This window comes from Seriola lalandi, unplaced genomic scaffold, assembly GCF_002814215.2.
Source record: "Seriola lalandi dorsalis isolate HSWRI2012SDOR001 ecotype SW California unplaced genomic scaffold, Sedor1 jcf7180002054889, whole genome shotgun sequence".
NCBI lineage: Eukaryota > Metazoa > Chordata > Actinopteri > Carangiformes > Carangidae > Seriola > Seriola lalandi.
The window spans coordinates 932,726-1,004,814 of NW_019525441.1; the positions used below are offsets into that span (position 1 = coordinate 932,726).

The window sequence follows — 72,089 nt, forward strand, 5'->3', positions numbered from 1 at the left end:
TATAATATCTGAATTTTGCCTGCTCCTCCCAGAAATTGGACTTTACAACCTCGTCCATCTCCTGGGAACTGCAATTATTTTCTCTTATTTTCCACCACAATTATCCCATTCCTCTTTTACTGTCCAGCCCGTTCATTCCACCTACACTCCACTTGTTTTCTCACATTGCTATTCAACTCATATTCATCTTTCATGCACCACAGCGACCAGCAAGAGATTAAACATGGCATGTATGGGCCCCTTTAATAAATATAACTGTCCATGATACAGGGTATTGTGGGAGTCACCAGAGGAGAGCCATCTTTGAGTTTGGCAACTTTTTTCCCTAACCCATCTGTGTGTATTTTGTATTTGTTCTTAACTATGTTTTTATATGCAACTGTCATATATGATTGAGTCCAGACAGTGATGTTTTCACAGTAATTGCAGATTGCTCTGATGGGTTATAACCGTTATCTAAGTCTTGTGAATTTAAAGATACAACAGAAGTTCACCACCAATTCATTATGTTGTTCTTTCTCATATTTTCTAGATCGAAATGCTAGAGCACAAATACGGTGGCCACCTCATCTCCCGCCGTGCTGCCTGCAAGATCCAGACTGCCTTCCGCCAGTACCAGCTCAGCAAGAACTTCGAGAAGATCCGTAATTCACTGCTGGAGAGTCGCCTGCCTCGACGCATCTCCCTGCGCAAGGTCCGTGTCCAAAACACGGAGGGTTTCTCTGCTGAACGGGCCCTGGCAGAAGGCTGTAACTTGGCAGGCATCCCATTGGTGCGCTCACCATCTCTGCCTGCCACAGTCGGTGGCACCCTGACCGACCTGGAAGACTCATTCACTGAACAGGTCCAGTCACTGGCAAAGTCCATAGACGATGCACTCAGCAACTGGAGCCTGAAGACCATGTGTTCACTGCAAGAAGGCGGCACTTATCAGTTCAGTGCCGACTCCTTCAGTGCAGCAGCAGCAGCCGCAGCGGCTGCAGGAGTAGGAGGTGGCGGAGAAGGAGGTGGTGTGGGAGAGTCAACAATTCATCAAGGCGTGGTGGACCCAAGTGACCTGTCGAGAAGTGCAAGCAAGCTAATGATGGCGTTTCGAGATGTGACCGTGCAAATCGACAGCCAGAACTTCTGTGTTTCATCCTCAGTCATGGAATCGTCCACTTCTGTCACACTCGGCAGCTGCGTCCAACAAGACCAAGCCTCCACCACTGTCACGACCACCTCCACAACAGCAAACTCCACCCCAGTCTTTGTCCCAGCTGGCCCCTCACAAGAACCCCCTCCTCAGATGTGTATAAGAGACAGCTCCTCCTCCAAGTGAGGAAGAGCTAGTGGAGGAGGATCAACCCCCCCTAACCCCTCTGGAAAAGATGGCTGCCTTTCAAAGCCCAGAGAAAATTGTGGTGGTGGCCCCACCACCCACAGAACCCCCTCAAGCCCCTCCACCGCAGGAGGCCATGCCATTGGAGAGCTCTCCTGTGGTGGTGCCCCTGGGAGTGAAGAGATGTGGCTCTGAGACGGCAGATAACAGCTCGGAGCAGATGAGCAGCAGCAGCACGTCCACAGAGGCACGCTCCACATCTGAGGCCTCGTCCAAAGAGGCACTGCAGGCTATGATCCTCAGCCTGCCACGCTACCACTGTGAGAACCCCGCCAGCTGTAAATCACCCACGTTGTCCACTGACGTCATGCGAAAACGCCTCTACCGCATCGGCCTCAACCTCTTCAATGTGTGAGTAGCCCCTACATTTTAATTCCTTTGTGTTTAGACAATTCTAATTGAGTTTGAACTCAGGCTCAGTATTGTGTTATCAGTTCTGAATCATTGCTGACTGTTAAGCCATGATTAACTGCACTGGAACACACAATGAATGCTCCCAAAGAGATTTGGGTGTGTGACAGAACAGCGGTTTTTGGTCTAGTAATTTGTTTTTCTTAATTAAGTTTTAGAAGAGGAAAATTAGCTGCTCCTTGTCTTCCTTCTTTCCTAAACTGTAAAGGTAGTACAGCACCCCTGAGAAGGATTTCAAATTTCATTCATTCAGGAAATTTCATGGCATTTGGGAATAATTGGGGAGTTGTCATTTTAGCATTACCCTCAGAGCATTAAAAGTTCTAGTGTTGTCAGCAAATCAGGGTCCAGTGATGTAATTGTTCTATTTTTAAGTTTTCAAATTAATTAACATTTTGAAATTCAAATCTGCTCATATGGACATAGATGAAGAAATTTATTCTGAAGAACATTACTGTTGGGAAGGGTGAGAGAAAAAGGATATATTGGAAAGACTATAATACTGTACAGCCAGATTTATGACACAATCTGTACCTCATGCCGTCCTCAAGGTGTACCTAAAGTTTAATGGCACCCACTGGACTCAAAAGAGCAAAGAAAAGCACTTTCCTCACATGTCCCCATTGTGCCGAAAGAACAAACAGACTGAAGCCCAGGTCCCAAGCTGGATCTGAGGTGTCTTCTGTCTCCTCAGAAAGACATATTAGCTCAGGGGCAAGAGAGAGAGGGTGAATTATTGAGACAGGGAAGATTGAAGATTGATTTGTAGGAGGAAGGAAATGAAGGGAATGTGAGTACCAAGCTGAGATGCACTGAGAGAATTAGGAATAACCTAACATGGGTAGTTACACACCCAGACATGATGTAAATGTCAGTTGGCTAAGCCCAATGCCTTGTACTTTTGCTACGCCTGTCATGCTTTTCATTCAGTACATGTGCAGTTTACAATGATAACAGAGGCAGATTTATCACTTGAAGGTCAAACGAGTCTTTGATTTCAGACAGAGGTGGACAAAATCATACTGCTCATTTTTGTCCAGCTGCTGACAGCTGAAATAACTGTTGCTGACAGATTTGATCAGCTCGCTAGCTATTAACGTAAGCTCAGTTTTGAATGTTTTCAGATGACTCATTTGAAAACAAGACTCTCAAAAACAGGGTCTTAAATACGCGCTTGATGGTTACAGATGTCAAGCCTGTTTGAATGTGCTAATTTAACTAGCTTACATGTTCAGATATCATGTATCAATATCATTAACTAATGATATTAGGGGTTACTTCTGTAGACAGTAAGCTAGTTAACTGTAGCTAATGATTGACTGATGAGCCAGTGATCACTCACAGATTACGCAAATTACATTGATTAATTCATAATGACAGCACATGTCAAGGTGTGGGATATATTAGATGATAAATGAACAGTTGGTTCTCGTCAGTGTATTAGTTGCAGGAGAAACAGACAGGTTTAAAGACCTGAGCAACCATAACGATTGGGTAACAGGGTGACGAGGGATGTCTGAATCCGCAACTCCACCTCACAATTGACAGGACCTAAAGGATCTGCTGGTAACAACTTGGTGCCAGATACATACAGTCTTACATACTCCATTCCTTGGCAGGTTGGAGCAAAGGACCAACAGCACATAGGCAGGGGCAGTCTCATCAGTAGCTCATCGGCGTATTGAGAAATCTAAAGCTTGCAGCCCTGGCATGTGTAGTTATTGCTAAGCTTGTTTAATTACTTTTTTATTTTTACAGTTCTTTTGACATTTGTATCAGTAATAACGTCTCTATCATCTGCTCAAAGTGTGTCTTTAATGTCAAGAACCAAAGTTGTTGATGTAAAACCTATACAGGTAACTCTTGTATTCTTACCACAGCCCAATTACCGCTGCATTTTCCTCTGTGGCTTCACAAATAGTCGGCAGAAGAAAAACATGCTCTCTGTTTTGAGAAGCTTGTTTGTTTGCCGGTTGCGGCTTTTCAGTCATTGTGAATTCAGTTCCCCTCTCCGCCTAGTGAAGAGTGACAAAGTCAAAACCAGATAAGAACTTCCCAAGACGCACTCCAGACAGGTGCAAGGTGGTTACATGGCAGCAAAAGATAAGGGAAAAGGGGTTGCCATGGCGACAGGAGTGAATGGGGCCAGCGCTGACTGAATCTGTTGATTTGCTGAGACAAACGCTGAATCCTGGAGACGAGTTTGAAGTAGAAACCTTGGTAAATTATGACCTCCAGTCAGTTCTTCGTTGAAATAATCAATTACACAGTCAGAAAAGAGCTAAAAAACTTTTTCTCACATGATTCACAAAAAACATGATTGCATTTGTTCAACATTTTGCATTCCCCTTTATAGAAATGTTTGTAACCACATAACTCCTGAAAATGTGCTAAGCAGCCCACAGCGCGCTTGGAAGGAATGATTAAATAGGGAGATTTGCCATATGCTGTATTAGCTTTCCCCCCAGAGCATACCCTAAAGCCCCTAAACACCCCACATATTCTAATAAATGAGCTAGACTCACTCATATATATTACAAGTTGAGCTCAACCGCTGATGGACTAGCTGGGTAACAATTAGTCAGAATACACAAGGGGTGAATCTCAAAATAATGGAAACGATCCACAAGGCCTAAAATTCTCATCAGTCATTCTGCTGTGAGTCGTGATTAAAAGTTCCTTCAGCACCGTATGAACCGCCACCATGGGAACTGGGATGAAAAATTTCAACATTTCAATCCAAGCAAGTTCTTTTTTTCTTTTTTTCTTTTTTTCTTTTTTTCTTTTTTTCTTTACACTTGCCACCTCACCCTTTTTGGTGAAAGCTCGCCTTTCTTTCTCAGAGTGAAGGAAAATACACAGCGTTCCCTTGGGTGCAAAACCACCATAAGATTTTGTTAAGATATTGCCCCAATTAAGCCATTTCACACAAATTTAGAAGGCTGGAACTCATAAACAGACATTATCTTTTTGCTCACTGCCAAACTTTGCAGCGCCATAAAAGTGCAAAATAAAGCCGATTAACTTTGACTCAATGCTGGAGCATGACAATGAAAACAAGGGAAGCAGGAACGAGCTCTACATATAGCGGAGGGAGGACGTAGAGGGAATAATCACAAAGGGAAAAGTTCAAAGTAGAGGAAATAGAGGAGTTTGGGGACTAAAAGAGCATTGTCGAGAACATTTGAGTATGGTGTATTTGTCCATTTTTAGAGACATGGAGGGAGGTCCAAGTACAATATGGTGTATTAATGCTTATTGCTTTTTATGTATCACACATCAACAGAATTGTTTGGGGAAAAAAGTATTAGAGGTTTATTCCCAGTCAGTCCTGCCCCATGTTGTGGGCATCTCACTCAAACTGTGTAATGTTCTGTAGATCTATGGTTTTAACTGGTGCTGGGGTAACATGAGGTGTTAACATCATCAGCTATTTTAATCCTCTGAAAGACTTTAGCTTTATCTCCAATTGTATGGGTCCATACAGTTAATGAATATTGTGGAAGGACAGAGAGACAGAGAGTAACTTGAAAATGTCAGTGGCCGTGCCTACGACAAGGCAGCCAGCTGTGACCAGATAACACGGGTCCGTTAATGAAGTGAGCACAGAACAATCTCCTCACCTGCGAATAAGTGTTACGGGCTGGACATGAAAAGTCACTGTGTCTTCCTTCACCACGAAACAATGTGCATGTGACATGTTACCTGTACTAATATATTATGAGTTGTTTTGTCAAATATAAAGGGGTTTGGTCAGATAAAGGTTTTAATTGTGCTTCAATGAAGAAATTTAAATTAAGAATTTATATAAAAATATTAAACATATTAATAAAGATAAAACTGAAATGTCAGAGTAAACAATACAAAGTATTTTTATTTGAAACTTAACCACAGTTGTTAAAGTTTTCATTAAATTTCAGTCGTCAGACTTTTTACCCCATTTTACTTTTAACTGTCGCTGTCTAGTGATAACCATGTATCTCCAAATTGAATTATTTTCAATTTTCCAGATAAAGAAAAACACTTAATTTTTCATTTTGTGTGTTGAAAACATTCTCCTACTTCTTAAGATAAATAAACCATTAAAAGAAACCCATTTAATTATTTGAAAAATTCATTGGTCTCCGAGCTTAAATCGGAGCTCATGAAAAGTGGTTTGAATGTTTTTATGGATGGGTGAGATTCGGGTATTATGGTGCTTCAGCCCTATAGCTGGCCAAGAAAGTCTATTTGGGGTAATTCTGCAAAATCATGAATTTTGTTCAATGTAAACTTTTTTTTTTTTTAAATCCAATGCCAATGTTTTTCAAAGTATCTGGCCTTGGGGTAAGGTTCAGGAAAGTTTGTGGTTACAATTCATTTAAAAAAGGTAAACATTAAATGTAACCATGTGTAGGGATGCATAGTCATTTAGACTTAGAAAGTCTATCCTCAAAACCCCAACTAGTTAGAATAAAGACAATCTATCTGTTATTACTCAAAATATGCATGCTGTGATAGTGTCTGTCTGAGCGGCAGAGAAAAATTGGACATTTATCTAATTGTTCACATTTTATTTGAAACACTCAGCAGTTTTTTTAATATATATTTCTTCAACAAGGAAGTGAGGATACACACATTTGTAGTTACGAGGCTCTGTTACTTTTTTCATAAAGTGACAGGTTTCATTGCAATTTCTGTCTATTTGCAATCCCCTCTTCTCATTCCCCAGATCAAACACCTTGAAAGATAAGCTGACTTTTAATAAATTGGCTGCAAGAGAAGGGAGACATAGAATGAGGAAGAGAGAGAAAAAATGTTTTAAAAAAAGATAGAGAGAGAGAGAGAGAGAGGGCAATCGAGCTTGAGGCTCATTAGTTCCACCAGTTCATATCCTCCCTCTAATACCTGCGCTGTTGTATCCTTTGCATCTTAAACAGGGCTGTTTGCTTTGGGCTAAAACTTGGGTATTGCTTGATCATGCGGTCAAAAAAACCCCACGCATATTCACGCGGTTTGGTAATGTAATGTGCAAGTGTGTATGTGAGTCTTGCAGCAGGTGGTCTATGCACCACCTTAGCAGGAGGAATGAGGAAGGAAGCGGAGAAAGTAATTTAAAGAGAGGAAAAGTCAGAAGTTTTGGGTGTGTGTGTATGCGTGTATATGTGTGTGTGCGTGCTCCAGCCTGCACAAGAATAAAAAAAGGTAGAACACCTGAGTGATTTAAATGGAGTGCAAAAGCAAGAGAGAAGAACTGAAAGAGACACAGAAAGGTTGGGAGGGGGTCAGGTAGGTGGGGGGTTGAGGGACAGACCACTTGATAAAGTTTCCACCTTGAGAGTGTGGCGGGAATGACAATGACTCCATTATGTGAGAGAGTGTGTTCGGGACACTGCCATCACACAGGGGAGCTGGTACCAAACCTTCAACAGGGAGCGGGGCAAAGAGAGAGGGGAGGACGTGAGGGAGGTGGGACATTAATGACAGATCCCTGAGTAGAGTTCTCTTTCTCTATGCATGACTTTTCCATCTCATTAGCCATGCTCTTATTTCACTTCTCTCCCTCTCTTATTCTAGTGTGGTGAAGGCATTGATTAGACATCAGAGTGGCTCGTGGTGAGCTCCCATCATGCATGAAAATGGAGCACGATCAGAGCTTTATGAATTAAAGAAAAAGGTGGCATAAGACATGTATAGGTGCTGGTGTAAGTGTAAAGAGAGAGAGGGAGAAATCTGAATATATACAGTATGTCAGGGAAGGCTAATTAACACAGTAGATCAACAAAGCTCCTCAGGAGGAGAGAGCGCTATAAAAAAAACTCAGTGTGTGTGTATATATATATATATTGGTATGTTCGTGTGGGCTTTCTTGTGCAAACACACGCACTTCCTTCCCTGTATTAACATTCTGCCTTCAGTGCTGAATGACCCGGTACATAATTACAGACTCTGAAATCCAGATGGCAAACAGAGGAAGCATTTCTCACAGAACGCAACACCCTTTTATCCTCACCTGCTCTTGTTAGCTAAAGGATGAGGCTGACCATATTGTACATTATTCATATTATGAACCAGTTCTAACCAGAAAAGACCAAAATCAACAATGAACTGATCCTTGTACTGCCTGTGTAGCCTGAATAGCCTCCATTTGTTGCCCTTATTAAAAAGGCATCAGAGAGCCACACTCCAGCACTGTGACATGTTCTTTCATTATGTTGAACATGGCTACTGTAGTTCATTTTGAGTCAATCCCAGATCAGCAGACACCATCATGCTGCTGCGAATACTCTTTAAATGTGCATTAATCTGCAATTGCCCCAAAATAAATAAAAGCACTATTTCCTGTTTCCTCCTTAAAACTACGGTAACCAGCTGTTTTAAGAAATAACTGCACTTTTTAGGCAGATCTATCTATTTGTGACATGTTTATGTCTTCAGTAGGAAAGAATGCACTTTTGGCTGGGAGCCACAGACAATGTTAAGTATCGAGAAAAAGACTAACATTGTAACACACTGCTGGTTTTAGTCTTTTCATGAGCTTTGTTGACAATAAGAAAAATATAAAACAACACAGAGTTTCCCAACTGGTATGTGTACCCTGTGGTGTGGTTTTGCAGTTGCCAGGTGGTACATAGAAAAGTTGTAGAGTAGCTCAACTGATTTGAAAGAATGGAAATTACAATTTGATTAAATTATAGAAGTAAGTGGTAACATCTGAATACTATGTCTTGCAACTGGGTTAAATTAATGAGAGTTGAAAGAGTGTGGTAATGAAATGAAATTGTGAAATAGCCAAGAATAATGGATTAAAAGTTGAAGTAGTTAGCTAAAAGTAACATTTAAGATAGACAACAACCATATATATTTGGAACATGAGGGCTGGTTCTGATGAAGGGGTTCATCTGAAAAGGTCATGTCACCACTGCTCTAAAAGAAAATGCGAACCTAAGGAAAGGAGCCATCGCAGCCATATCAGTAAATTCTCCCCTCAGTTGCCTTATCAGCAAAAACACACTTGATGGACACGAGCAACGCTTTGCAACAGCAACTCCACATCAGGGTAATGATTCTGGGTTTGGAAGCATTTACAGTTACACCACACAATCTTGTTTCCACTCAGAAAATTGCACAGGGGCGCGAACCGCCCATCAATCTATCACCAGTTAGTAATGGAAACAGAAATGTGTACATCCGGAGAAATAGGCAACATGCAGTTCTGACAGTAAAGCACTTGTAAGGGCCATAAAACACAGTTTTGAGGTAGGGACACTGAGCACATCTGTCCATTAGCAATAAAATAGAGGGCCAATAAAAGGGGAGGTCAAGGTGGGGGAGGGATGTATTTATGATGAGAGTCCAATATGAGACAAAAAAATTAAAAAATAGGTGTGTGTGCGACATGGAGGCAAGAAATGTGTGTGAGACGGAGAAAGATATCTGGGCATGTAGCAGTGTATTTGGGAGTTGTTATTTTAGCATGACATCTGGGTCCTGTCTGGCACTGCCTCATCCCATCCCTTTCATGTTTGTGTGTGTGTGTGTGTGTGTGTATGTTTGTGTGCGCGTGTGTGTTCGTGTATGTGTGTGCGTGGGTGCGTTCGTGCGTGTGTGTCACCATGTGGTACTCTAGTTCTCTTTTCACACTTTAACTTTGCTCCATTTTTGAATCACATGCTCCATCCATCCTGCACAAATCCTGAAACCTAATGACAAAATAGGTGTATGGTATAAACTGTAGACTGACTGTAAGCAACCCTGTCCGTCAGACATGAGGTTTATACTGTAAACTACCGATATACAACAGCAGTTTTTTATATACATCTTGAGGAAATGTTATGAATGAGCATATCTACACTGAATGTAAATGTTCACTGACAACGTATTTTAGTTTTTCACTAACCATATTATCCATTCTTGCAATTCAACACCTGCTCGTTGCAGCTTAAGCATCATTGTATGGCTATGTTTGGGCACTCACAGCACTTGGTTAGGTTCAAGGAATAATTGTGATTTCGGCACATTACCCATCAAAAAAGAACTGGCCAAAACAACTTAGTAGTTTATTTGGGGTTGCAGTATGGGGTAGGTCAGAGATGGGATGCAAACTCAGCCTCCTGAGTAAGGACAGCCATTATCTGCACAATTACAAGAGGCCATTGTCATTGAAAATGTAAACAGATCAGCATTTGAACAAACAGTCCATGCTTGTTATTATCTGATGAGGACTCTCGTCTCGGTCGGACTCGGAATCTACCCATCTTGCATCCCCTGCATCATTTCCTCCCTTCCCGTCCTGATTTTCACTCCTCCGTCCACTTCTAATTACAAATAATAATCTCCATGTGTGATCCATCTGTTTTTGGGCAAACATCAAATGAGTGATATCTGCCAAATTTGTTTGGCGAGACATCGCCTTCAGCTGAGAGGGTGAGCTAGAAGCTGAGAGTGTGCTGAGGCTGTCACAGCAGATGCTTTCTGGCAGCCCAGCCTGCGCTCATCGTCCTCCCTCTCTGTCCTCACACTCTCATTCCCGCACATCTGCTCTGTCTGGTCCTCTTCCAGCCTCCTCCCTCTATCCTGCCCTTTATCCTTCCCTCCCCTTTGTCCCACCCTCGCCTTACTAAACCCATTAGCTGTGGTACACACACACACACACGTACACAAACACTGCTCGGTTACGTAAAGGTTGTGGTTTAAACACTGTATAGAGACTAGAGAGGGAGAGCTGTGGCAATAATGCAGTAGCCACCCTACAGCAACTATCCTCTGTGTCTAATAGGGTTATAAATAGTAAAGATATTACTCCCGTGTTCATACATAAGTAACTTCTGCCATGCATCTTTTGATAGGGAGAACAATGACTCATGGAAACCAATGAGATGTTAAGATAACTTTTCTGAAGGAATGAGCGTAGAAAAACACCACATTTCCCCAGACAAACAGATGTTCACAAAGACCCAGCCTGTCACATGTGAGATTGTAGGTCTGTTGTAGGATCCTACCAATGGTTTTGTAAACCTTGTAGTCTCTTCTGCTCTCACTATGAGTGTAGGTGCACAGCTATGCAGCAATCTAGTCACATTTCCAATTAAGGTTGAAGACGGCAGTTGGCCTGTGAAGTTTTTACTAGGAGCGATTATGAAGCTGTGAACAGTATTGGACAACAAAGGATAGTGATTGCTAATCAGCCAACAATGAGATACAATAAACTATAAAAGAGCTTAATCAAGGGAACTGCAAAACAAGTTAATAAAAATGAATTAGTACTGCAACAACGAAACTAGATTCATTCAACTAGCTGGCAACATGAAGTCCACATAAGAAATGCAAGGCAGTAACAAATCTACTAAACATACATACAAGTCTACAAGAGTAAAAAAAAAAAAAGGAGTCAAATGCATAACACTTAATAACAAACTACATATCAGAACAGGTTTATGGCAGCAAAACCTCTGGGTGTATTAAGTTGGGCAAGAGTTCGTTATTTCTTCTGAATTAAACTTGTTGTTTGTTAGAGAGAGGATGTAATTTCTTCTTTCAGAAGTTACATAATCTTGCTGCTTACATTACTGACTGTTTTCAAAACCAGATCACAATTTTTTTAGGTTGATTTACAGTCTTCAGGCAGCCACTGGCTCCTATTAATTTTGGTACACCAGTAGAATCTACCGGAGAGACTTGGCATAGGTAATGCATCACAGTCACAAAGTCTGCCTCAAGCTAATCTTAGACCTGCTCCAGCACAACAAAGTCTACTTGAGACTTGAGCTCAAAGTCTGCGCATTCAAGAAGGGATTTAGAGCTGCATCCCAAATCAGCCATTATGATTCCAGCAGTATCCTCTGAATATAGCACAGTGTTGAGCTCTTTAGTAGTTGTTAATGAATGTTGAAATTCAGCATGGGAATGAATACAAATGAGGTTCTGCCCTGTGTCTCCAACCCCACTTTGCAGGTATGTACAGTAAACATCTAGCCTAGTGATTTTGAGACAAATAACCTCATCACCACAGTTTGTAATTTTTTTATTTGACTGTCCGTACTGCTCTCTAAGCAATAATATATATATATATATAATAATATTCATTCATTTTTAATTTTTTTTGTCTTATTTGTCTCAGAAACCCCGACAAGGGCCTTCAGTTCCTGATCTCACGAGGCTTCATCCCAGACACACCCATCGGCGTGGCCCACTTCCTGCTCCAGAGGAAGGGACTGAGTCGACAGATGATTGGAGAGTTCCTCGGCAACAGCAAGAAGCCCTTCAACAGAGATGTTCTAGAGTGAGTAGCAGATGTTATTTCTTGAAACCATTTTAACACACCATATCACTGCTCATGAAGTTATTCTCTCCGGTAATCCCTCTATTTTCTGGGAGATCAGGTGTCGGGGTAAACTACAGGACTGGAACTTATAGCACCAGGACAATCCTTAGCTCTATTACTCACAAAATGGTTGGTGGTTGTGGCTGTTCATACAGCCAAGTGTGTACAGGTTTTGTAGTTGACAAATTTTCCAACTCTGGCTCTGAATCAGATGATTCCCTGAAATCTAAATGTGAAACCATAATTATAACATCACTATCTGTTTATGTAGTAGCTGTTAATTTTGCAGACATTGATATTTTGGTCTATTTTTCATCACAGTAAACAAACTGAAAATAAGCTGAATTTGAAGTGTCACGGTCCAACAAATTTATCCTCATCTGATTCTTCAAGTTGTAAATCTAGGTTGACTTGCAAGACAGAATTATAGGAAGAATAAAAGAAGCTGATAAGACAAAAATATAATAACAACCTTTCCTGCCCTTTATTGTTTCTCTGCTTCTTTTATCATATTAATATCAAAACTACAGTTGCTGTAATGTTGACTTTATTTTGTCACTAAAGAAGTAAAAAACAAGCAATTTGATAATGTAAATAATATTTTTGAGCTATAATAATCCGTCTCAGCAGAATAGAGGCGCTGCAACTCCTGCTCTTGGTATTCTGCCTGTGGGTTTGGCTGGTGCCCTCTTTACTTTATCTCAGTAATTGTCTTTTTTATTCAATTACATTCTCCCCTTCACCAATTAACTCTAAATTTGCATATCAACCAGAGGACAAACCGCAGATCTTTCTTTCATCCTGCCTTTTGTCCAAGTTATCAAACCGAGAACACCCTTTTAGTCTTTGCAAGGTCAGACAAACGCAACACAGAACTTTACCAACTTGTTCACTCCAGGTCCGGCCTCATCTAATATCCATATTTTCTTAAACGGACACTGTCACGTTCCAAATACATTTTAATAACGGGATTATGCTTTTAGGGCTTCAGACTCCAATTCACAGCAGAGATATACCCTGGTGACATTGGGAGAGATGTATATTTTCTCTATTTTACTAAAGAGCAGTCGTAGAGCGGCACTTGGGGTGGAAGCGACGCCGAGGAGGAGCATCATAGGAGAGTGTAAAGTGTGTGAGAGCACTTTGGATAAAGTGTAGTCATGGGAGATCGGGTGAGGGATTGCAGTCTAATGTGAAAATCACTCATGGTGATTTACTGAGCCTTGTGCATGTGTGTGTCTAGGGAGGGAGTGTATGCATGTGTGTTTTGTTTGTCTTGTATTTGTCAGTTTTCCTGTATTCCTGAATCTTCCTCCTTTCCTTATAAAGCTAATGGTACCTCATTCTCTTCACATTTCTTCCAGCATACATAACAATAATCAAAGTGTCTCAAGTCAATTAAGCCAAATTGTGGATATAGATTTAGGTTCCAAGAAATGTGGCACCCTGAGGACTCACTTGCTGATAATATAGTGAACTTGTTTAGCAGGAAAAATGGGATCTGCTTTCATCCTGGCATCTACTCATTGGCTGCTCAAAATATGGTTCCATCTGGCCTGCTGTTTCCTTTTATTTGCATGTGTGTGTGTGTGTGCGCGCGCGTGCACATCACAGCATTGTAAGTGTACGATTTAAGTAGCACTATGCTCACAGATCAACGAAGTGTATGCATGACAACGGTATGTATGTGTGTGTGGATGCGTGTTCGCCCATGCGTGTGTGTTATTATGTTTTGAGTGTGTATGGGGAAGAGATGAGAGGGGAAGGAGAGCGCTGATGTACTTAGGGCTAGAGAGCATCTCGTCTGACGTTACATAAACAAGGAGTGACAGCCAGGGAAGAAGGGAGAGAGAGGTGGTGGAGCGAGGAAGTGAGTCATGAAGAGGGCGATCAGAGAAGCTCGACAGTCGAGAGAGTTGATCAAAAAGGGGATCAAGTCAGACTCATTGCGTAGTATAAGCTTTGGCTTTATTATGTCTAAATCTAATCACTGCTAGGAAATAATACACAGTTTACCTCTCTAAGCTGCCAGAGATGTTACAAATACTACTAATTGTAGCAGTTGCATTAATGTGTAATGTGTAATCCACCGGTGACTGAGACCTTGCTGGAGTGAGGCCCTGCCCCCCTGCAACACTGTACAGAATAAACAATGTGGAATGGATGGATAGTTGTGCAGTATTAGTATTTTAAGTGGTAGAAGTGGAAATAGTAATAACTGTAGAGCCTGTAGCAGCAAAAGATGGAGCAGAAGTAATAATCACAGTGCAAATAGCAGCAGAAGAGAAGTAGCTTCTGTTGTAGACATAAGCCAAGTGGCATTAGTTTCATCCTATTAGCAGCAGTACTGAGCTGAGTCATAGTAATAACAGACATAGGACAATTAGAAGTGTTAGTACTTGTGGTAATTGTAGTAATAGTGCCTCAATTAGTAGTAATAGGAGACACAGGACAAATACCAGTAGTAGCTGTAATAGTATACTGTAGCTGCAGTGGTGGTAGTAGTAGACATGATAAAGCAGAAGGTAGTACTTGTAGCATAGTTATAATAATATATCATGAGTAGGCTGTGCAATAGGAGCTATAGCAGTAACAGCGGTACTAGTTATAGTAATAGTGACTGGTGTATAGGAATAAGTAGTACACATAGGACAAGTAGTAGAAATGCAAGTAATAGTAGCTATGGTAGTACTTGTAGTATAGCTGTAGTAGCACTGCTGTTACTATGTCTACCAATAGAAGTAGCAGCAGCAACAGCAGTGGTGTAGAACTACTACTAGTAATAGTGGTAGTAGTAACACATACAGGACTAGTAGCAGTAGTAGGTGAAGCAGTGACAGTAGTAGTAAAATTCAATATACTAGTAGCAGTGGTAGTAGTAGTAACAGTGGCAGTAGACCAGAGGGTTGCAGTAGAAGTCAAAGCAGCAGCAGAAGTTCTTGTGAAGTAGTGGTAGCTGTAATAATATAAATTAGACATGTAGTAGTTTAAATAGTCGTAAATGTAGTAGTTATAGCTGTAGACATAGGATAATTAGTAGTTATACAGTAGTAGGGAAAAGAAGCAATAATAATAGGCACAGGACTACTGGTAGTCTTAGCAGTAGTAGTAGTGGTAGTAGTGGTAGTAGCAGGGGGGTTGTAATATTAGTGCCGGTAATGCTAGTACTAAATGTATTAGTACACAGTTCATGGTGTTCTTACTGTGAGCAGGTTTTGCTGTGATCTCATGTTGGGGTACACGGTGCGTCAGGCAGTACTGTAGAGTCAGCTATCTGACTCTTTTCTGCTGGAGCAGCACGTGTCACAGTCAAGTACTCACCTCATTAACTCGCTTTGTTCACAGTAATCCATCTTAATGTAGTGTGTGTGTGTACGTGCATGTACACCAGCGTTGTACAAAACACAGAAAAGATCAGAAGCAAAAGGCGAAATCTTAACACCACTACATATTTTATGTATTAATGATTTCGAGATCAACAGCATCATCTTTGTTGCCGTCCATAACCATCAATAGACTCATAGGAACAGAGGCAAAGGTTATGTTTATCTTGAACTAGTGTGGATAGGTAAATCACATGAAAGCCAGTGGGAGTGTAAAAAAGTCCTATAACTTTATAGTTTGATTATCATTCTGTTTTGTACCTCAACAGAACACCTCACATGAAAGTGAGGGAAACTTTAAAACCTCCCAACTAGTTTCCAAAGTCACCTTTCACTTCAAAACCTCATTTCACCTCCAAATTGCCCACGTTGTATTTATCCCCCCTGAACTCACCGGACAGGATATTTTGCTTTTTTAATTAAAGTCATTAAGCTGGAGTTGTCAGGTAATAGGAGGATTTTCTGCTCGGAGGGATTGCATGTGTGTGTGTGTGTGTGTAAGTCTCGGCTACTGTGGCACTGAGGAGATAGCCGGGCCCTGTCCTATCCCTGGTGTCTTGTGCGTGGCTAATACCTGCAGTAAGTACAGTGGTGCTGTGCCCGGGAAGCAGATGGGTGGACTTCATCTTTTATCTTGGGTGTTCATCAACAGGTTCACCCATCCCACCACTGAAGAGGCAGCCGCTACTATCATGTTGATGTATTGCAGCGAACATATTGCTATAGAATTTCCTTTTTTCTTCCCTACTACTGCTTCTGCTCTTTCCATATCTCATCCCTCCCGCTCTGTGCTCCACAGCTGTGTCGTGGATGAGATGGACTTCTCCGGCATGGAGCTGGACGAGGCACTGAGAAAGTTTCAGGCCCACATTCGTGTCCAGGGAGAAGCCCAGAAGGTGGAACGTCTCATCGAAGCCTTCAGGTATTTAGAAAAGTCGCAGTTGCTGTGAGAGTCTAGGTTTATCTTGCAGTGTTCTCACTTGTATTATACAGGGAGAAAATTCCCTGCAGTTTCTACAGATTTCCAAAAACTTAGCTTTTCCTGTTCAGATGACCATGTAAGATGCAAAAGTTAGCATGTCCCGTTAACTAGCTAACTACTACAGACAGTAACCCCACTTTACTTCCAAGGTCAAGGGCATTTCATTATTTTGTAGGTCATAATAAAAAAAAAGGACATTCACAACTAGGACATCTTTTTAGAATTTCCCCAGTTGAAGCAGATGTTGTGATACCAGAGTGTACGCTAACGTTAGCAGCTCTGCTCTGCTCTAGTGGACTTGAGGAAGTTTGAACTCCAAAAACCCTGAGAAACTCAACTGAGATGGCATTACATGTTGTTTTCTCAACCCCTAAAGCTTTTAACATTAAAAGTGAAGAGTTCTGTTTGAACAATAATGCATAAATCTGTTTTGTTTGTTGTGAGCTAACAAGGTAAACATGGTTATGTTAGAATGATTAACAGTCTGATCTTACATTTTTTCTTATTGTACAAACTAGCTCTATACTTGCAATTCAACAACAATGCTGGTATCTTAATTCTATATATTCATTGATAATTAAATAGGGAGGATGCTAACCTTCTGCCAGAGGCATGAAACAATTAGCTGCAGTCTTTAGCCTCAGTCTTTTAGCACAAAACCATCGATGTCACCATCAAGTGCATATTTAAATCAGCTTTTGCAGAGTCTTTGTTTTAAAACAAGTCAGCCTGAAATATTAAAATGTCATATAGAGACAGCATTTTTAACCAACTCATGAGGCTAACATAGCTTAAATAGTTAGCTAGCTACGGCTGATAAAGAAAATTACAGAAATGAGAAGCATGCTTTTGTCTACCACTGTCTCATCTTTTCAAAGATTACATGATAGGCAAACCTGCCGCCATTCTCACTGTTAAATGCACATGTGCATGAGATTTGACTGTGAATGACAAATATTCAGAGACAGTGATGTGTAGACAGAATAGATGCCATAAAGGAGGTTGATATGAATATTTATCATATTGTAGGTTATGCAAAATAACCCTCATTTGTCCTACTGTTGTCATTTATTTTCTGCTGTAATGTCATTTGGGTGTGTTGATACTTGAGTTGGTGTAAAAAAAAAAAAAAAGAAAAGGGAAATGAAATACTGTCACTCAAAGAATTAGCTCTGGGCCAAACTTGTCTTGCGGTGCTTTAAGATGCAATTCACAGGTTTTTTGATCATTAAATATGCCGACATCAAGTTATGAAGGTGTGCAGAGAGATACAGATGTGGATCTTTGATATTTTTTCATGAGTTCTGAGATCAGCCCTCTGTGTTTAGTTTTTTTTCCCCGGACGTGAAAGAAAGAGGGAAAAATTAAAACATGCTAGTGTGACAAAATTTAATCAGATGAAACTGACAGGTGGCCGTACTCACAGAAAGAGACGCATGTTAACAGCATACTCTATTTCTAAGGCGTAATGGATAAAGCATGGACTGTTAACCTATATAAACATAATATGCACGAGTGCATGAACATTATATCACTTCTGTAATGTCAGCAGCTGAGTCACACTGCCTCACCCCACCAAACACACATACACACTCTCTTCTTTCCTTTCTGCTTGGCTACAATAAAATGTTGACAATGCAGCCCCCATGTGAATAGCCGAGCAGCATGTAATTTCAGTCCACAATTTGCGACAAGAGGACAATTTGCAGTGCAGCTGTGGCACTGTGCGTTAATGCTAACTGTTTGCTGTAGCCCCTCTGGAGTAACAACCACCTGTCACAGAGGTTGAGGTGCCCAATGAGGAGAAAAACGGCAACATTGTCATAGTCAGTGGGCAGAAAGGTTGGCACTGTTAATGTTTGGACATCAGGCTGACTCTGCGTGTTATCAGGAGCGGGAGAGGGGAGGAGTGAAGGAGAGGGCGAGGAGACACGAACAGGAATAGGAAGGAGGGAAGGAAGGAAGGAAGGAAAGGGGAGAAAAAGGAAAGAGGGAGGAAGGTTTATAAATAACCAGCGTTGCATAACCGCCACTGCCTCTCTGTGCCTGCCTCCTCTGCTCCTGGGCTTTGATATGCCTCCAAACACACACACACACACACACACACAGACACACACACACATGCACACACACGCACAGAAAGAGAGAAATCTCCAAAGTAAGTGAAGGGGATTTGAAGCAGCAGTGAAAAAGAGCGAGGGGGAAAAGTGAAAAGCAGCCAGCAGCCTCAGTATCTGCTGCGTCAGTGTACTAATGAATGAGCCAGAGAATATGAGAATATGAGCCAGCTCCCAATGCTGCAGATACATTCAGTTTATGTTTTCATTTCTTCATTACAGTGTAGTAACCAGATATCCTTATTTACTCATCCTGCAGTCAAAGACAATTGCTGGGTTTTCTGTGTTTGCCCCATATATTATAGTTATTATAGATAAAGATCATGACACTTGCTTCTTGCACCTAAATCCTCCAGGAGTGCATAATTACCGATGGATTACACCATCTTTAGCAATCTGTACAAAAGCTAAATTGGTTTGGAAGACAGCAGCAAATGCCAAATTTGAAGACTGCCAAATCCATTCAGGGAAAAGCATCATGTGCCATTTTTACCCTCTTCTTTTTGTTTTTTCTCCCTGGTTAGTCATTTTTCCGCCTCTTTCTGTGTGAGAGTAAGGGCACACTCAGATAAAAAGCAGCATAAATTAAGGTTTTTCACCGCATGGTGCTGCATTAGGATTCACAGACAAGGGTATAATTACTGGTTGCTGTCGAGTCACGGTTTTCATACACTGAGATGTGAATAAGCATCTGTGTGCAGCCCTGTGATTATCATGCTAAAACAAATACTGTATGGGGGAAGTCACGAACACACATGTATATACACGTAAATAAATGTTATTCTTTTCATTTATATGCATTTATAATAATTACTAATAACTAATAATTTCCTTGATTGAAATCTGATACTTTGATAGATAATATTATTATGTTAGTAGTTTGACAAGAAACCGTGAACCTTTAAACTATAAAAAAATGTTAAATGATAATGATGACACCCTGAGTGGTGACAGCGGACTTCCTCCACCTCCACCATGAAGGTACGGCACCTTGTATGTTGCTTGAGCGGCAAAATCCAGCGCAAATAAAAAGGTCCCGCAAATCACTTGCCACCACTTGCGTGAGCACATTTTAATAACTGAAGTCGACTTATATGAGCATTTTAACATTTTCATTTTCCAGATCAACTCAAGGGTTTCGTCCGTCTGGATTTCGGTGGTTGGACAGCAGGAGGACAGTTTAGTGGTCTGTTAATGAATGAATCAAACCGAGACAGTAAAAGTACGAGGGACACAAATAGGATTTTAAATAGCGGAAATTACGCCATTGTAAAGTCATATAAAAGAAATGTTTGTCTGAGAAGATGTGGACCTACTGTTTGCATACCAATATGTGTCTGCCCTCAGTCCCACTGAGACATTAGGTTCCAATCATGCGGCTCAGTGGGTCTGCAAAATGGTGCTGCAGCCCCAACCTGGAAATGATGACTGATTAAAGTAACGATTACAATATACACTCCAATACATAACCCACAGGGTCCACACACACACAGACACACACACACACACATATGCACACACCCAAAGTAGGTGTCCACAGATAGATTCATGACTTCCATAACCACACGACACAGCTTCATTTCCATTCCCCACCTCTTATATTTAGGAGTGTTTTTTTGGGGACTACATCAAATTGAGCTTGGCCTCTGTCACGTTCTTTTACACGGAAAAAAAAGTGCCTGAGTAAGGTTTTCATATTTCAAACTTCATATTTCTTCTCTCCGGCACAGTAACAACCTGCATAAATCCAGCAACCAGGCCCATAAATGTGGGAGAATGTTTGATTATGGCTAAGGACTCGGTGGACTTTTGTGTCTGCAAATAAACAGCACAGGGATTGAACTTTGGAGATTATTTCTTAAACAAAACATGTAGAAAATGATGGTATATCACAGGAGACAAAGTGTTTTGCTTTTCGCACCAACACTCCCTTTATTTTCTGTGTAGTTCATGATCCATGCAAGCATCCAGTCCAGGGGGACAAATGTGTTTATGCAGAGAGACAGTGTTTCGGCAGAGCACCTGCTGTGAGGTTCAGTGGTGCTGAGGGGCAGCTAACTGCTTCCGATGAAGCCACGAGCAAAATTAAAGCCATAAGTCTTGTTTGGGTGCGACACTCTCGTGCTCGGCTTGTGTCAAGGCGTTTACGAGCATGTTGTGTGTTGAAGGATAACACATTATCTATGTCTTTTCTTCCATGTATCATCCCTCCCCATCTTTCCTCCTCTTCCTGTCCCTTATATTTTTCTAATCCATCTCTCTCTCTGTACCTATCATCCCCTTTAACTATTTATTTTTAACACCCTATCTTCTTCCTCCTCCTCCCCCTTTGTCATTCCTCCATGTTTGTGTCCTCTGTCATGACCCACATCTTTTACTACTTGAATCTATCCCCCTCGCTTCCACCTTCTTTACCCTCCACCTCTATCACCCCATCTCTTTCTCCTCCCATTTTTTCCTCCCAATCTTCACCCTCTTCTTTCTCTGCTTCCTTTAAACCAACAGCCAGCGCTACTGCATGTGTAACCCCGACGTGGTGCAGCAGTTTCACAACCCGGACACCATCTTCATCCTGGCCTTCGCCATCATTCTGCTCAACACCGACATGTACAGTCCCAACATCAAGCCCGACCGCAAGATGCTGTTGGAGGACTTCATACGCAACCTGCGAGGTAAGGGACGCAGCACTGCATTTGCCTGTGTGTGCAGAGGCACAATAATGAAGTTAAAGTGACATAAATGAATTGATTTAATTAGCTCAAGCAGGTAGGTTTGTATTTTAGGTGCATGCGTGTCACCCTAGAAAGTGTTTTTTAGAGGTATGTTTTGGAGGAAAGATAATAGAGCATATAGTAAACTGACCCAGCAAATATAAAAAGTACTGTCAACATCAATCTCAGATGTAGAACATATACAAATCCATTGTATTTAACCACTAGTCCCTTACCCTAACCGCTGAGGTGTTTATTACTTATGCCAGTTGAATGTATCAAATTAACTGCTGGTCAAAAGTGGTGTTTCATTAGTTATGACTATTTTCCAATAGTTCCAATAGAATGTTGATAGATGAGACAATACATGGGATTGCTCTCCCTCATGAATATCTCCTGTTGTGGCGGCAGATCCTCACATGAGTCAGTGGAAGTGAGTCAGTTTCCGACAGTGTGTGGATCTGTATTCAAGTCAAACCCTCCCTGCATAAATACAGATGATAAAGATATGGTTACATTTCTATCTCTGCTCGCCGTGCTTTACACATTCACAGCTCATAGCAACACCAACAGAAAGCCGCCGTAATTCTTGTCTCCCACAGTCAAACAGATGCTCGTTCGTCAGGAGAACCGTAGTTTTGCTCTCCCTCTGCGGAATCAGTCGGGGAGCACTGAGGTCGATGCAGAACAACTTTAATAGATTCATCCAGACTGTTCCCCACAATTAAATTAAGTGGGAAAATCAATTTCGGCATCTTACGCAAATTAAAATATGCCACTCTCTCTTGGCCTTCGTATTTGTCTTCTGCTCAGTTTACTGTCTCTGTATCCATTCTCTTATGTTTTGTCTCAGTCAGAACATTATGCTGTTTATTCATCTGCCTGTCCTTGTTTATATTCTCCCCGTTTCTCTCTCCTCTTTTCTCCTCACTCATGTCTCTCTCACCCAGTGACAGAAGAATAGTTCACTCCACTAATTGGCTGAGGTGAAATGCAATTATGCACCAGAAACCAATAGTAAGGAAGAACCATAGAGCATTCATTATCGCAATTAAAACAGACTGGCAGACTCTGAGCTATTTCACAATGGGCAAACATAATATAAACCAGCTTCCACCATAAATTAATCAAGGATGCCGACTCACTGAAAAATGAAAATTGTACTGTCTTAGTCACTGGATCTTTTATTTGTTTTTAGAGAGGATGATGTCAAAGTTGCACAGTGACTTCCCTTTCCCTTTTTTAAGTTCTCTTTGCGGGCAGGCATTCATCAATAGAACTTGTCACAAGCCAACTTTACACTCAGAGATGATGAAAATAAGAGGAGACAGAAAGTATCTCAAGCTACAGGGGAAACGTGGGGAAAACAAGACTGTGGACAAGAGTCTACATCCATGCCAGCGGCTCTGTGAGGCTGCTTTTAGGCACAGCGACGCTTTGAGCTAAATGCTGAATGTCAGCATGCTAACAGTGACAATGCAAGCATGTTGATGTTATGCAGGTGTACTGTCACCATCTTAGTTTGCTAATTTGCATTAAAAACAAAGTACAGCGGAGGCTAATGGTGATGTCATTGGATAAAATGTAATTTCGCCCTAATGATGCTGCTACATACAAAAGTTGAGGCATCGTCAGATAATACAATTCATCGTGAGGGGAAACATGAGTGTCTGTATCAAATGTTATTTCAATCCACCCGATAGTTGTTGAGATATTTCAGTCTGAATCAAAGCGGTGGACCAAATGAATGACATACCAAGGTTAGAAGCTCATAATACAAAAAAATCACATTCATCCATTTCATATAATGAATTCCTAGCATGGATAAAAAGTGATAACTCATGGTTACATTAGATTACATAATACTCCCATGACACATCTATATCATTCTGCTATGTCATGCTCGTATGTCATGTGGGAAGAACATTTATGTAAGGACGTTTTCAACGTCTTATGCAATTTACTTTCACACCCCGTAACTACTTAATGTGCAACGATGTCTCAGCAGTGTCCCAGGGTGCCTCACTGTCACCGCCATCACTTGTGGCGGCTTCATTTTCTCCAAACACACCCTGCCCCATTGAAAGCTCAATGTACCACGCCGCGCGGTACAGCTGCACAGATATAATGGGGAGCATCTCAAGGGCAACCTTTCAGCCTAATGACATGCAGCTCTACCTGCGTCGAAATGCCACGGCCTTGAACAAGCACTGTGTTCCAGACAGAAAAATCTTCTAAGAGCGAGGCGGGGCATTAACCTTTCACTCGCCAATTAACCTCCTTTCACATTGTTCTCTGTCATTACTTAATGGCGACAGTGAAAGACAGAAAGTCAAAGAGGCACGGACAAGGAGACTGAGAGAACGAGCTCTCTTCTGCTCTGACTGCTGAGTTTTTTCCGCTCTGCATGTCAAATAATGCAAAAACAAATGTGTGCTCACAGGCCTGTGCACAGTGTGATGTATTTGAATTTTTTTGTACTTGCATATTTGTGTGTCTCCTCCTGTGGCAGTGACACATCTCCTGCTGTATTAAAGCCAGAGTAGACGCACTTTGGCTGCTCTGCCACTGTTAAAACAGCAGTCACTCCATATTCTGCCAGACGGACAGAACTGTCTGGTAAAATTAAAAGCAACCACCCTGTGATGTGTGTGTGTGCGTGTGTGTCTGTGTGTGTGTATTTGTGTGTAATCAGCCTATTCTCGTCTTAGGCGTGGATGATGGAGCGGATATCCCACGAGACATGGTGGTGGGAATCTATGAAAGAATACAACAGAGGGAGTTGCGGTCCAACGAAGACCACGTCACCTACGTCTCCAAGGTTGAGCAGTCCATTGTAGGCATGAAGACGGTAAGCACAGGACCTTCACTGAGATGTTACATTCTAAAGCCCTTCACCACAACTACACTGCAAACCACAACCCTTGCTTAACTTTAACCTAAATCATATGAACCTGCTTAAATCGATGTTTTGGCCACTTAGGGCACCACAAAAAGTTTTAAACACAACACCTATCGCCTGTTCATACACCCAGCAGATCATTTGGAGATGTCTTTGCAGCTGCCTGGCCAAGATTCATTGTTTTTTACCAACTCTCTACCAACTGTACCAATATGTTTGTTTAGTAGCTAAATGCTCCACAATGTTTACCAGCTAGTTGCTAAGTCTGTCCATCTGCCATTTGGTGCAGGGCGGGTAGAGTGGAGTGGGTTTACATAAAATTTTTCTCTAAAAGCAGCTGCATGCTGCGTCTCGAAACTACGCTGAGATCAGTGAGAGTGAACCAGAACAGTAAAGCCGCGGGGCATAAAACCAAAACAATGAGCTAAAAGACGCTAAAAGTGTAGAGCTGTGGGGAACTGGAGCGTCGGGTAATATTTGCATGGGTTTGCTCATTATGAGCAGTCCTTTTCACATTACACACAGAAGTTTAATCCACTGTTAGAGCAGATTTAACCCTACTGTGAAACCAGATCTAAACCCCAGTCAGCCCTTTGAGGAAGAGAGGACACACACACCTTGAAGCTCAATCCCAGATGGAGCTAAATTGATGGTACAATAACTTTTTTCCTTATGAGACACTGTAAAACTTTCAACAGCTGTTAGATATAAATCAGTACACAAGTCTTCTAGTACACAGTTTTAAACAGCAGTTGTAATACGTCCAGTGGCCAATTGTCCTTCAACCCTGCACTATATTTTTTACAACACATCTCAGGAGATGAGTAAGTTTCCAGAAACCCTGCATGCTGTATTTAATGGGTTTTGTGGAGTAGACAGGAAGAATTTGTCACACAAAAACAGGAATATGAGTAAGTGCACACTCACACACACACACACACACACAAACACACACACACACACACACACACACACACACACACACACACACAGCTGATTTTTGCTAAAGCCGTGCCAAGTCACTCACTCATTATTCAAGGCCTCATCACTATCACCTAGCCTTCGTAGCATTAGCAGAACACATTTATTAGCCATTAAATGTCTCATCAGCGGCTCGATCATTACCTCAGGTCGTTACTCCAGCTCGATACGTCATTAACCGCTGCCATCATTAGACTGTTTAACTGTTTAAGCTGAAGAGACTTGGTCAGTGCACATGAATGGTGTAAAGTCTAATACTGGAATGTTTTTTAGTTGAGAGTGAACATGAGAAATGCTTGCTCATACATCCACTTGTTGCTACAGTGTTCATTTGTTGTGTTAATATCTCTGTGCAAAGTTAACTCTGAGACAGACACACAGGCAGAAGTATTTAGAATTATAATTGACTGATTACACTGATTCATGTGGGAATGTGCTGTCTGTGCCCACTCATAGCACTGAAAGGCTTTTTAAAATACTTAAACAGTTCAGGGAATTCTACTTGAATCTTATCAGCACACCAAGGCCCTCCAATCCTTTATTTATGAAATATAGATAAAAGTTGCAGAGTTTTCCTTCCCATAGACTCTTCGATATTCAACACTGTAACATATTACATCCACATAGATTTCTTGAAACTGAATTATAGAGTTAACATTAATAGTCGTTTGAGATGTTTAGTCATGCTTGCTCTATATGGACGGTAATGTTGGTCAGTCAATTGATCAGTCCTCTACTTTAGCCCTTAAGATTTCAGCAATTGAATTGAATGGATGGCCATACAATTTTGTACAGATATTCATGTTCCCCAGAGGATGAGGAGGAGTTCCAAATAATTAACTTCATGTTTAGTTTTTTCCCAAAATACACAGTTTATTATCTCTCTTCATCGTACCTGAGTTCCACAGGTTGTACAAAGATTTTGAAATTAGAGCTTGATTTAGATGCATAACGATGAGATAATAGCAGCTTGAGAATGACCAATAGCTGGCTGATGTAACGACTTTTTTAGCTACTTTCCATTTGAAAAAAGTTGGCGAAGTGTAAATAAATACCTGCAAAACTAATGACATTCCCATCAGCCTCAGCTGCACTTTGTAAGAGTGGTAATAAAAAAACGTTAGCATGCTAAATATGACACATTGCGTAACTGTGACCGACTCTTAGCCTTGTTCAACTCTTCAGTACATGTGTGCTCCCTGTCCATCCACAATATGAAAGTACTTTTGAATTTCAGTATAAAACTACTTTTTAAATACTCCATAAATGTAATCTCAGTTAACTTCCAGAATGACATTGAAACTCTGACATTGAAAGGGTTGCCGATGTCTCTTTTTTTTTTTTTGCCCTGTGCCTTTAAGTGTCTCTCAGTGATGGATGAATCGCCATAGGACGGCAGAGGGAGCGTTGTCATAACCAAAACAATGATGGATTGTTGTGACAGGAAGTGACTATTGCTGCCCATGGGAGCTGTCTGCCATAAAAAGAAAGACTTAGTATTTCTAAGGAAGAACTTTATCTATCATAGCAGGAGCAGGTGTCACAGTCCCTGTATTGTGGATTATAAACTTCTTATCTATTATGCTTAGAGGACGTCGTCCACATAAGAATGATTTTTCTATAATGGGTTTCTTAATAACAGAGGTTTGGTTGGTGTAAATATTTGATGACCTGATGAAAGCCAAATAACAATTCTTCTTGAATGTGATGAAGTAGCTTGATATCCAAATTTTTCCCCCTGTTCAAAGTCCCTTAAATATTTGATATGGATTGCATTTGTATAATCAGTTTTTCTTTAGTCCAGCAATTAATTTGTTAATGAATACGTTGGCAAACTCTCTCCTGTCAAACTGTTTCTTAACAATCCTGTCAGAACAGGACTGTTTTTTTTGGGGTTTTTTTTTTTTTGGAATGAGCAGAAGGCATTTCAGGCTAATGATGTCTTTACATGTTTCTGACATTAGTGTAATGAGAAAGCAGGCTGGCTGTGGCAGGCTGGGCGGGAGTCTGTGTACCCTGCAGTGATAAGCGACGAGAGAGCGAGAGAGAAAGAGACAGAGTCTATGCGTGTACTCACTGCATTGCAAATCGACCACAGGGAGCAGAGGGAATAAAAATCATATAGTGAAAACTGAACAGAGGCCGTGTATATTTGTATTGTATCGCAAAAAGCGGGATCAAATCCTCATCTACCGACTGCCATTCAGCTCCTGCTTGGATTTCTGCAGTGATCGAACACGGAAAAGCTGGACAAGACAAGGCAGAGAGACAAGAGTGCGAAGGGGGCGAAACCCTGATTAGATCACTTTCTGAAGGCATGAGGCAGTTTCTGCAGTGTAATCTGCTTAAACTTGGAAAAGCACTTAAGTCCAAAAAGGAGACGCCAGGCCTCCAGGGACACAACTGCAGCATTTTGTAAACTTCCAAGAAAAACCCACAGAAACAAAATCCATCATTAGGACACTCTAAAATAAGGTATACAATCATCGAACACCAATACTGATGGGATACTGAAGAGGAACGGCTTGTAGCAGACTATGGCAGCATGCTGGAAGATGAAACAACAGCCAAAGGAAATGGAAATACAAATACAATACAATACAAAAGAGCGTATTCATAGTTATGCTTGATCTACTGCATCTTTATTATAGTTGAGGACATGTCTATAATCACTGGGAGACTTAGAGATCCCCTCCAGACATGGTGTAAGACATATACATATAATTGCGTCCAATATCGTTTTTCCACAAGAAAGTTTAAATACCTTGTTAAAAGTTGTTGACAGTGAAGTGAAAAAGTACATTTTATGTGCTCTGGAACCAGAATCAATTTATGCCCATCACTGTTATCTGTTGCTCTGATGAACATTTTAAGATCTGCTTAAGACTAATGAGTCTAATGAGCAGTGAACAATGTGTACTTTAAAACTCAAGCCAGAAGTCATTTGCATTCAAAGTCTCTCTGTTTTCTTACAGTACTTTTCCTCCCACTTTCTCTGGGGGGGAAAGTCGCTTTGTGTCTTCATCTGGTCTTGAATGATTTTTAAGCCTCTCAGTCATTTAATCTGAGTGACTCAAGGTCTCCTTTTACCTGGATGTGTGTTTCTGTCTCTGCAGGTTCTCTCTGTCCCTCACAGAAGACTGGTGTGCTGCAGTCGACTGTTTGAGGTGACAGACGTCAACAAGGCCCAAAAACAGGCAGCACACCAGAGAGAAGTCTTCCTCTTCAATGATCTCATTGTGGTGAGTTAACAAAAACGCCTTCACACCTTCATTGAGTTGAGAAATCGTCATGAGAGATTCAGTGTGATAATTCATATTTGTCTCTGTTGTTTTCCACGTGTTTACAGTTTCTTTTTAAACCAACACTCAAATGTTATTTCTGCTGCACACGTTCCAGTTTTAAAGCTGCTTATTTTGTTGTGACAGCTGCAATGCGCCATCACCTACTTCGACTGTGAGCCATTTCTCAAGGCTCCCTATCTTCTTTTATGTTGTTTCATAACTCCGGCCCATCCGGCCATTTCTTTTAATAATAGATAGTAGCAAACGCAGCGTTGCAGTGCACTCATAAGCAAAGATCTGTCCCCTACAGAGCAGCTTGAAAGGACAGTGATAAAGTGTGTTTTCACTTGGGCCACAGTACAGATAAGTTGTTCAATTGGCCCAAAGTCGTGTAGTTTGGGGAATTATCAAAGGTTTAATGTTGGGTAAATGAATGGGCTCATTAAGAGCCACATAGGGGTCATCTATCCAAAGCGTTTAACTACTCTCATAATTATGTCAAATGATGATCTCACGCCAACAAAACACAGCAAAGGGAAAAGCAACATGGCCACCACCCTCCCTCCCTTTCCTGCGGAAGCGTAAAAGTAATTGGTAGCTGCAGGAAAAGGAGGTTAAAAGGCTGATTTTGAAGTAGGAGGCAATAGAAGTTATCTTCCAACATCACAGTGGAATTCTGTTCATTTGGCACTTAAAGTCAGCGGTGCGATACACTCTGGCGAGACGTTTTCTCCTGACAGCTTTGAAAGTGGGGCAGAAATTGTCTTTGAAAAATTTTACTATGGAATTAAAGTGACGGGGACTTTTCTTTGAATTTGGCCCCTGTTCTTGCAGCTCGAACATGTTGAGAAGTGTTTAAAGTGCCGATGTGATGTACTGGTTTAATATGCCTTGCCTGGTAAATTATGCCCCACATTGGGGCCGCAAAACAGACTTGCCTCATCTTTCTCTGTCTGGAAGGTCATTCAGTGAAAAAGCTCCAGAACATCTTTAATCCATCCCGGTATAACGCCTTGACAAGGTGTTTTTCCTACAAATTAAAGCACTATGTACAACCCAAAACACTTTGAAGATTGTAGTGTACATCAATGTTGACTCCATTGGCTTTTTGAATGTGTTTTAAATTATCAAAGAGTCGCTGTTTCCGAGCTTCCTTTGAGTTTCTTCTGTGATATGTAAATCTCAGTGACAATCAAAAAGATCTCAGAGAAATGTCGAGAAAATAAACCAAAAATAATTTAATGGGCACTGCTGTCATTCAAAGTTGTTATTTTAACTATAGGTTTCTAATTGCTTTCTCATTGTTTGCAGATCTTGAAGCTTTGTCCAAAGAAGAAGAGTTCTGCAGCCTACACTTTCTGCAAAGCTATGGGCCTACTTGGCATGCAGTTCCACCTGTTTGAAAATGAATGTAAGTCGCGATGTCTTAACTGCAGACGGCTGGCATGAAAAAGATAATACACCCCGAGTTAACCACCCGTTCTGAGGACTGAATAAAGGATCTAACTGCACAACTTTTAAGTATATTTCAAATAACTTTTGTCTCAATAACTCAATGTCCTCTGTGCTCCCCCCAGACTACCCTCACGGCATCACCATCCTCTCACCTTTCGGCTCAGACAAGAAGCAGGTACTTAATTTCTGTGCCCAAAGTGCTGAGGAGCTGCTCAAGTTTGTAGAAGACCTGAAGGAATCAATCGCAGAGGTGTCAGAGATGGAGCAGATACGCATTGAATGTAAGTATCAGCCATGAACCACATTGTTTTTATCCCCGGGATAAGACGATGAAAAACTCTTAACATCGCTGTTTGTATTTGCCCATGTCCTCTAGGACCTTCCATACACTGTAGTGTTATTAAACAAAGCAGAGATTTTCACAATGAACAAACTGATTCTCTGCCTCTAAGTGGGCTGAAGGCAATCAAATGCTACAATTATAGGGTCTCAGTTATGAGCATATCTGACCCCAAATACAAGACAAAAGAATTAGCTAATAATTCTTGTTATTTTTGTCACTCCTAGGGTTTGATTGGTTTATTAACTTGATGATCTCAAGCTCTTCAGTTTCTATTTGACACAAGTCTTGTGGCTGAATGCATGTATACTTTGCATGTACACAGGTTTGCATGTACTCCACCTGTGGCAGTGCACTGTGAAACAGAAGAAGAGTCGACATCCTATAGCATTTTGGAAACAAATCGATAATCTCATATCTTGGAAAGTGGGGGACTACATTGAACTCTGTGTGGGAATCAATAGGTCCCTCAGATGGTACAGGAGTCAGGAGTCGTCCTTTGTTTTGTATCATTTGCTAAATGAAAAATCGTAGTCAGCATCCCCTTCGTGTCGGTACAGACTAGCTTTTGCATTTTGCTTTGGTGCACTGCAGCTCAAACAGACTGCAGGAGGGCAGTGAATTGGAGGTGAAAAGAGGCCAGTTTTCCTCAAAGCAGCCAGGCATCAGTTGTTTTTGGTTTCGTGTGCATATGAAATTCTCCAGACAATAAGACATGCGCATACTTAGACACACATGGAAAACCTGAGTATCCAGAGCCCTGGCTCCTGCCAGTGGGCATCAAAGAGAGCATCCCTACTGGGATTTGACGCAACTGCTCTACCCTTCACAGAGAGAGAGCGAGCCAGCAGCTCGGGGAGGGCAGCCAACAACATATGGAGACAGGCAGGAGTTGACAGAAGGAAGTTATTTCTCTCTCTCTAGAGTGGAGCGACGACAGACAGCGACTGTGCCCAAAAAACACACAAACCGACGCACATATACAAATAAGAATGCATGTTGGGACATATTAGTTAAAAGACAGACAAACACAAATACAGCTCACAAATGTTCTGAAGACATAATATAGGAACAAACTTTGGAAGAAGAAAGAGGCACGTGCACAGACAAACAGCGCATCTTCCTTTCTCCTCTAAGGGCTCTTTTATTCTTATTGTTGTAAACATGCCTGCGGCAATCTCACTTATGTATGGGCTTCCCCTCTTTAGAGGTTGGAAGGAGAAATTACAGTTTCTGTTTATCTGGAGGAGCTTTTTTTCCCTCTGCATCTGGCTATTCATATCGAGGAAACGCCATAATGGAACTGATCATTTTAATTCAGCCCCAAACTCACTCTTCATCACCAGAAAAACATCTCCGAGCACAGCGTCTCTGCTCCCTGTAGCATGTGTTTGTAATATAGCTTTAGACATTAACCGTGAGTTCTAAAGAGCCAGGGCCAAGTAACTTTCATCAATTCCCATTTAAACAAAATTATTGGAAACTTTATTCTTCATATCACCATTCTGCAGCTGACTTGTGCACTGACTAAAAATCTCTGTACTCAAGGTTATACTAGCAATTGATTGGAAATCAATACCAGTTGCACACTTTTTTCCTTTTTAATCAGCACCAAAACACATAATTATTGCCAGTAAATTTCCAAATAAATTGGCAAATTATTAGGAAGACAAACCTGTGTCTCACATGCACCAAAATCAATCAGAGGACGTCGTGTACTGCAGCCTTAAGGTCTCACCTGGCAGTTTTGAGGTTCAGTATCAAAATTAGAGTGCAATTTTTTCATTTTTAATCACGATGACTAAAACAACATTTAGTCATCAGGACTGGAAATGACATGCAATTACCATCAAGTGTGGAGTTTAATTAGGGAGATGGAAAGTCATGTTTTCAGCTTAGAGAAGAGAGTGGGAGGGGAAGATGCTAAGAGTGTGTGTGTGTGTGTGCACACGCTTTTGAAAGAAAGAATTATGCTGGTTAATTTTGTCACTTTTACCTTCACCATCTATCTTATCTATCTACCTCTTTTGCCCTCTGTCACGGTGATTATGATGCATCATCTCTGTCTTCTCTTCTCTGCAGGGGAGCTGGAAAAGCAGCAGGGAGCCAAGACACACTCAGTAAAGAACAATGGCACACAGCTAGAGCTGCGTGGCAAACAGGGCTCCCCATCAGGTGTGTGTGTGTGTGTGAGTGTGTGGGCGTGAGTGTGTGTGAGAGACCTTGTCCCCAGTAGCATTAATGTGCCCGCTGTTGAAAACAAAGTATGCCCCGCTGCTGTTTTTATGAATCGATCAATAGGAAAAAGGAAACATTTTTAAAAAGGGAGCTACCTCGCATTTTAACATGAAAACAAAAATGCTGGATCACTGAAGATCTGGAGCAAGTTGCACAAAACACCTTAAGTTTTCTACTTGCAGTAAATATGACACTTAAGGTTTAACTTCTCCTTAGCTGAGGGAGTTACTTAAGGGTGTTGCACAGAATCTTTTAAAGTTAAGGAATTTGCAGCAGCATTTGCAAAGAGATTGTACAGTGGCAAAATTTTACTGTTTCCATGGAAAATGTTGATTTGCTGATACCCGTGATCACTTTTGGGAAAGCAGGTAACATCAAAGAAGCACTAAGTGATTTTTGAAGTTCAAGACTAAGATAAGGAGAAAACCTTAAATATTTAAGTGAACATCTTAAGGAAATGTTAAAGGGAAGACTTAGGGGTGTTCTGTGTAACTCTTTTTATTTTAAGGAAACTCTGACTCACACTTAACAAAATCTTAACATAAGGTGTTTTGTGCAACCAGCCCCTGTGGTATAGTTGTGAATATTGTAAATTCACTGTTTGCGAAAAACAGCTTCATTTTAATCAAGTGTCACTAGCTAGATAGCTGAAGCTGATTCCATGAGTTGGCTGGAAACAATCTTGGGCTGACTTGTTTTAAAATAGAAGCATAAAGCATAAAAATGTAGGTCTTAAATATGCATGGGATAGCTACGTACATGATATTGTGCTAAATGACTGAGGCTAGAGGCTGAAAGTCAGTATCCCCCATTTGATAAACTGTATTTTTTATTCATAAAAACATTTTATGATGCACTAACAGGAAATTACTGTTTAACACAGATATTTTGCTGCCACTTTTGTCCCCTTTTCTTTCGTTTTTCCTGCCTTCAGGAAACCAGGAGGTAGATGAGAGAAGCGGCCACAATGCAGTAGAGGTAAGTGCTTAGAGCTAGGGCCATGTCCCAAACAAAAGGTAAGTCAGAGCAGCGAGAGTCAGTACAGTGTGTTGTTATCAAGGCAGGATGAGATAGGAATCCCCAGGACTAGTGTCATACTGTATATTTAGCACTAGAGGCGTCAAGCAGGAGTGGGTGAAGAGTGCGTGAGAGAACGAGTGCTGCTGGGTAAAATGCTGTGGGCATGTGACGTAAACCGGCCAAACTAAATATTAGATGAAATGACTCCGTTGTCGGATAAAAAAACGAAAGATGGTGGTTTGGGGAAATTAATAAAATCATAATCAGAACAGGTTCTCCACACTGGAAATGCATCAGACTCAGAAGCTTATGTATTTTCTGCGAGCCTAAAAAGGAACAGGTTGTAATTAGTTTCACAGGCTCAGGCAAAAATTGTGACTCCTTTAGGGCCTCCCGAGAAAAAAAGAGAACGCAGCCATTGCTAAAAGTAGATGAGTACATGTGTGGAATACATATACTGTGTGTGTGTGTGTGTGTGTGTGTGTGTGTGTGTGTGTGTGTGTGTGTGCGCCGACATCCAGCACTGAGACCTTAATTAACACAGTAACATGCAGGCGGATAAATTTAACGCTCATTTGACCCGGAGTTGTCACCTCCCCACCCCTTGCCAGACCTCCTGGGGGAGAGGGGGCAGACTTCTCGTGCGAACATTTCGTGCAAGCAAGAGAGCAAGCTGAACTACAGTACCCATGGGGCTTTGCAGTTACAATTCTGGAGGCAACATACGACCTTTCCTAGTCCTTTCTGTGGCAGCGGAGTTGGGGGCTGGAATGAAAAGCCAAATACACAGGGTCAATTTGACATAATAAGTGGCTTTTTAATTCCACACAGCTCACTGGTAAGATGTAAGGCTGTAAATCTTTACTCAGGAGCTGGTTAGAGCAGAAGTAATTACATGTACTTCACTTCAACTCAAAGGTTTCACAGCCATTTCATCTTCATAGCCATAAATGCCTGTAGAATGACAATAATTACAGCAGCGCAAACATGCCAAGAGACATTTAAAGACATAAAAATAAAAAGAATCTTTATTGTGCAATGGAATATCTATTTTATGCATACAAGCTCTCCCTCTTTTATCGCTTTGGGTGCTGATAATAGGGAGCTGTGATCAACTTTAATATGAAAGAGCTTGATAGCCTCTTACACTGTACAATAAGATTGGAGGTTTATAGATCTACTGCTTAATACGAAAAGCCACTAACCACAAAATAAAAATGATATATCTTAGCCTGCATTATAGGTTTAATCAATTACTAATCAAAAGAGGATTTTTATCTCTCACTTATGTAGGGCTGACTTGAGGGCTTTCCCTCATCACTATTTTTTTCACCCATGTTTGCACTTCAGGTCAGTCTTCATGGTTGTCTGAGTTACCTTCACCAGTCATCTTCTCCTCTGCCATGCAGCCCAGAGTAAATGTCAGTGGCTGGTGGGGAGCCATTAGCTGTCGAAACCCATTTATCTTGGAAACCAGGAGGGTCACGCAGAGAAATCCTGCTCACACTAGAGACTTGATTACAGGGATGTCTGAAGATTCGATAAGTTAAGGTGTTGACATTGTTATGTTATATTCTGGCTCAGAGCAGTAACAATAATACGCTGATAGTTTGTGCTGAAGTTTCAGAATGGCTGGTAAGTTGTAATGATTCTGAAGAAAATTAAAAGACAGCCAAAGGTGTCATTTACATGACCTCCTTCATTTTTTTGGCCCCACCAGTTTTTGGAAGTCATCATGATTTAGTTAGGGTTCTAACCCTGAAGTGTTGAGACACACTGCTATCAATCAGAAAACATTGCCAAGGGCGGGGCTTAACTTAATGAGGGCTCATCTCATGAATTATTTGTCCAATCACCGTAATTCTTGGGAGATATTTTCAGGCCATGATTGGGAATAGGCCTACCAAAGAATGTTGAGCCCGACTCATACGGGGCACCACAAATACAAAAAATTTGTACTTCAATACCTGGCGGACAGATTTTCACCAGTTTAAATCAAAACCATATTGGTTGATGAATGTGGGCGTGGCCAATAAAACACCACTATGATGGAGTTTTCGCCAATTTGCATAATGTGACAAACTAATATGATAGACGTTTTGGATTACGGGACTGAGATACACAATTCTATTATGGAGGAAGATGGGTCAAAAAACATGATTGCCATCAATCAAAAAACTTTGCAAAGGGCGGGGCTTAGCAGGAAATTGGCCGTAAAGATATACACTTTGGTGTGTGTGTAGGGGTAAGCATCATAATGGCATCTTGCATTACATTACTCTTTTTCTCTTTTCCTCATGAACTCCAGTCAAAGTATTTACTTTTGCTAATCCTTTTTGGAGGGAAAAATTAATAAACAGCAATGAAGTAGATTTTTTTTCGTTGTTTTGATTGAGCTGCTTTCCTTCCATTTCGTTGAACAACAAGGTTTGAACCTGCAAATTGCTCCTTGCAGCTATATTTTAAATTGTGATTCATTTAGCATTTTATTTGTGATTCATCTCTGAGTCGCCTTTGATTATTACTGTGAGCTCAGAGCAATTACGATTTATGGGCAGCAATGATTTGGAGGCTTTGTTTGCCTTGGGTTTTGTCACCCAGGCTACATAGGGTCTATACCCTACTCTGTAATTGGTGGAACGTGAGAGGAGGACTGAAGGGACTGGTCCACACTAACAAAAAAAAATAAAAAAAATACTGCATTTTACTGCAAAAAAAAAAATTGGAAATGAAACCATTTCACTCAAATTCTTATTTACAGTCAATATTCTCCTAAATGAATGTTAAAATTAAACATGACAGATAGGATCATGCTCAGTGAAGATGCAAATGCAGTTTTTATCTATAATGAAGTCTCTATCAACAAAAACTAAGTGATTTTTTTCAGTGGAGTTGGAGTGTATATTTTAAGCTTAAGAACCTCTGAATCCATTGTGTCTACCACCTCACTTCTGAAAACCATCTCCACACCCTTTTAGACTATCAGTCAAAAATACCATGGTGACATGGTGGAGCGCATGATTTCTGTTGGTTTATGGAGTGAAAAAAAGCCAAAACCAAACATGAAACAAGCCGTCTTCACAGAAAAGGGAAGGCAGGCAAACGGAAGCTGCTGTACACTGCAGTGCACCTGACAGTTTCTTTCCAGGTGCGACCAATCCTGCTAACGATCCACCCACTCTGTCCACGAGCGTCACAAGGCAGGAGAGGTGGGTGGCCTCGTCAGAGTAAAGTAATATCAGCTGCTTTCCCAGCTCCACTTCCCAGTCCAAATCTCATGTAGTGGATGTGATTCGTAACCAAAATAACATAAGATAAGAAAAGGAAGAGGTAGGCAGAAACTAATAATTATTTTTGTTAGTGATTATTCTGCCGATTATTTTCTCAAATAATTGATCAGTTGTCAGAAAAGTTGTGAAAATGTGTCTATCACAATTTCCCAGAGCCCAATATGACTCTGATCATTTTTGCTTATTTTTACCTCTCATTAGTCCAAAACCTCCATTTCATATAAAACACAGAACAGCATCAAATCATCACATTTGAGAAACGGCAGTGAGTAATTTTTTGCTAAAAAAGATGAAACACTCAATCATCAAAATTGCTGCTGGTTAATTTTCTGTTGTCGCACACACATAAGACATTTAAAGATGCTGCCTTTGGGCTCTGATGAAATATAATGGGAATTTTTTTCCTTTGTCTGATATTTTATTTACAAAACGATTTATTGAGAATAATCTAGATAATGAACGGTAGATTAACAACAAGGAAACTATTGGTTAGCTGCAGCCCTATTATGAAGCCTGACTTAATATCTTCCAGGTTTGACTGTTAGCCAAGATCTGTTTTTTGTGGTTAAACTGCTTGACTTAGAGCTCCGTTACTAATGGTATGCCATTTGATTAGCATGCCATTCATTGACAGTCAGCTTAAAGGTATCTAAAAAAATACCAGATGAAATAGCACATGGGTTTTTGATGAATTTTAGGAACCAAATAACCAAGTCTGGCTAACTACACACTGTTTACTGTGAAGGACACTTCATAACCAGCAGTGAATTTCTTTTGATCATCTGTGGAACAAAGTTAGTCTCTATACTCAGAAAATCAAACTTTTGAAAGGCACCAGAGTGTCTCAAATATTCTTCAGTCTCTATCTAAAGTGCTTCAGAACTCAGAGATACTGAGTATTTGTGCTAAGTTGTCAAGGAGAAATAGTGGTTGGCAGATTGAATGAGAGCAAATGTTAATGGAGTCCTTTCACACAAGCATTACATCGGCTGCTGTAAGAGAATGGGACTGCTGTAAGCCCTTTCGTACTTCAGATACTTCACATTAAAAGTCTATTATAATGCAGGAGAATTAGCGTTGACCCTATTCATACAGTCACCAGTTTGAAGAGTTATGGTGGGAAAATATCTTTTTACTTACACTTGCTGTACAGCAGATCACAATTTAAAACCAAGATCTTTAGTCAGAAATTTGCAGCAGTCTGAGGAACAACCTTGACTGCTTTAAAGTATGGAGTTAGCACATGGTAACAATAACCTACCTAGCTTGTACTGAAGCTAGCTTGTATAGCTATAGCTAGCTTCACCCAACAGAACACTAAATAACAAGAAGATTAATATCATTGATAATCTTAATTTGTTAGAATTTGTTTTGACAACCCAATTGTTAAACATGGCTGCTGTGTGAATGTTAATGTAATATGTAGCTTGAATTCACAAAGTTCTGGGAAATAAGCACAGTGTGTTAAGCAGACAAGAGCATCATGTATGAAAAGTAAAAAAAAAAATGTTTTAATGTTTTCCACCAGGAATAAATGTATGTGCAGCAAAATGGAAACAGCTCTTGGGGTCAAAATGGTGGATAAATATTTGCCCCTAATGCTGAGAATTTTCCACATAAAGTTTGAATTTGAGTATATTTTTAGTTGTATAATTTAACCTAAATTTAACCTTGTTTAAAGTGACAACCCCTAATGCTAACCATAGCTAGCCGTTAACATTTGATAAAAGTAAAAATAGCATGCCCACATGTGCTGTGGTTGCACGTTTCTTACAATTTTTACATTACTTCTGTCTCCCACACACACATGCATTTCACATTGTGCTCATTCCATGAATTTTGATGATACTCCCTGTATTTTTGTTTTGACATATGCTTTCTGAGAAATACAGTGTAAGGTAAGGTAGAAGACGCTTCAAAAAACGATTTAAAGGGAAGATACAATAAAGGAACACAGACAGCAGGAAAAAAAAACGTTGAAGGAAGGGAACAGAAAATAGAGAGATGAAACAAATGTGACATCTGGAGGTTTGCATTCTGATGAGTGTTGCCCGTGGACGTCTGTGGTTGTCAGTCTGCTCACCTCCACTCCTCCTCTTCTTCCACTTCTCCCTCTTCTTCGTATGACCTTCGTCTATGTTCTGGTTATCCCGACTCCCAAGCCTCCTCGTGTCTGCTGTCACCATAGCGCCACACAGTGGTTTGGAAGGGAGACACAGGGGCCCTCAGTGTCCCCTTTGGAACCACCGGGCCCCTTCTGTAGCGTCGCACCAATTCTCTTATCCCCATTCCCCACCACTGTCCTCCTGACCCCGGTCTAACACAGGTGTTCCCAGCATCCAATCTACACTGTTCACACTCCCTGTGGGGGTGGAGGGAGGGGAGTATACAGTAGTCACAATGAATTTACACCTCCACCGACCCCCAACACCTAAGCCCCCACGCATGCCCTGTGTGTGTGTGCTGTGCATTCACCACCCCCCCAAAAAAAAAGAAAAAGAGGGCTTGACGGCTTGTAGAGGAGGAACCAGTTTTATAACATTTGATGCTGTTCTCTTGGCTGTTTTCTAAACTAGGTGTCAATTCACAACAGGCTTCAGACGTACCAGCTCAGCAGCACGGCTCGGAGTCCCGAGAGCGTGGCCCTTCTTAACCACCGGGGGGAGCTGCTTTTCCAGCAGGGGCCCCAGGGGCTAATCCAGGGGCCGGCGCCTCCACCTCAGCACCCGCAGCTGCAGTCAGCGGCGAGCACCCCCGCCCACCACCTTCACCTCCAGCAGCACCACCAGCCCGCTGTCAGCATGGCTGATCTGCGGCCTGAGACACTCATCCAGTGTCAACAGATCGTCAAGGTCATCATGCTCGACAACAGCGGCCACGGACGCATGGAGGCATTCCTCAGCCAAACGCCCACACACCACCACTACCAGCATCACCACCACAGCCACCACCAGCTCAGTCAGTCGGCCATGTCCACCCCTGTCCGCTCCCCGGACGGCTCCCACGGCAGCGACGGTCACCAGCCACCGCTGCCTCCCCCACCCCCACCTTATAACCACCCACACCAGTATATACCCCCAGACCCCCGCCTCAGTCTACACCGGACCCCAAGTGGCTCTCGGAGCATGGTGTAAATAGATCAATTAGTATTATTTCCCTAAAACACTCACACACCCACATCAAACCCCACCCCTTCTCTACCTATTTAACAGTACATAATGTACATATATACATACTGAAGAAAGAGCTATAATGAAAAAATTAAATCACACTTATATGCATATATTTAAAGAAAAAATAACTAAATGAAAAATCAAGGTTTTAAAAGAGATAAGGAGAAATAAAGTGCATATATAAAGTTTTACTTGATTCCACATGTATTTTGAAATATTATGTAGTTTTAACAAATTTCTATAACTTTTTGTCAGTTTTAACTCTTGCTAGAGAAAAACTCACAGATGTTCAGTTTCTGGATGGATTCCTTGTAGTTCAAGTATTCTCCACCACCAACAACAACAACAACAACAACAACAAGAGAAATAACGTGAATCCTTGAAATCTGTTTTTTTTTTTTTTTTTTTTTTAATTGCTCCAGTAATGGATGGACACGCTCCAAGGACCTTCCGCTTCTGTTCGCTTTTATCATCCCAAATCTCATGCCTACTGTGCTGTATGTGCGCGTGCGTGCATAGCTGACACTTACTGAAAAACATGTGCCAAAATACATACGCCTCCACTAAACACTGACTTCTTTGCACTTGACTAAACGCTAGGGCTAGAAGAAAAGAGAGAAAAAAAAAACTCCTCCTTTGCTTTGAGAAATAGTCATTTCACGCTTTTCCCTCAAGGAGCACAAAAAAAAATGAATAACAAAACTGATATCTCATTTAAAAAAAAAAAAGCTATCTCCCCATTTGCTCTGTTGCTGATTTATTTATGTGATGGAGAGCCGTCTCTCTTCTTCTCTGCTCCCCTGGATAAAGAAAAAAAACCAAACAAAAACGACATCCTCCGATAAGCTGTGTTTGTCATCTGCCCCTCTGTTGTGTTGTGGCTCTCTATCATCAGAAAACACTCTCACTCAGTTGTCACTCTCCATAGATCACTCTACAGTGAAGGATGACAGGAAACAAAAGGCAACCAATCACACGGATTGTTGCCAGACCAAAACATCAACCCAGGATGGTTCTGTTTATTGTTGTTTGTCTTTTACTCTTCATATTTAATATTGTTAACGCTTCCCATGACTTCTTGCCTCATTAATCTGCAGATGGAGGGAAAGTTTCCCATATTTTGAAATTTGTTTGAGCTGCTGAAACTGCTGTTGGACTTTTCTAAAACTGCTACAATTCAGCGTTTAGATGTAATATATGTGCAACACACAGTGCGGTCATCTGTTGTTTATGAAATGCTTCTTCACTTTTTCAGGTTAATCACCATGAATTTCCATGAAGATGCTCCTGCTACAAACGTTAAATGTCAAGATCTGTGTTTGTTTTAATTTGTGTGAAGCATTATTCCACTTTTGTGTGTTTCCCCGTCAGTGGATAAACGCAGAACTGAGTCCGCCCACAAGACATCCAAGACGCTGTCTTTGTTATGTCGCTACAACTCCCAGGTTTTGTTCCAGCTCCTTGCTTCCCTCCTAACCTTTCTGTCTGACATTTTCAAAAAGGCAAAAACTACAAAGGCACACACACAGCTTATATTGCAAATGCTGGCATAAATGGTATTGTTTGTGCTGTTGGCTAGCCTGCTTTAAATAAGAATGGGACAAAAAAGAATTCATTATCTGATCTTTCTCTGTCACCCAAGCCTAGATTGTAAATATCACATTCAAGCAGTGTCGGAAAGGAGAAGCGAGCTACCTTTAGCCCCTTCAAAATGCTATTGCCCCGTCATGCGTCCTTCATTCTGTAATAGGTCAACTGCCACCCCAGCCTGAATGCGTCCATCTTTTAAACATAAGCCCCACCAGGTACTGTGGAATGGATGTTCGGTTAACTCTGCTCCCATCTGACCCCCATCTGTCCGATTTGTTGATTTATAATCACAGAGCCACTGTGGGGAGGTCTCTATCTCATCTCTCTGTCCTTTTCCACTCACGATTTCACCCAGTGGAAAGACACAGGTTGCAGAAAAGAATCAGTTTGTTGTTCTGGCTGGCAGAGACAATGAGTGTGTGTGTGTGTGTGTGTGTGTGTGTGTGTGTGTGTGTGTGTGTGTGTGTGTGTGTGTATGTGTGTGCGTGTGCGCGCGCGCGTGTGTGCGCGCGCGTGTGTGCGCGCGCGTGTGTGCGTGTGTGTGTGTGTGTGTGTGTGTTTGTGTGTGTGTGTGTGACCTGCTCACAGTAGAATCTTTATTTACCCTTGAACGAATCCGACCTCTTTTCTTTTTCCTCCCAGTAATTGCTTTTCTCAGTATTATATTACACAATAAGAAGAATTTCAAAATGAATGAAGACGACATTATGATTACTGTCATATTTTTACTGGCTATGAACAAACTTTTGAAGGTTGATAAATTTTAGCACACAAGTTATGGATTTTACATCATGATGGATGATGATTGCTCGATTATTTCTTTAAATTAACTTTCTGATACAAAGTTATTCTTTCTTTCATGCATGACATCAGCTCGGAGGCCGATTGAACTCTGATTCGCAGAAGTCTTGAATTTATTTGTGCATGACTGATTTTGATGCGACCTCACTAGTCGGAGATGAAGATAAAAATAATAAGAATAATAGAACGAATAATAAATATATTAATTCATGATAGCAAACACCCGTTCAGGAACAGGAAGTGGATATGTTTCTGTGCCTCATGGTGGCGAATTCGACACATCGTGGCCATTTTTATTCCCCTGTCTTTCATTGCCCTTTGTATGATTGCACAGTTTTTCCTACTTGACAATGTGTTTTTGGGAGATAGACATGCTGTGTGTGCAATAAAGAAAAACATATGAAGCACACTGAAAGTCACAGGTTTATGCTTGAAAGGAAAACCAATGTAGCATTTCTGGAGTGCAGCGTATGAGATGGAAGCGCAGTAGTGGCTAACTTTCATAAAGAAACCGTCAAAAGGGCTCTGCCATACCAGTGCACTGCTTCATGAATGACATGTGGATCTTGTCTGGCTCTTCAACACTGTGTTTGCTCATACTAGTTTAAAAAAAAAAAAGGAAAAAAAAGTCAAAAAGTGGACATATTTAGGGATGGACAAATGGAAACTGAGTGTAACAGATATGATCCATCGCTTCCCTCAGTTGACTTTGAATCCCTCTCTACCTGTCTTTGCAGTATATCAACATGCTATTAAAGATGATTTAAGTCTATTCACCACAACAATTTGCTTTGGTTCTTGGATTTAATCGGTTCTGTGAGGTCTCAAAGCTGCCATCACTAAATATTATATCGAGCTGAGTGAGAATGATGTTCATTTTGAAATGACATGTTACACAAGGCGGGCTGTTCTTATGCATCACAACATTTTAATTTCATACCAGCAAGTATGATCAAAATTTACAGTAAAAACAGCAAGTAAACATTTGAACATGTGGTTCTAAAAGAGTACATTTGTCATGTAACTTTGTCATGGTTAAAGCGGCTGTAATCAATATTTTTACAGTTGGATCACATGACTACTTGTAACCTGATGAGCCAAAGCATGTGACGCAGACGCACCGTGTTTTGACACATTCCTCCCATATCTATCATTTAATGGACTATTCTTTTTTTATTCTTAGCCTATCCTATAATGCTAAATGGTTCATGACATTTTGATGGAGATACTGGAATTGTTTTGAATTTAAACCTCATAGAAAGAACATGGCATCTTATAAAGTAACTTTAGAGAGAAATACGTACTGCTACCTGCCGCAAGAAGCTGATGGAGAATGGAGTTATCAGATATAGATTTGTGTACATTTGTTTTTATTGACATGAGGCAATCTTACATACATGTCATTTTGCATATTCCCCAAACTGACATAAGTTTTACACTTTCTCATCATCCACTGTATGAAAAATGCTCATTTAATTTAATTAAAAAAACATATAATATACTTACTATAGTGACACAATTATATTTACATTTTTTTAATCGTTGAATTAAACAAACCACCATGAAGGCTAATACTTGAGATTATACAACATCCTTTATAACTTGAAGTATCTCAAAGCCGTGTTAACTGAGAAACAGCTGATGTTAAATAGCCTGTACAGCTTTCATCACATTCACATTCACAGTGATTTTGTTGAGAGGTAAAGAAAAATTTACAAGTAGGGGGGAAGATTTACATTCACAATGGTATATGTACACAGATTCAGTGCTAATCTATAGAATAAAATTTGTGGTTAGAGGTTTTACTACAAAAGGATGTATTCTATCTAAATTTATCAAAAGTGCCTCCTCATCCTCCTCCTTTATTTGCCAAATCTTTTTTTGGCACAATGTAAGATGGTGGAAAACGTCATCGTAAAACACTGTACAAGACTCCCATCTGCTCAATTGTCAAATTTCAATGTCAACCACAGTAAATCCTGGCAGACAGGGGAAATGGCAATCAGATTATTTCGACCTGAACAATCCTGGCTAGACCGGAGCTTCGCCCACGCTCCCTGTGTGTGTAAATTCTTCATGCCCCGATGGCTTTTCATCCTCCTGGGCAGTTGTCATCCTCCGCCAACGCTGGTCAAGTGAGGAGAGTTACATCAGTGTCAGATTCGTCTTACGTGCTTAACATTAGTTATTCTTGAAGGCAAGTCTGGAAGTGGACAGTACAAATATCCTTGGTAGATACTTTTTTTTTAACCTGGAATGACTGCACATTAAAAACGGGGAGGTTAGTACCTGTTTGATGCTGCCCTTGGTGGTGCAGAACATGAAGATGACGTAGCCTGGGATCAGTATCATAGAGGACAAAGCCATGAGCCAGCCAATCACTTGGCCCCACATTGGGTAGACATACTTCCCCAAGGTCAGAGGGGTCATCTCGATGGCACTGAAGGTAAACACCCCCTATAATATAAAAACATATCATTAGTAGTCCATTTAAAGTCTGGCAATCAAGGATTTGGTGTTTTAAACTTTTTTATTGAAAGATATCTGGGTTAAAAGTGAGCTAAATTGAAGTAAGAAATTTTTTTTTTGATGTTTAGGGTGTGTAAAACAATTTTTGAACGGTGAATTATTTCAAACATTGACATCTTCGTGTTCACATCATGATGTAGCATGTCAGCACGCTAACATTTGCTAATTAGCACTAAATACACAGTACAGCTGAGGCTGAAGGTCATTAGTATTTCAGGTAAAAATTAAAAGAAAATTTTTGAATTATACTAAATGTTATGGCAGTCCATTCAATAGCTCCCAGGATGTTTAAAAATGTGTCTACAAAATTTTGCATCCAGTGGTTGTTGTAATATTTCGATCGGATTGAAGCAGTTGACAGAGCAACTGACGAACTAAAAACATTCACTTTTCAATCAAACTTTTAAACTAGGTGTCTGGATGTAATCACTGCTCGATGGGAATTAACTGCACTTCGTCATTTTGGCAGAATACCCTTAATTTTCCATTTATAAAGCTCACTTTAACATTACACTTCCTCTATCACTACAGTAGTGGGGATATAGACGTTTCCATGATTTCCCGGAGGGCCTGACAGTCCATGAGATGAGGTACAAATCACCATGTGGCAGAGGAAGTCAATTCAGCAATGTCATCAATCCTCTACCTATTGGCACCTGCTGAAGCCTGATGGGTTCATAGATCTCCATGAGGGAGAGGGAAACACATATGAGAGAGCTTGACCTAGAAAAACACCTATCGTGCAGGTCAAATCGATTATCATTCCCCGCCTACCAGGCAGATCATCGGCGTGAAAAACATCCAGCAGAGCTTCCACCAGCCACATGGCCGATAGCCGATCATGTCCTCGATGTTCTTATAAAACCTTTCAGCTCCTGTGGCACAAAGAGAGGAGGACAAAGAGAGAGAGATAAGAACTGCGAGAAGAAAGCCGTACGGGGTGAATGAGAGGGAAAGGCGATTGGACGGAGAGTGTTATCACAGAAAGCGGAGCAGATAGATGTAATTTCCTGTTGGACAGCTATACAGGAAAATCTACATGCATGATTCATTTGGTGACTTGGCACAATACAGAGCAGCCCCTTTTTTTTATCCCGGAAAAAAATTGATTTCCTACCATAAAACCAGGCTATGGAGACGGTTTCGAAGAAGACCAGGAAGAGAAGACACATCCCACTGGCGGAGTAGTAATCAAAGAGCTTGAACACGTACAGACCTCCCTGGGAGACACACACACACACAAACACACACACACACCTGCTTGAATGATACTGAATATTAATATTCCTCCCTTTATTGAATAAAATATGCATGATGATTATACACCGCAGGTTGTTGTGAGATTGTTTTGTCATTATGTATAATGCAGGACTGAATTCCTTTCCTTAGTGTCAGAAAAATGTTCATGTGTGTGCTGTATGTGTGTGTTGGGTTTTAAGACAACCTTCTTCAGTCCAGTCTGAATTAGCTGCAGTGATTTAAAACTCATAAAAATCAAACACACAGCGCACATAGTGTAAACAGCTGAGATCATCTAAATACTGTGTTATGATAATCAACTGGGTCTACGGGCATTTTATCTATAGGAGCACCTGTGTGATGTTGGAGAAGCCGATGATGAAGGAGATGAAGCAAACGATGAGGATGAAGACCTTTTTCCTCTTCCTCAGCACCAGGGGGTATTCATCCATCAGAGCTGTGATGAAGCCTTCTACTGTGCAGAACTAATACATGACATTATGAAGAGCCACGGCTCAGAATGTAACTGCAGGCTGTTTTTAAAAGAGGACTTCACAGTTTTAGGTCTAACTCTCACACCCACATACAAGAGTTAGTTTTTAATATCCATTCCTAGGAAAGAAGCAGTCGACATTACTGTAATCTTGGCACACAACATTATAAACAGGAATCATTCTTAATGGACAATGTACCTCAGTTATACATCACAGTTTGTTGCGTCAGAGTAATTAATGTCTACATCATCTATTAGGAAGAAATGTAATAAATTACACCATCTGCTCAGCAACAGATAATGTGTGTGCTGTTCATACCTGGCTGTCCAGGCCCAGCATCATGAGCATGGAGAAGAAGAGGATGGCCCATAGAGAGGACATGGGCAGCTGGGTGACAGCCTGAGGGTAAGCCAAAAAAGCCAGACCTGGCCCTAACGATCACAAACAAGACACACGTTTTAATTAATTATATTTTAGCCTCCTGAATTTTTACAAGCATTAACATATTTATATATCTAGAATACACACAAACAGACACAGACACAAACAAACCTCCAACATTTGAAAGCATTTCCACCGCTGCCAGATAAGTTCACTTAAATGTGCAGTGAAGGACTGAGAGCAGGTCAATTTGTCTGAGAGGACTTGTTGCACGTAAAGGTCAAATACGCAATCTGTCTAAAAGCTTAAGAACTTTTCTCTGTTGTTTATGAAAAAGGACACTTGTGTGTCCCCGGGAGAAGATGATAAATAAACTCCTTTGTCCATCAAAGTAAAATCCAAATTATGCCAATCAGTTTGAAGATTTGCATCTTATTTCAGTACGTTCTGAGATAATATATTAAAGGTACACAGACAATTTTCACTGTCCTGCTTAACAAATGGGAACATACCTGATGCTGCTAATTCCTGCACAGGTTTCTTAGTGATGTAGGACATGAAGCCTACGATGGAAAAGATGACGAAACCAGCAAACATGCTCGTGCAGGAGTTGATGCAGCACACTATGATGGAGTCCCTGAAGAGAGAGGAACAACATGAACAGTTATGAATGAAAGGAGGGAAAAAAAGAAAAGAAAAAGATAGATAATGCTTGTGATTTTGTGTCCCTAACTTGTAGACGTCGTTGTTGTAAGAGTTGTAGCTTCCCAGTGCGATGAGCGAGCCCAGGCCCAGGCCGTAGGAAAAGAAGATTTGGGTTGCTGCATCCAGCCACACCTGTGAGACAGCAGATACATGGGAGCCCGTGTTTGCGTCTGTTCGTCTGTGACCTGAACATGTTGATGTTGATGTTGTGAATGCATGTGTCCAAACTGTCTACCTCAGATCGGATGAGTTTTTTGAAGTCTGGAGTGATGTAGAAGCGGATCCCATCAATGGCTCCGGGCAGAGTGACCCCTCGAAAGAACAGGATGAACAGCATGAAGTAAGGATAAGTGGCGGAGAAATACACCACCTGAGAGAAAGAGAGAGAGAGCAACCTCTTTTTTTATGTATTCAAATGAGCTTCTATTGAAGTTCTATCGAAGCCAAAAACCCATGTTTGAACTGCACGCAATTCCAAATTTTTTGCACTGCGTCTGTGTTGGAATTTCATTTTAAAGCTAATCACAACTGCAAACAACTCAAAGCAAGCAAGCGATAAAGAGATGCAGAACACCTTGTTGTCTCTGTACACAGGAAACGAAAAAGTCCTCAGCTGCTGTTCCATGGCTTCTCTTTGCCTGAAGATCTTACCGGAGCCTTTACAATATGGACAGCAGTTCTGTAGCATAATGTTTATGCTTAATTGGTAATGTCCGTCAAGGCTGGGCCCCAGGGGGAATTCATATTTCTCACCACTCTCAGATACTACACATTAAAATCCAATTATCCCCAACAGTGAATGTGTGAATGTGTTTTCTGCTCATATAAATCGCTTGGACTTGTGGTAATCTAAAAATCTTAGGCAGCAGACAGAATAATTCTTTATTCTTTTTCTTTCCTATCAACTCGTTTTGCAGTTTGGAATTCAAATAAAACCTTTTAAACTTTTTACACATCTCTACCTTAGTGAAATGTTGAGAGCGAAATGGGATGTGGACAGCTAAATGACAGCAGATATAAACAAAGTCAACATCTGAGAAATAAATAAATACTAAAAACATGTTTCTATCAAATTGAACAAAAAAAAAATAGAATGCAATTTTACTTTAGATTATCGTTGGAGTCAGTTGATATGTCATCTATTACACTTGTTGGTACAACTTTGTTATAGGTAAATACCAATTAAAATTGCCAATGAATGAGTAAAATTAATAAATTATATATTCTAATACATTACATTATAATATCAAATTATGCAACGTGGGTGAAGGACTTAAATGTTATCACCACTTGATTGAAAGCTCTCCCCAGAGCCTGATAAACCATCATTCTTGGACAGGTGAATGGGCTGAGAACAGTGCAAACACATCCAGCTGTGACTCATCAATTCACTTTCTATCTATTCTTAATCATTTATCCGGAGTCGTGTCACAGTGGCGGCAGGTTAAACAAGGTAGTCCAGCCCGTCTAGCCCTCCGGCATACATCTCACTTGACAGCTCTGCTCCTCTCTTCGCTCAAGTGCCTAAGACATACGGCCTCAGTCTGATGACATGACCACAAAGTCAATCATCATGTCAGGCCTAGAGTGTTCTGGTACCAAGTACACCTTGTTTGTTATGGCCAATCCATGACGAGGGCAGAAGTCCAATAATGAAAAAACACTACATGGGTTCCGATCAAGCAAACCCATTTTTCTAACCCTGCAGGTGGTGGACCCACAAGATGGCAGCCCCATGTTATTTCTTTGGGCTGTGCCTGACATGGTCTCATGGGTCGACGCCCTGCCACCAGTTGCTCGACTGCGAGACTTGTGTCCCAAGTCTGGATCCAAGAGGGGGGCCCCGCTTTCCTTGGTCCGGGTGAGATGACACAGATGTATGAATACTCTTCACTTTCTGATCGATAAATATATGGCCCATCAAAAAAATGAAAAGGAGAAGGGGTTTAAATGATTTAGTTAGTGATTGAAAATGCACTCTCATCAGGCCTGCGATTTTATTTTCTTGCCTAAGGAGAGACTTCTTGACAAAACAGACCCAGTAGAAGCTCATTATTCATGTCAACCTTTGGGAGGCCCAATGGTCTGATGAGTTGATGGATAAAGGAACTGACAGATAAACCTGTGCTTACTACTTCTAATGGAAAAACAAGGTGCGGTTAAGCTAAATCTAAATTCTAGTGTGGCACCAGTCTCACAGTGACAAACGCTTAAATGCTGATGTTTAGCAGGTAGAATGTTTATCATGTTTGTCATGTTCACCATGACATTGAAGAATGTCATTGTTTCCCATTTGTCTCTTTAATTAGCTCCACCCATTGACAACTAAACAGGCAACAACATCAGTTCTCTCCTGAGCAGCTTTGTGTCTAGTAATGTTTGTGTGATTAAAACTTTAATATCCAAGAAGATGAGAAAGGGGCTTAGATAAAGCAGACCGTGTAATGTAGCAGAGCCAGTCTGAGGCCAGAGAGAGTAGAGAAAAAAGAAATAGAAGAAAACTGGAGCACAGAGTCTGACCTTCCCCGTCCACTCGACTCCTTTCCAGATTGAGAAGTAGACAAGGACCCACGCCAGCGCCAGAGTGCCCACTAAGGGCCAGCGTAGCTCTCCTGGCTCCTCTAGACCACCAGACAGCTGGTGCATGTTACGCCTGCAGGAATACACACACACACACACACACACACACACACACACACACACACACACACACACACACACACACACACAGTGAAATCAGACGCAGATAAGCACAGATAGCTTCCACAAATAGCTTTGATATTTACTTACACATTGTTATACAGAACATATCTTGCTGACTTACTCCCAGAACTCAGTGACAGCGCTGGTCAAATTGGTGGTGTCTGTCAGACTGTAGTTTGAAAAACATTTCTCCGTGTTCCAGGGGTTATCACAGCTTTGCCAAGGCAGCTCCTGCACACACAGATATACGCATTAACAAAACAGGCTGCAGTAGAAAAAAATATGATGAAATCTCTCTCAGTCTTGCATTCTGTGTTTTAGCAAAAAAAAACAAACAATGTGGGATTTATCAGCTGTATCATTTTCCTAAAAAAGACGAAACCAACAAGATTAACACAAGAAAAAAACAACAACATTTGTGATTTTCTTCACACTCAATGAAACAACTTCATGTGTCTCCTTGACTCTCCACAGTCGACTGTTTTGTGTGACTCAACAGCTTCAAAGACCACAAAGACTCTTCAGAACAAAGGACACAGAGACAGAGAGACAACCCATCCAACAGTGAAAATGACATTTAATGAACCCACCATGTTTTTGGCCTTCAGATAAAAACATCGCACAACAATGAACACTAGACTTTTTTCAGAGTCTTTTTGATGCCTGCTTCTCAATCCTCCCATTTCCCCACCACAAGAGCCTCTTGCACAATGCCTGCAAAGTCTTTGAATTTCTGTCACCAGGCTTCTTTGAGCCGACTGGTCACGCAGAGCACTACAAAAGCAGAGGGGGAAAAGCTGAGACGGATAAAGAAAAGGATTGTAGATTGGGATTGGATTTGTTTCCTCTGTTATTGGTCCATAATCACAACCCCCATAATGAATTTTGTTACTCAAAACGTGAATTTCTTTCTAACAGCAGTTGTAACTCACTCAAAGTGGGAAGTGGTGGCATTTAAATATACAAACTTTACCATAGAGTTTTTTTAAATGTTTTTATTTGTTTCATGTTGCGCTCGGTAATATGTAGCAGCATCGTAATCACAATTTTAGGAATACTGTGATGAGCTGAAGTTACCCTAACACCAACAACCATCCCAGTCACTGGGAAACAGTTGGATTTTCTGCAAGGTGTGTTTTATGAAAGGAAACTGCTTATAGGGTCAGCGTTAATAAACTCTAACTGTCTAACTGTCTCAGAACTCTAATTAGTACCAGATTGAATATTTCTTTAGGAAACCTGCTGGGAAAGAGGATATAATGAGCCTAAGAAATAAAGTGTTGCTACCATTTTATTTTGGTAAGGCTGTTTCAAAATTTCTCAATGGAGCCAGGAATAAAATTCTAAAGAGACTAACAAAATAATGTATTTATTTATTTTTATTAGTCTGAAATTTTAAAATAATAATTTAAAAAACCTTAAAATTTCCAGTGAAAATACTGAGGTCATGACCTTAGTGTCCTCGGTGTTAGCTATGGCCGTAGTTGGTAGTCAAAAAGGAAAAAGGTAAGCAACGCACACTAACTACAACCTTACCAAAATGTCTGAAGTGCTTCATGCAGATTATGATCATGATTACTGAATATTCAACGTACCGAACCAAAGGAGTTGAATAAGTAGTAGAGCGCCCAGGCAATGATGATAATGTAATAGATGTTGAGCCAGAAAGACAGCACCACTGCAGCCAGACCAACACCTGAAGGAGACATCAACATTTTACAACACAATGCCTTACAGGTCAGCTGACATGCTCAGTGACATGTAATATGTATGTAAGAGGCAGAGTACAAATGCGGGAGCCATGATGTGACACAGAGAAGATTTCACCTAACAGAGAACTAACAGTAGCACGGTGTCACTCAGCATGTTCATTATAATCTTAATCCTCTTCATCATTGTTATCTTGCTATTTGGAATGTTTACTTGGCCTTGGTTTTGAGTATCCGTTGGCACAGAAGCACACTCACTATCACAGTTACTATCACAGTTGCTGTCTGAGCCGCAGGAGATAAAATCTGCTTCACTCGAGCTCTTTGAGCGCAGAGGCAGTGGTATAATTGCTACCATCGAGCACTAGAGCAGGAAAAGATTCTTAGATGAAAAAAGTATTCTTCTTTTTTTTTTTCTCCCTCTTGCTTATGTGTTTCTGCTACTCCTTGCCATTTTTGTTTAAATATTTTTTCAAGACATCAACAAGTGTGATGGCGTGTCTAGTGGAAATATTGAACAAAAAGTCAAGTGGATATAGTGGAGAGATCACTGGGCACAAATATGTAAAAGTCCCTTCCACCACAGGCTGAATGGGATACAGACTGACTAGCTATTTGTGGTCTCTTTGTAGTTGCCTTGTCTGTTTGTTGTCATTTTGGATCTCTTTGTGGTCATTTTGCATGTTTTTTTGGGGGGGGGTTTGCAGTTTTTGTCTGGTTTTGGCCATTTTTCGTTCCATTGTAGTTGTTTCATTGACTTTCCAGCAAGAAAGAAATAATGACGTCATGCAGAGGCTCAGATCCAGGGGCCCCTGATTCCTTGAACTCCTGGGGCTGTGCCATGTAGGTCCATTCGGTATTCCATCCATGCCTTCAGGTACCAAGGTCATATCAAGGTGGATTTTGAAATGAACTGTGTCAGACTGAGAAGAGATTCAGCCACTAAACAAAATGATACTTACTAGTTGTCAAAATGAAGCTTTTTCACGCATAATGCTCAGGAAGGTGATCATATCACTCAACTTGTATATGTAAATCTATATCAGACAATATCCAGTACATCCATATCTTCCCATTTATATCAACATGTTACCTTTCATCATAGGCATGAGTTTCCATACACCCAGCCCTCCCACCGAGGTGAACTGTCCCAGAGACGTCTCCAGGAGGAAGAGAGGTATCCCAGCAAACACTAGCGTCATAAAGTATGGGATCAGGAAGGCTCCTGATACACCACCACACAGCAGATAACAAACAAAAGATGTTAGGACAATGTAGATTGTGCATTGAAAAAGATTTTCAGGTTTTTATGTATTTATTCATTTATTTATTAATTTTTACCATATCTGTTGAGAATCTTAGAGGAACTCATTTTAATGTGTCAGTGTAGTAGTTATATTGATTTAACTTGGACTGACAGCTCATAATATCATTTCACTTTGCACTGAATTTTCCTTTACCATATTAGAAACTTTATGGAACCTAATATTCGATTTGAACAAATTACGTTTCTTTTGCTTAATTTTACACTGAAAAAGAAATGAAATATCAATGTAATATAGTAAGAATGACATTCCTTTCTCCAATTTGTTAAACCATGGCTCCTGCCTGAAGATCTACTTTATTATTAGCATTTAATGAAAAATGCTAGAGGACAGTCTTGTTTCGAATATTATACAGTCGACATGCAGGAGACAAACACTGATTTAAAAACTTCCCATAAATCTTTATATGTTGCTAAATACCTTATTGCTATCATAAAACTTATTCTTAAAGAGAGGTTTCAGTCAAATCACCTATGAAACAAACCCAATCTAGGTGGCAGTGCTTTGGGTCAAAGGAAAATATTTTATCATGGTGATCTCTGCATAAAATGACTCTGCTTTACCACCAAGCACATCATCATTAAAGCAGCTAGCCATAAAACTGATTCCCAATTGTACCGTGTATTGTTACCACTATGGTGTACTGTAAGCAGTACTGAACATTTCATTTTCCTTTATCTAACCTAGTAAAAATGTTGTATATCTGCAAAGTATATCATAACAATGGACTTTAAACTGACTGGACCCATGTATACTATAAGATCTTTTGCTTCTGACAGTCACTTACCTCCTCCATTCTTGCCACACAGATAAGGGAATCTCCAGACATTTCCTAAACCAATGGCGTATCCCACGCATGACAGCAGGAAATCAAACTTGCCCTTCCAGCTTCCCCTGTCAGGTGGCTCCTCTTTTGTCTTCTTTCCGTCTGCAGGTGGCGCCACACCATCCAGTTCCTCAAAGGGAATTGCTTGTTTGACCTCTGTTGGGGAGTTTAAGTCCACCGTACTCTGCCCAGTTTTCCCCATTATGGGAACACTACGGACCAGTGGGGTCAGAAAATCACTTGGTCCTCAAACTTAAAGTCTCTGCTGTCCAGCTGAGTCTCTCACCCTGGGTTTGGATCTTGGCCGGACAAATGAATGTGCAGAAAAGCTGTTGAGGAAGATAGAATACAGGTGTTACAACAATTATCTATGGGTCATATTTCAAGCTTTTTTGTTGCATTTGACAGTATTTTGTAGCAAACTACCATTGAAATTACAATTTATTGTTGTTGAGACATTTTTATGGTCTTTTACAGCCTTTTTATTGACTTGGGGCAAGTGAGTCCCAAGAGTAAACTTAACATCTGCCTCATAAACCTGTGAGAAAATATAACAATCAAGAGTTCCTGCACAGGCAAATAGGAGCTAGTAAGGTGCACACAATTTTCTGGTTTAAAAGGTGATGGCATGATACAATGAGGATCCAAGTGGACCTCTTGATTAGTAAGACCTTCAGTGAAAGAACTCTCCCAGAGGCCAAAGTAATGTCTTCAAATGTGTTCTTTTATTTAACTAAACCACCAACATCCAAAGATATTCAGTTTACGCTGAGTTTCTCAGTTTACAAAACGGCAAACCATTGGCCACCTGCCTGCGCCTGATGTGAGCAGGCAGGTGGCACAATCCAGGTCATCCTTTAGACCATGGCACCCTAATCACTACTGACACACCTCCTACTGCACCTTCCTCTCCAGTCCACCACATGCAAGTTTACGGTGAGTCACAAAAACACCACAAGAAAAAGGAAAAAGAAAGGAACAACCCCACTAAAGTTTCACCACATGCTTCACCACAACTCCAGGTCACGCACCTGCCTGTCCTCCTAACACATTGTTGCTATCTATGAAGAATATAATCAGCTTCAGAGCAAGAGTTGGCCTCCAGTTTTACTGTAAGAAAAATCATATTTGCAATAATAATTATTTAACTTTTAAGTCTCTGTGGAATTAATCCCATTTCCCACGCCTGGATGGCATCACGTGGTCAGGAAGTCCGGGCATTGGGAGGAAGTTGCTCATTGATTGACCCAGAAACTGTCCAAATCGCTTCATGCCATTGCTTGAGGTTATGTACCGACTTTTCCCAGATACGTTTCCTGAAAGAACAACTCAACTCAGATGTGACGTTTTCAAGGAAATTTCCCTGCTTATTTTCTCACACACAGCAGCTTTGAAGCAGCTGGCTCACGCTGAGCTTTCTCACTGTGTTATTCTCTTGCATTCTTAATTGTCAACCATGTTACACTGATTTAAAAACCTTGCTGCACTTATTTTTTTGTGCCTTTTCTGTCTGATCTATTGTTCCCACTGTGTTTTTCAAAATATTCAAATGTATATTAATGTTTAATTGCAATTTCTCATGATGAAAAGCCTGTCTGCCATTTAATAGATGCATCATTTATGCCTTACTAGCTGTTGATGCTGTTGATAAAAAGACGTATTGTGAAAGTCTGCTGTGTATATATGCAATAGACACACAATCCACATTCAAAATACGAAAAGGAAGTGCAGTGTAATAACAAAAGTTACGAGTCAGACTGACCATTTTAAAACAGTGACTGTGATCTTTAGTATAATCAATATTGATCAAACAAATTCTCTCCTGTTGTGAAATGACTTCAATTCCATGCTGTGTAAAATGTAATCATCTTCGATTGTGCATAATACCGTGAAATGATCAAAAATACTGTCAGATTGTTGACTAGGTGAGTACGTGTATCTGTCTCAAAAGCAAACCAATAACATGAAACACATCAGAGATTCTCTTTGAGCATGACATCCATTTAGATTCAAAGTAAATCTCTTTTCTAAACTTTTTGGAAAAGTTTTGTCTCTCTCAACAACTACTAACAAAGACTTCAGTCAGGTAATGAAATATTACTTTTAATGCTCTGTTTAAAGCAAAGGAAAGAGGAGGGAGAAGAAGGTGCATCCTACCCGACAAACTTCCAAGTCCTTCGTCAAGTCATCAGCTTCAGTTCACCACACCGGCATCACAAAAGCCCTGGAATTAGAATTTAGCCAAAGGAAAAAAATATCTTCTTGTGTCAACCGTGAAAAGCTTAACGCCAACTCTCCAGGCCCAGAGGAAGCCACAGTGTTCCAGCTGCCCTAAAAGCTGTTTTTGATTTTGCAGCTCTTTCCTGTACACTGTTTTTGGAGGACCTGTGGCTGTTCACGCAGCTGCTATCGAATGGTTGATAATAAAGTTCGACCTGTGTGTCTGCTTTGATTACTGCTCAGTTCTGACTGCTGAGGCCCCGAGGCCATGAGGGGTACAGTATGTCAATCGCCCAGTTCTGGTGGGGAACTCTAGTGACAGCAGCAGTGTGTGTGTGTGTGTGTGTGTGTGTGTGTGTGTGTGTGTGTGTGTGTGTTTGTGCATTATGCATAAATGTTTGTTGTGATGGCTGAGGTCAGCTCTTGCCAACACTGTTGCCATGGTATTTCCCAACAGAGAAGGGCCCGATCAGTGAAAGGGCTCATGGAGTTTTGGAAAATGAAACGAGCAATGACTGCTGGCAAAGACTCTGGAAATGTTTGACCACAAGTGCGATCATGCCAGTATCACACTCTGACAAAATCAACATATAAAGAGATCTAATATTCATCCTCAGTGTCCTTACTAAAATCAGTGATCTGATCTATATTTCCTTCTAAAGTGTAAGTACATTATTTTCATTTCTCCGTCAAACTTTAAAGATTATCAGTGAAATTGTGATATGCAGTAGGCACGTGGGTGTGTACACACACACACACACACACACACACACACACACACACACACACACACCATATGCCTGCTGCTGTGTTCCACTCTACTGTATCAGCTCTGTCTTAAGCAGACAACTGCCTGGCATTTCCAGTTGGTGGCTCTTTGCCTTTAAATTTCCCTTTATTTCCTTAAATTTTTTCTGATGGAGACCCTGGGCAAGAATAGTCTGACACATTACCCCTGTAAAACCACAACGTATTGTTACACTTTGGTTTTAAATGGATTAAGCAAACGAGGTACTACAAGTTAATCAGTGAGCTTCCCGTTTGTAGTCTTTGTGCTAAGCTATATGACCATTGTGGTAGACAGGGCATGCGCAAACCGGTGTAAACAGGAAGCAGATTGTTAACTCTTACTACTGCAGTTGATTAGTTGCAGAAAATACTAAACGAGGAACACTAAAGGCGGCAAAATGCAGAATTTAACTGCACAGCATCTGCTAGGAAAGACATCAAGGTCAGTGACGCTTGTAAATCATTATCCATGTTGCTTTCATCGCTGGTAGTTGAAGCTGATAGGACCGTGGGTGTCTGCGTCATCGTTTCCAAAAGTCTCAATTTCTGTACATCCAGGCTACAACGTAACCCGGGAGATTTTTCAAAGTAAAACGGGGACGGCAGCGTTTCTAAAAGTTTTTAGGCGCTCGAAAACTTGAGAGTCGTTTGGACGGCAGGCATAAACGTAGCACAGGTGGTGCGTTTTAAAACTAAAACGTAGTCGTGTGGACGTAGCTTAAAACAACCAGCTGCTGGTGGTAGCTTCATATTTACTGTACAGACAGAGAGTGGTAATAATGTTCTCATGTAACAACAAAATGTCAAGTTGGTGCATAAAGTACATTCACTCAAATTAAAATTAAGATCATATTTGAAATATTTAAATTCTTCCTAAGATGTTTTGCTCTTTAAATTTATTTCCCTGAGATTAAAATCAAAGAATTAGCTTAAAATACATTATTAAACGACCACTTGCAGGAAACATGTCTCCTATGTGATAAAAACATTATAGTTTTGGTCTGTGACTTGATGAAAGGTGGCTCAAGTAAAAAGTCAACAAATGATTCAGTTAATAGTTACAGCACAAAGCAACGTCTATTGCTCAGTTTGCCAACATTAGCTGTCATTAGCCACCGTAAGCAACTGGTAGTTTGGTAATGGGCTAATCCACACACCATGCAACCATGTTCTTAATATAAAAACATGTGCACTTGTGTCCTGACATACAAAATGTTACACCCATAGTGCATACAGTGGAGCTATCAGTGTTGTCTTTTTAATTACCCTAGTGACAGTAAAACAATGGCTTCATTAATATTAATGGAATTAGATATGAGACAGGAAGCCCTTGTGTTTCTCGTGGCAGGTAACCTCCTAACATTAATATCTGCTCCAGATATTCTATCACCAGCCAATTAGAAAGACTAATGAACATTCCCACAAATCATATTAGAAGCTTAATTACACCCATAGCAAATCATCCATATCAAGAGCAGATTCAGTGTAATCTCTACTGAGGTTTATTTTCCATGTGGACCCAAAAGTTGATAGCTGGCCGGATTGGAGTTGTCAAAGCTGGTTTTCATCAATCTGTTTAGAGCGTCCCCCCCAATCAGTGCAGCCTAATTATGATTCCAGAGCATCCACAGCCAAGAATAATAGGAAGCTATAATGTAAATGACAGAGGTAGAATGTCATAGAGGCAAAAGTTAAGTTTGCCAAAGTTATGAAGCTCATGTCAAAATTTGGTTGGTCGGCCTTGCCTTTCTTTCTCTCTTGAACAAATTGAAATCATCATATATAATGCGGAGAGTAAAACAAGAAAAATAAAGAATATTTATAATGAACAAAGTTAGAGGAAAACACTTGATAAAAAAATTTAAGATGATAATATTCCATGCTCTGTCCAAAAGTCCTTTTTAGGAGCTTTAAAGGAGCTTTAAATTCTTGAAGTAATTGTTGTTTTCTTGCCAGAACATGGTGATAAATTAAGATCGTCTTTGTAGCAGATCTCAAGTCTCCTGCAGGTTTCTTAATACAAAGTATTTAGGGCTCTGAGACTAAACATACAACAGAAACAAACCCATAACGTTTCATCACCGTGACATATAGCTCATTTAGCTGTTTATCCAACATATTTGGACATTTACTGTATATAAATCCCTTTGTGAGGTACACCATGTAACTCCACTGTGATATCTTGTTTGCTTTACTTTGTAACAGCAGCTTAACTTGATATGGATACTTCTGAGATTTGCTGAGTCTGCATGCCCAGAGATTAACTTTAGCAGCATAGTCATTTGTATGCATGAGCTCTGGTCCTGTCACTGCGTAATGAGTGCCTGTAGCAACAACAAAATAATTTCTCAGAAAGCAGAGTAATGGCTCATATTTAAAGTAAATCATGTGTGCAAATTTATAAATGTTAAATTCTGTAAATTATCAATATGCCTTTTGACTTATGCCTCCAAAATAACCTATACGTTTTCTCTACATTTATTGTGGTTGACGTATAATGTGAGTCAAATATATTCCATTTTAATGTTCATCTTCATGATGCTGTATGTTGATAGTGATAATGTCAAATGGGCAAAGCCTTGTTCTGCAGGCACCCTGTTGCCACTGAAGAAAACTGTATTTGATGCATTACATTAGTTCAGGAGTTTAACTGCATTATGATATGAATAATGACTCAGCAAATGTTGTTTTGGTGCAGAAAAACAAGAAAATCGTGACATTGGTGAAAAAGCTGAGTAATAGCTCAGAGATGACATACAAAATAAACTTTGTGCACTTTTTAGATTAAAGCCTGGGAGGATTTTTAGCTACCCTATAGCTCTAGAACTGTCAGATGGATTGCCATGAAACTTTGTACAGACTTTCATGTTTCCCAGAATGATGAATCCTAACCTCTGACTTTTCATCCAGCATCAGCAGTGAAATATCTCAACATCGACTGGATGGATTGGTACAGAAATTTGAACTGACATTCATGGTGCCGGCAGGATAATAATTCTGACATTTCCTCCCATGCCTCCAGCAGGTTAAAATGTTACTTTGTCCAATACTTTGGTTTATGAAAAAATACATACAGTATTGCATTTGCTCATTTTGGGAGATGTGTTTGTCAGCCTCAGCTATATTTTGTGTTTTGTGTTCTTTATCAGATGTTAGCATTCTAATGTGCAAAACTAAAATGGTAAACATGGTGCGAACCTGCGAAACATTACATTGTCAGTGTTAGCATGTTATGCCATGTTCACGTCATTACTGAGTTACTGTAATTACGATTTTCTTAATTCTTCCGCACATGAATCATCAAGTAATTATGACAGGAAAAGCTCCAAAATACCTGCCTTGGTGCTAAAAGTACAGGGCTGCCAAGTCTGTTGTCGAAGCGAATTAAATGCTGATATCACCCACAGCATTTTTAACCATAACACGTCCAACTCTTCACACTTTGATCACACTTTGTTCAGGTTGAATCAGCCCTATAGTGGCCATTAAGTGTTTCTTAGCAAACAGTTGCTTTCTAGGTATCATGACACTGTTTGAAAAAAGCGCAGCTCAAGCATGTATATTTCTGTTTTGTTTTGTCTGTGTTTGTTGAATGAGACACATGACTGCAATGCAATGAGGCAATTAAAACAGATGAAATGTACAGCACACTATACAGTAACATAAGCTAATGGTGAGTCATTACATCATAGATAGATAGTAGATTTGCTTTTTTAAATTCAGGTTATTAATTTGAAAAATATTCCTCAGTAATCTCAATAACAACAACAAAAAACTGTTGCCTTTGAGACCTCCTTGTGAGCTTCCTTTAATTCACAGCACGTGTCCTGGTCTGTGGATCAAAGCGGTGGTTATTATAAAGCAAAGAATGCCTAAAGGCGATAGGCATGCATAGATAGGAGGCTAATATGACCAACATTTTCGATCAGTAATGCAGCAGGACAGTGCATGCCGCATGAATTTCCACAGGTTAAGGAAAAAACGTGGGGTGCACAGCAGAGAGAGTATGATTGTGTTAATGAGAAAGAAAGAGTGAAATGATGATGAGAGAGGAAGGGACAGAGAAAATCTCTGCAAAGGGCAGGAAAGGTATAGATATGAGTTCAGTGGCAGAGTGAAAAGATAGTGAGATAAAAATGGGAAATGGTGGTATGTAGTGAGTAGTGCCTGGGTAGATGAGAGGGGAATGAGATGAAAAGATACATAGAAATGGGGAAAAAGATTGTAGGAAACCGAGGAAGATTGTTACATCGCTGGCGATAGAGAGAAAGACAGAAAGGGAGAGCGAAAAACATCAGATAAAAGAAGTGACAGAGGGCATTGAAATGTCTCCATTTTTAGTTTGCCTGATACATGAATCCGGTAGTGTTTCACTGGCGTCACTGCAGAGTGTGTCATTCCTCCCTGGAGATCTAACAACAGCCTCATTCTCCATTTCATTCTGCTCTCCTTCCATTACCCCTGAGTCACGTTTTATCATCGTAAGTGTCTCAAATCCTTGCGACCTTGTTATATGCAAAGTCATAGCCCTTTATGTGTCCCAAAATAAATTACGTCAAGGCATTGTCACCATAAAAGCCTCTAAAGAAGCAATCAGGCAGAAATATAATCTATTTAATGTGGAACTTTCTGCAATGTGTTACTCTGATGCATTCAGTGCCTTCATCCAAGTGATTTTGATCAAATGGTTGGCTGAACGATAAGGTCAGACATTTTTCTTTTTCTCAACTCATGCCCTGTGGGAATATTTGCTAAGCGCAGCAGACGGTCAGAGGCTTCATTAAACATTGATGAAGACATACTGTAGGCAGGTACTGACGAGCATAAATGCAACACTGAGTGATGCATGTCCTGTATTCAACAAGAAATGGTCCAGACAGAAGTGTGTTTTTATCTGCCTGTTTTTGTGTATTTTCGATTTGGTCATACAAAAAGTTGATTGGAAACACAGCAAAAAAAAAAAAAAAAAGTTAAAATATTGCAAAAAAAATGTTATATCTAGGTGAAGTGTTGATAAAAAAGAAAATGCAACAAAGTGCAACAAAATCAGACTTAAATGATGTATGAATGTAAATAAATGATGTGCATGAATCACATGTCCACGGCAGCTTCTGTGCCACTGGAGAGACTAAAAATAGAAGCTGAGAGAACATCAGATGATTGTGGAGCAAGAAATGAATACATGAAACAAACAAATGGCATTTCCATAACGTTTTCGTTGTTCATTGACTGGTGCTGCCACTGTTAATCACGTCATCTCGTTCTGTTCCCTGATTATTGTCCAAAAACCAAAAGTGTCTTGACCAAATAGTCTTTATTCTTAACATCTGTTAATGCATAGACATGTTCAACATTCAGTTTCCTTAAATCACACTGCCTTCTGTATATACACAATTAAAACGGTCTGGTTAAGACATCAATAATTACCTGACAAGATAACGATTACCATTCAATCACAATAATGAGCCTGTGATATGACATTGCCCTTAGAAAATCCATCATCTGATTATGAGGAACACGAAGCCAGTGTGATTTTCTTATATTATAAGCCCTTTACCAAAAAGGGTGAAATAGTTAGCATATAAATCATATATAAATATAAACCAGACAAAGCCTGACATCAGTATCAGAGTAGAATTTACACTGTAAAAATCAGATAGGGTACATATGTGATACAATATTGTTAGGTGGTCTCACACCACTTTAGAATAACCATCTTTTTACTTTAAATGTAACTTTTTTCAAGCAATGTTTGTTCATCTGTAATCCGATAATGTGACATACCCAAGTGAAGAAGTAGTATTTTATTTCATTTCATTTTCAATTTTAATTTTTCTTCTATTAAAAAAAAGTGTGCTAAAATCTCTATAGTTATATATATATAGGATTGAATATTTGAAAAAGAAGAATTAAATAAGAAAAAAATAATTTGCCTAAGTAGAATTATGTATAGTTCACAATGGTTCCTGCAGGAAGCTTTTAGGCTTCTATGAGAGGGCAGAAACTACTCTACATCTGTCAGGGTGTAGGGATCATCAGCAGCAGAGGTAGTCCAGTGGTCAAGATTGTTGTTTATAGAGATGCTCGAAATCATGACAAAGTGTGGTCAAGTCCTTTTGTCTTTTGGTTATAATAAGGACTTCTGGCTCATATGGCTTGATGCTTGGTTTCTCAGCTTTTAGTAATGTTTTAGTAATTGATCAAATTGTAATTACACGGAGGATGTTCTAGCTGACTCAATAACAGAGACAATCTGGTATTCAAATTAAAATACATCTGTTACGTAGAATGTTCAGGGAAGACTATAGAGATCTACAGATTCATTTAGCTAAATTTTTTCATGTTCAGTGTGCTCCTCTTCCTCTGGTTTCATTCGTTCATCGGCACTGAAGATAATTGAGACATTGTCGCAACATGGCTTTACAAAGACAACATATGAATTGTAATGTGTAATTGTAAGTTAATCTTACTTAATTCAAAGACAAACTACACTAATTTCAGATTACGTCCCTGTTCATCCACAATCATATAAAGTTATAACCATTAGTGAGAAATTTTGTCATAATTGTTTTGTCAAGTGCTAAAAAGTATTTTGTGCAGTCACACTGACCCTGACCTTTGACCACCAAAATGAATTCATCCTCGAGTCCAAGTGAACGTTTGTGCCAAATTCGAAGAGGTTCTGTCAAGGTGTTACTGAGATATCGCATTGACGAGAATAGGACGGCTGTACATACGTCACATATCACACATACTCAATCACCCTAATGAATCCACCCTCCAGGCTCTGGCAGGGAAAGTTGAGGGAAACCTGTTAAGAGGCTTGTTGCAGCTTAAATTATGTTGCATGACATGAAAGCATGTCAAGCAACACACTAATAATACCAGAAAAACGGTATGTGGCTAGAAACATCATCTCAGTCTTATTTAACTTACTTGAACGCGGGCTTTAGATTGCAGATTTACACACTTTGTCGTCTTCCTCTCACATTTAACTTAATAGATGAAATGTCTCTCCAGTCTTGAGAAATATCTTCTCAGTTCCTTTACAGGCTCATTTTTCAAATATTCATTTATTCTCCAGCAGTGTTAGCATCACTCCCGCTCCTTTCACTTTCCACTTTCATGAGACAGAATGAGGGAAGGTAATACAAAGGGAAAGTATCATTTAGGGGGATCCCAGCTCATTACGGAGGTGAACTAATGATTAACTCTGTGCAATATCCCAGCATGCTCAGATATGCCAGGTGATATTAAATCTTCGCCCAAAACACAGACTGCTGGTCCAACTGCAAATGTGTTCACCTGCTAAATCTGATCTTCAGTGACATTTGATCATTTTCTGTCATATTGTTTTTGCTTTTGAGAGGCCAAGTGATAGAGGCTATCAAGTTGCATTAAGGGAAATGTACGCTCCGGTGTTTTAGGGACTACAAGTCAGGATTTCTCTGCATCTGCCGTTACGATTTTGATCGCTTTTTCTCTAATCTGTCTTGTGCGAGACCCCTAACTTTAAGTGTGATTCTACATTGTTGGAGAAGCCCTTTAATGTAGATGCAGAAACTGGTTGGTAGAAAACCATCTAGCTGGGTTCTTTTGACCCAGTACTGGTGTTAATTTGAATATTTCTGTTGGGTTATTAATCTTTAACTACAATTTGATATGATTGCTAACTTTTATAGTCTACGCTTAGCTGTTGTTATACTTACTAATGTGGTCGAAACAACCCATTGGTTCTGGGTGGAGTAACTTAGTATTGTGTTTGTTTTAACCCTCTCATTTTAAGTGCGAAGAATGAACAAACCTAAAAAACCTATATTATTTATTTATGTCATATCATTACTGTTTCCATGATGACTGTTAACAGCCTACTGGCCTTATTTTGCTCATCTGTATTTGTGTGATATGTCAATTGTTGGTACCCGAGCCAGTGGTTAGGGTTTTCCATTACAGTAACTCTGGCTGTGGCTGGTTATGTAAAGGCTGATGGATACATCACTCTAATTATAAATACGGGACATGTTGCGCCCCTTGTTAAACCTATAGTTCTTTACCCTCGGGAAACCTGCAGCTTCTAATATAAGCACAGAGCCATCAATATACAAAATGGGGTCATGACCTTACATATTCCTGCCACTATTCTCCAGCACTTGTGGAACATTAAACTGCCAGCAGCTTCTTAATGTTGGTTTTTATTTTCTCATTAAGATTAAAACATACACCAGTGTTAATTTCCTGTTGCACTTTGACGCACCTGATCCTGCGGCGGACTTTTTGGCTTTGAGGCCAGAAGTTTTCAGTGCTGAGGGTCATTCTGTGTTGTTGAGGGAAAGGTGGAGGGAGTCGGGGGTGAAGGGAGCTGGGAGGCTACTGGGCGGAATTGCCTGTTAATTGAATGCCGGTTTGGATTACACAGATGACTGAGCTTGACATTACAATGGAGCAAGTTCATGTTCACCAACCACATGTATCCTGTGACACCTTTTCATGTTTGTGTATGTATGCCTTTATTTAAAGTTATTATTATTAGCATGTATGACAAAAAGAAAGCAGGAGACACACAGAGCTGTGGAATATTTTTGTTTTCCTGCTACAAAACAGGAAACAGGAGATCCATTCACTGAACTGACAAGCTGACCATCCTCGACTTTTATTGAATGTTGATCCTCTCTGGTCAGAAATCAATATGGACAGAGTCAAAAGAGGCATATTGCAACAGGATATTTAGCATATTGATTCATAAAGTATAGACACATAATGGATTGAAGATATTGGGCACATTCTGAAACAAAAAAGTGGTTGTATACAACAGAGATATATCATTCATAAACACGATATTTATCTCGTTAACAAAAAGAAGCGAGCTAGCTTGTTCGATGTAACATCGCAGTAAAACAACATAATTCAGCAACCCATATTTACATTTGACGCTAACTGAGATTAACATTGTAGTTTTGGCTGCTTTGATTTGATGACAAACAGCGACTACAATTTAGAATTGCAAGTAAAATATCGTAATAACCCAAATGTGCCAGATTTATGACCTTATAAGCATTTCAAAGGGTAACGCAATTGATTTCATACCTCAAAGTTGTTTAAAGGATTTTGTGTCTCCAGAAAGAGCTGCGTAAAATCTGACATCAGTTTTAGTTCATCAAATTTTCCATTGAAACTGTTAAACAATGTTAAAGGGTGCTAAACCAGAGGAGTACTCTTTAAAGTGCTTATAAAGGATTATAGATGTATATGAGTATGTGCATTATACTGGATTTTTTTCTTTATTATTCATTATAAACAATAGTAAGGTAAAGACTAATGTACTAACAACAACAACAACAAAAAAGTTCCTGATTCATCAAGTTTGTAAACATTTGTAAAATTAAAATGTGTCTTTGATGTCACCGATTTGGAAAATTTTGATGCCATCATGCACCGTACTTTGCTGCAGGTGTATAAAGTGTTAAAAGTAACCATCAAACCCTACAGCGTTCCGCCATCATCAGTTTCTCGTCTCTTTCCTCCACACTCCTGATTGGCGGCCTTTGTGCCTTGTAAATGACGTATTTACACAGTGTCAGCACTGGCTTGTGTGGCTGAGCCTGACGCAGGTCGCTGGATGGTGTAGTCATGTTTTGGGGATTCTGATTGGTTAGAGGAAAATACGTTGTAAACGTAGCCACATACACATCACAGTATAATAGTAAGAGCTGAGAGAAAAGGTGAAATTTAGCTTTATCTTAAAATGATAAAATATAAATTATATTTGAAACTGAGAAAATATAAGTTTTGAATTCACTCACCCTCCACAGTGCTACCAAAACGAATGCTGGGATGCATATCAGTGGAGCGGCAATTAGTACACTGCACAATGTGGTGGCTGAGGTGCTGGGTACATAACCATACAGGTAAAAAGTGTCTGGATGTGCCAGGTGATACAGCACTGTGAGCTAGGGGACAGGAAATGGTAAAGTTAGAGAAAAAAAGAGGAATGAAAGCTGACAGTGAGAAAAAACACTCAAATAGGAGATAAAAAAAATTGACTGAATGAAATCACAAATGTACAATTGACTGGATTTTGTATTATATTTATGTATTTTTGGCCACTTTGGGGAAATGAAACAACCTAAAAACACAACATTGATTTCAAATTAAACAGTTAATATGCACATACATATGCATATGGCAAAAGCGTTAGCAAACAGTTGCCTATTTAGACGTCCAGAAGACAGAACAACACTGGAAATTATTTCTGGGAGTCGTGCTTCTGGCCAGTTGGCAAATCTAAATTCATTCAGTTTATTCCCTCTTAATTTAGCTTTGTTTTGGTTTTTGGTAACTGCCATTTGTTGGTGGGCACTGTGGGTTTATTAGGGTTTTAATAGGTTTTTTTGGGGTGGTCAGGGTGGATGGAGGAATATCACACAGGAGAGCAGTGATCAATTCCCATGTGAAAGTAGCAATTTATGTTGTTTCTTTTATCCATGAGCTATTGACAAAGTTAACCATGTTGTTATTGCTGTAACCATGACAACAAAGATTGTATAATGTTAAGGAAGTACTTTTTTTTAACCCAAACCACAAATTTGTCCTAACCCTAACCAAGTAGTTTTTGTGCCTAAACCTAACCAAGCCATGAGTATGTTTATTATTGTAACCATGACAACGAAGGTTTGGTATGCTGTTGAAGGTATGCTGCTGATGGTAGTCCGCGTGTTTATTATTGTTACCATGACAACCAAGGTCCGCAGCCCCTGCTGCCGGAGGGGCACTATTTTAGGAGAGACTGTGCGTTCTTATAGTGTATGTGGTCTCTGTGGCTTAACAAGAACACCAGTATAGTCCTTTAACTGACACCTTGCAAGAATTAAAGTGCCTACTGTACTTTTTTTTCCTGTACTGATCATGTCTGCAGTGAAGTACTTTAAAAGAGATGAGTCCACATTTTCAGGTAAAGGCAGCTTCTCTCTTCTTCATTCCCATATGTGAGCTGAAGAATAATTACTGATATGACAAAATGAAATATGTTAAAAACTCAGCAAAGATGAAAGGCCTGAGAGAGGGAAACAGGGAGAAGTAAAGATAAGTGGCGATGAAGGGCAGCAAAAGATCTGTGCTCAGACGTAATATGAAGAAAATAATGAATACAAATGAAAACATGAGAGGAAATGGGTATTAAAGCAGAGAGCCAGCGTGAAAGCAAGAAAGAGACACAAGGTGAGAAGAATCAAGTGAGAGAGATGCGACCCAGGTGTGAGGACTCACCCCGCAGATGAACGGCGTAACGAACATCCAGCAGTACTTCAGCACAGGGAATGGCTTGTACCCGATCATGTCCTCAATGTTGTCATAGAAACGGTCCGCACCTGCATGGAAGTTGTGGACAGGAGGTGCTGGTCAATAAAAGGGGAAAAATGTTTTGTTCTTGCAGAGAATACAATCCAATGGCATTTATTTAACAGCTATAGTTACTTTTCAGATTAAGTAATTAAATCTAATGTCAATCTAATGACCAGACCTACTGTCACATATGGTGCTGATTTATTGTTGGGAAACATGTCTATTTTATGTTCTTATACACAATGGAGGATACCCAAGCTGTTAGTGAGGAGAAGGGGGAGAGGGGGGAGAACAACCTTCATATAAAACAAATAGGTAAGAGGTGTACAGGGAAATAAAACTCAAAACTTAATCTCAGGAATACAAGATACATATATACAAGATACAAGATACATATATATGTGTATATATATATATATATATATATATATGTATATATATATATATATATGTATATATATATATATAGATCATTGACTAACAGCTGAAGCTGCTGGTTTCAGGCCAGTAGGTGGAGCACTGATCCTTCTGGTTTGGGATAAACTATATAAACCAACTGCTCTCAGTTGAGAGAAAAGCCCTCAGTTGAAGCACTGAATAATTTGTGCTGGTAATACGCTGACAGTGTAACACCTAATTTCTTGTCTACTGAACTCTCCCGGGTTTTGTAACAAATACAGATATCAATACTGAAAAAGGTCAACAGAAATCGAACAGAGAGAGTTTGGAATAACTGTACAATACCTTGCTTTATGATCAAATTACTGTAAGCCTTTGTCAACATTAAAGCAATAGTTTGAAATTTTCTGAAATAGATTTTACTGACTTTTTTTTTTTAACCTTTGAACAGAGCAAGGCTTGTTGTTACCCCTGTTTCTTGTCTTTGTGCTAAGCTAAGATGACTCTGCTGCTGTCTGGAGCCTTATGTTTATGTGTATGCTTTTAGTACTCAAAAAATATCCCTAGTTCACACAGAACAAGGGCCCAATGTATTTCCAAATTGTTACATCTATAAATGAACGCAAGCTAAATATTCTCAAACATAAATTGAGACACAGTCATGTCATCCTTTCAATCTCATCAAGCGTCTCTTTTCATGTTGTTGGTGGAGCTGTTTTAATTTTACTCAGGATAAAAATAAATTGACTCTGGATTTCAAAGTTTTTTTTATCTGAAGCTTTTTTTACAGATAAGATTACACAGATACAGATTAATTGATTATACTGATTAAAAAATGCTGCAGTAGGAATCAAATAAAATGAGGAAAAACAATGAAGCTCATTTTGGCAGCTGCGGTGAATGTAGTGCACCACTGATGATGTTGATATTGTGAGGATAACAGACTACATCATTCATACACTAAAGGTTATCCAATATGACTGACATCATACTAATTTAGAGCTGAATTAGTATACCTTAATGTAAGAGCAGTCTGTTATTTAGAAGAAAAAAATTTCAGAACCTTTTTAGAAAATATTGGAGGTTAGTAAATCACCTTAGTGTTGGTCGTGTAATGCACTAGCCATACATACTTACCATACACCCAGCCAATGACAATAGTCTCAACACAGGCAATGATGAGGAGAGTGATACGACTGGCACCGTAGGCATCAATCAGATGGAAGAGGAGTATCCCTCCCTGAAACATGAGCAGAAATAAAACATGCGGAACAAAAGTCAGGTAGAAAGAGAGATGTAGCTGTCAGAAGGCCAGACAGGCTGTGTTTTTCTACCTTACTGTTTGAACAATACTTTTGGTTTCCTGCAGCCCAGGGCCTGAAAGCAGGGCACAACATTCTCATATCTGAAATACCATGATATGAAATTAAATGTTTTTAATTAACAAGACAAATTGTTTACGGGCAGGTTAGCAGCTCTGCAGGGGTTGTAGATACTTAGGCTTTGAGCTAAATGCTAACGTCAGTATGCAAACATGCTCACAATGGCATGGCTAACAATCTGATATTTATTTTATTATGTTCACCATCTAAATTTAGTGTGTTAGCATCCTTTTTTAGCACTAAATACAAAGTATAGCTGTGGTATTTTAAAGGTAGGTACTGCCATGCTAACATTTTAGCACCAAACACAAAGTATAGCTGAGGAGTTTCAAAGGTACTATCATGCTAACATTTTAGCACCAAACACGAGTTCTAAAGGTACTGGCATATATTTACTACAGTATAGTTTTTATGTAAGGTATTTGATAAAAAACACAACAAAGTAAACTATTACACACAGTTCTGACCAGCTAATGGTGTCAATTGAGAAGTACAATTAATTCTGAACATGAATTTCTGTACCAAATTTTATGGTAATTCATCAAAAAATGTTGAAACATACCATCAAATTCACAAATGTGATTAAAATACATCATAGAAACCAACCACGAATCTTCGACCTGCTAGTGGCACTAGAGGAAACGTCAATGGATCACCAGACAGATTTACCCTCTGGGAACCATGAATGCAAATACAAAATTTAATAGAAGTCCAAATAACCCTTTATTCCACTCTGTAGCAATAGTGGACTGACAGACAGACCAACACTGCCATTTGTAGACAGCAGGCTTCTGCTTTTTTTTAGCAATCATTGCAGAATCTCTTTTAGCATAGATGAGTTACAGGAGTGAGTTAAGTCAGGTTGTAGGAAAGTAGTTTGGCTGGAGTTGGGAAAACACAATTACATGTATTATTTTCCATAATAATGTACAATTACATCTACCTGTTGTTGGTTAAGTTCATTTTCACTACTGAAACAGCCAAGTAGTTACGCTTTTTACAATTGCATAACTTGATTTTATATTATCTACCTTCACAACAGCCTTTTTCTGTCTGTCTTCTTGCACTTTACCTCAGAGATGAACGGCAGCCCCAGCAGGAAGCAAATGATAGCAATGACCAGGACCAGTATCTCTCTGCCTTTAGGCCTCCTCAGGTAACGTGGGAACAGGTCTGTGATGGCTGTGGCCAGGCTCTCTACACACACAAACTGTGGGCACAGACTTGGATATATTTGTAACTAGAATATAATCCTGAGATGCTGTATACTGTATGATGTATTACCTACAGTACCTGAGTGTCTAGGCACAAGAGGATGACCATGACGAAGAAGAGCAAAGCCCAAAAAGATGAGCCAGGCAGCAATGACAAAACCCTAGGAATGGCTATGAAGATCAGATGAGGACCTGTAGAAAGCCCATGAATACATCTGTTAATATATTTTTCTGTTCAGTAGTTTTGAAGTCAAGGGGTTCAAAGTCCTTTTAACACAGTGATTCCCGATTCACATTTTGGCATGTGATCCCTTAAATTGAAAGCCTTCAAAGGCTTCAGGATGGGCATGATTTGTGAAGAATGGAGCTTAAAAGTGTTTTTATTTTTCTTATCTGGGTCTTTCATTTGAAGGAGAGACAGGAAGAGTTAAAACAATACAGCATTCCACAAGAAAAAATAATAAGTGATAGGAAA

General features: G+C 40.1%; 3 protein-coding genes across 3 annotated transcripts in view; 1 reads left to right on the forward strand and 2 right to left on the reverse strand.

Moving 5' to 3' along the window:
• The first annotated feature begins 538 nt into the window (after window positions 1-538).
• On the forward strand, window positions 539-43,134 carry iqsec3a (IQ motif and Sec7 domain ArfGEF 3a). The gene is given in 12 exon segments (XM_087180099.1): window positions 539-1,331; window positions 1,438-1,732; window positions 11,892-12,053; window positions 16,278-16,400; window positions 21,083-21,249; window positions 24,000-24,139; window positions 28,288-28,413; window positions 29,767-29,866; window positions 30,033-30,191; window positions 32,333-32,425; window positions 33,423-33,466; window positions 39,392-43,134. Coding segments are annotated over 12 exon segments (2,262 nt in total). The 3' UTR covers window positions 39,452-43,134.
• A 581-nt stretch (window positions 43,135-43,715) lies between these two features.
• Window positions 43,716-56,668, reverse strand: slc6a1l (solute carrier family 6 member 1, like). Its single transcript, XM_023429182.2, has 15 exons — window positions 56,431-56,668; window positions 54,235-54,602; window positions 53,216-53,347; window positions 52,009-52,109; window positions 50,535-50,644; window positions 50,231-50,363; window positions 47,946-48,080; window positions 47,739-47,842; window positions 47,518-47,642; window positions 46,943-47,055; window positions 46,484-46,615; window positions 46,009-46,111; window positions 45,666-45,766; window positions 44,652-44,819; window positions 43,716-44,489 (listed from the first exon to the last, which is right to left on the reverse strand). Exons 2-15 carry the CDS (start codon window positions 54,473-54,475, stop codon window positions 44,394-44,396), a joined length of 1,794 nt encoding a protein of 597 aa, XP_023284950.1. The 5' UTR covers window positions 54,476-54,602; window positions 56,431-56,668; the 3' UTR covers window positions 43,716-44,393.
• A 9,096-nt stretch (window positions 56,669-65,764) lies between these two features.
• Window positions 65,765-72,089, reverse strand: part of LOC111671926 (sodium- and chloride-dependent GABA transporter 2-like) — a 14,508-nt gene continuing 8,183 nt past the window's right edge. Inside the window, exons 11-16 of the mRNA XM_023429177.2 lie at window positions 71,694-71,806; window positions 71,473-71,610; window positions 70,156-70,258; window positions 68,545-68,645; window positions 67,083-67,229; window positions 65,765-66,923 (exon numbers count right to left, since the gene is read on the reverse strand). Of these exons, the coding sequence (XP_023284945.1) occupies window positions 66,756-66,923; window positions 67,083-67,229; window positions 68,545-68,645; window positions 70,156-70,258; window positions 71,473-71,610; window positions 71,694-71,806 (770 nt within the window). The 3' untranslated portion in view covers window positions 65,765-66,755. The remainder of the gene's footprint in view (window positions 66,924-67,082; window positions 67,230-68,544; window positions 68,646-70,155; window positions 70,259-71,472; window positions 71,611-71,693; window positions 71,807-72,089) is intronic.

Excerpts from the sequence above, each read along its gene's own strand:
- slc6a1l (XM_023429182.2), bottom strand. The coding sequence starts at position 54,475 with ATGGGGAAAACTGGGCAGAGTACGGTGGACTTAAACTCCCCAACAGAG. Across the intron at positions 50,645-52,008 it reads TATTCAACTCCTTTGGTTCG|GAGCTGCCTTGGCAAAGCTG; the intron begins GTACGTTGAATA and ends CTGTGTGTGCAG. Across the intron at positions 48,081-50,230 it reads GAGTCGAGTGGACGGGGAAG|GTGGTGTATTTCTCCGCCAC; the intron begins GTCAGACTCTGT and ends TCTTTCTCTCAG.